Raw genomic sequence first — 67,149 nt, forward strand, 5'->3', positions numbered from 1 at the left:
TTTTATTTTTATTTTATCAACTTTTACTATTCAAAAAAGAGAGAAAGAAAGAATCATACTGTTTGTTATTTTATTAGTCTATTTATGCATAAGCCCACTGCACAACCATAGTATAACATCACACCAACAGGTATCCAAATGGAGAGACGCAAGTGACAATGTCCTTAATTATGTTGTTTCTGAGTCATTGAGGCACTAGATTTGTGGCTTTCTTCCTAAGTGCCACCATGCAACCTAAGACAGAGACTTTACAGCTTTTTATCAATCGTGGAGCCTCCATGGGCTCCCATTTGCCTTTCTGTACAGGCCTTCATGGCCACCTTCACCATCCACCATCATTGGAACTTGGAAGCTTCGAAGCATGATTTAATCTTTACCCGTCTTTACTGTCAACTTGTGTAACCAATCAAACCCCACTCCAGCACCAGCACAAAACCCACTCTTCATATGCAGCAACACAGGGGCGGACCCATGCTTTCCAAAATTTTACAAATTTTCATAAATGTCCTTTAAATATATGAATTTTATAAATCTGTTCTCCCAAAATTCATATATTTGTCCCCAAAATATTTTTTGTGTTCATTTTTTATTCCTTTTTTAGTTTTACCCACCAAAATAATATTTGTGTCCCTTTTAATTATTATTTTTTAGTTTTATCCCCCCGAAAAATAATTACTTGTGTCCCCTTTTAAATTTTTAAATTTATTATTATCATTATTATTATTATTATTTTGCCACCTCTTTCAACATAAAAACACCTAAAATATTCAATTCATTTAGTTTACCTCTATTCTCTAGTTCACTTCTAATCAAAAACTTAATTTGATTTTGGACTCTCCTTGAATATGTAAAAGAAAAAGTTAAATCGTTTGGTTCTTTGAGTGACTTCTAACCAGTAATCAGTTTTTTAAATGGTTATTTTGAGTAATTTAGGTTTACAATATTTGTTTTGACATCACAAGTTAAATGGTTTAATAATTTATAATTATAAAATTGTTTGGCTCGACTCTTAGCATTATTGCTATTTGGGGCTCCGGTGATTGTTAGGGAAAAAGTTCACACTCAAAGATACATTTTTCTTGGACCCTATAGATTGTGTTTAGTCTATTTTTGCTAGTTTTTTTTTTCCTAAGTTATTAATTTGCTAGTTGTTTATACTATTGTGTGTTTACAATGTTATGAGATTAAATGTAGGGGAAAGTTCACATACCTCCCTCAAACTACTACCCAATTGACAATGTTCCCCCCAAACTTTCAATTGCGACAATGTACCCCCAAAACTACCAAAACATTGTCAATGTCCCCCTCATTGACGAAACTACCCTTAAAAAAAAAAAAAAAACTAAAATTTCTGAAAAAACCTAAAATAAAATTTTAAAAAAATCTTTTTATTAGAAAAAAGAATTAAAAATTTTCGATTTTTTTTTTTTAATAATAATTGAAAAATTTTCGTTTGTTTTTTTTGTTTTTAAAGAATGTTTTCTTTTATAATTTTTAAATTAAAATTTCCGTTTTAAAAAAAAATTAAAATATTTTCGTTTAAAAAAATAAAATTTTCTTTTTTTAAAACATATTTTTTAAAAAAATCTAAAAAAATAAAAATTGATTTTTTTTTTTAAATAAAAATTTCGGTTTAAAAAAAATCGTTTAAAAATTAAAATAATTTTTTTAAAAAAATTAAAATTTTCATTTTTTTTTGAATTTTAGGGGTATTTTTGTCATATTGATAAATATATAGGGGCATTTTGATCTTTTTGCTAGCTTTGGGGGGATATTGACAATGTTTTGGTAGTTTGGAGGGTACATTGTCGCAATTGAAAGTTTGGGGGGGACATTGTCAATTGGGTGGTAGTTTGAGGGGGGTATGTGGACTTTACCCTTAAATGTAAGACTTCTATATTTTATTTTATATAAACACGCACAAACACATATAAAAATATTATATGTATCTATGTGATTTTTTATTTATATAAGTCGATCCATCTCCCCAACTAAAAAAAAAAATTTCGTCCCCCCACACACCCCTGCAGCAACACGTCTCCATGAATTATATATATATATATATATATAGAAAAGTGTGAGTAAATATTATGAAGAGCTCATGATTGTCAATTATCATGGGGTGAAAAAGATGTCTTTTTTTCTTAAATGGGATAATCATAATCTTACAAAATGTCAATTAGTAGCACATTATCTTATATTTTCCTTTAAATCATGAAATCGCCTAACCTTAGCCTACCAAGCATGATTGTTGTGTCTGATAGTGGTGTCTGTTTGGTTTTATTAACAAGACAGAATCAAGATACAGAGAGGTGGGACCCAACAAGCTCCTTAAAACAATTAATACAGTATAATAATAATAATAATAATAATAACTACAAATAGGCCGGCCAAATAAATGATTTAGTGCAATAGTTTCTTGGCCTACCCACCAATAAGATAAAAAAAAGGGGGCGATTTTATTGCCGACCAAAACATTGGTAGCCACACCCACACTTGCGGCTGCAGCAAAGAAATTTGATTGCTAAACTAGAGTTGCTGGAACAAAGAAAGGCCACATGTTTATGCTATTTTAAGTAGTTGGTTTAAAGCATAATTGGGTTGAGTTCGGTTATTACAGGTAGAAGTCATTATAGCTAAGGACTACTCTGGGTTTAGCCGAATATGATAAGAAATTTTGATAAAGTATGGCTTAACTTAAAAGGGTTAATTGGTTATTTTAGGATTAGTCTTTATAATCAAATTGGATTAGCTAAGTGTTATCTTTATCATCAGACTAGACTAGTTAGGTGTTACCTTATCTCATTGTAATTCTGTTTAAGCAAGTCAGAGTCTTAATAGATCATTAATCAAAATTCTGCTTGACAACTTATGTTGATGCAGAGACCTAGGTTCTCGCTAAGAACATATCTAAAAAAAAAAAAAGAAAAAAAAAAAAGAAAAAAACCATAGCTCATCCTCCAAAATATAGAATCAACGTAGGAAGGATCCGCAACTTTTTTAGTGAAAAAAAACCCATTACGCTCTAGCAATCACAAGAACGTTAGTGGTTTTATGATGCTAACAAAACAGATTATCACATAAAGTAAACACTTACAATGAAATTAAAACAAAACACTCATGAAGATACAAAAACAGTTTTCTCCTTTTTGTTACATCAGAATTCTTTTCAAACCAAAAACAAAAAAACACCCTCCAAAAGAGTTAGTAGGTACTGAGTGGTCAAATTCTGAATTAACGGCGTTAGAATATCTTGGCAGAGTAATTAAGTATTAATCAAATTTCATATTTTGAGAATTGATTTTCTGTTTTCTTTTGGGTAACAAATAGAGCCACTATGATTTCATTTTATTATAAAATCCTACAACCACTATATATGATTCTTTGAATGCTAGCCTTAGATGGGCCACCAAATAAGGTGAGGTATATATATACGTAGTAGCCATCTGTTGGAGCCTGACCCTCACTAACCAGTAGAGAACTTGGCTTTATAGGACTTTTGTTTGGTCGGTAGGATTCAGTCAATCACAACTTTTGGTTCATAGTGCTCTTTACCATAGACCTCGCTGCAAACGTTTTTTGACAGCTTGAAAAATTTGGCCATGATAATGACGCCAGTGTGTAGGCACAATTTTGCTGTAGCTGCAGCTGTCCTCAGTGATTTCAATAGTCATATTGTCTCGGCTGTTACTAGTAGCCTTCCTCCTCTACATGTTAATGCTGGAGAAGCAAGTAAAATATGCAGTTTCTAGAGGCTCCCCCATTCTCTCATTAATTTGTTTAAGGAGACCTTGTCTTCATCTCACTTGGCTCTTTTCTTATTGGACTTCTGCTCTTATCATAGAAGATATCCACCACCAGCTCCACCTTCTCCAAAGATGGACAGCTGTTAAAATTTTCAGAGTGCCAATCATCGAGCACATCAGCTTGCAAAAGCACGCTGCTTCCCAATTTTCTCCCCTTGTCTCTTCAATCAAACGACAGTGGAAAAGATCCCCTTGTAATCTCTCTCTCTATTTTTTTTTTTTTTTAGAGAAAAAAGAAAAGAAAAAAGGAACTAGCAAGCCCTACCATGTCAATTATAGCGACATAGTAACTACTCCATTACCACCATTTTTAAAAAAAAAAAAAAAAAAAAAAAAAGAAGGAAAAATTATCAAAACAAGAAGCGGTTGAATACACTGTATGCCAATATGTCTATTGTCTATAATCAGATTACCTGATAGAAATGTCTTTTATTGATGACGACATGAAGTATATAATTGAGTTGGAGGAGCAGTTGATGTGAAATGTCTTTTATTGATGACGACATGAAGTATCAAACAAGAAGCGGCAATCTTTCCAAAAGAGTTTCTATTCATAGCACAGCAGCAACGCTCTTTTGCTTGAGTGAATACACTGTATGCCAATATGTCTATTGTCTATAATCAGATTAGCTGATAGACATATTAGAATATGAATCACATGATACACAAACATAAGAACAACGACATTCAACAAACTACTAACTACATCAGCATGAAATAAGCTCAGATAAGTGCTGTTTTGGGAAGACAGGTCATGGATTTGAAGTTGTCTGCGATGTTTCAAATTTAGTTTCCATTGCAGGAACCTTAGCAGAGAACAATAGAGATCATATCTTTCATAAGTGCTCATCAAGTGCGGTAGGCAATTTCTTTGCACTTAGGGGTAAGACGTGAGAAATGGAGAACTTAATAAACCAAAGTAGTGCCATGTTCGGTCTGAACAATCAGCCTAGGATTTTATTTCTCAAGCTATCAAATTAACTAGAATTAAAATTTTGAAACTAAGGAGATTTGAATTAGTGACATTCGCTTCATAATGTGTAATTCTTAACCAATTGAGCTACCCGTTGGTTCTTAGTTCTAGTTCTCCCTAAAATTTCAAAGGTGCCTCAGTTGAACCAAGGCCTGCCCAGCTACCCAACCACAAGATTACAGACTTGAACCAATCCTTTGCGCCAAAAATTCCAAGTTAATGATACAATCCAGTTTTGCAATTTCATTCTACGTAGGGTTATACCTTCAGTCACTCCCTCACCTTTTCAACTCAGCCGTTTTGGTCTCACTCCTTATTCTAGCAATATCTTCAAAGTACACAATGTTAATTCTTTTCACTAGTTGTTCTTCGCACTCTTTACAAGCCATTACTTTCTACTTTTGACAAGCCATTTTCCTGATATTTGCAAAAGGGAATATTCACACCATCGACTACATAACCTCAACAACATTTGATTCCCTTAACTAAATTCGAGTGGGAGACCCCCAAACCCTAGTAAGGGAAGGCAGGAAGGACCAACCTATATAAGTAGGGTAGGACCCTTCATCAGGTACACAATTTTTTTTAACACCCTCACTCAGACAATTTGCCCTTAACTCATTATGACTTAATCACCAGAGGTCGTTCTGCCGGACCTCTTTCCATCATCCTTCTCTATATGAATGGTATATATGATTGCACAGAACCGAGAAGCACTTCTCCACTTTATTCATCTTGCTTTAATTTTGTAGGCCAGCATCCTCTACACTCTATCTTCCCTTAATTGACATAAACAGCGCTCTTTGGTAACTCTTGGTCATCAGTATTAACTACTTTCTCATTTACATAAACTTCATTGTTAACAAAAGCATACTGTAGTTATTGAAAACATCTAAGATGTATGTCTAATATTTTTTCATGTAATAAACCAATTAAGGTCAATCGAAAACAGATATTTATGTTCATGCTTAGCCAAAAAAAAAAAAAAATGGTTTAAGGTTGTCTCCTTCCAAGTACAAATAAAATTTCATAATCAAGTTGCAGTCAGCATAAGGAAAATGATGGTACTGAGAAACAGATATCTTCAACAACCTTATAAAAAAAGAAAAAAAGAAAAAAAAAAAGAAATGGATGCATCCGAATCACTCTAAGCCCATGTAATACACGAAAAGTTTAGCATAATTTCACAGACAGATCAATATACAATATAACAATATATTTTTCCTTACCTATTGGGCTAAGTGGGTTCTCTTTGTACTGGCGATGTAGATGGCGGGGTCATAGTTTCATTCCTACCTCCTGCAAAAAACTCTTCTTTCACTGTAGAAAGTGGCCTATCTGGGCTAAAATATCCGTTCGAAACTCTACTGGGACTTGGAGAAGAACTAGTTGTAAGAATCTTGGATGGGCTAGTGTCATTCCCCAATGGAGAACTTGGGCCAGATATGGATTGAACCACTGCATCTTCACGAGGCAACGGTGAGATCGGTGATGGGTCACCATGGTCCATTTGTTTCCTGCATAATGCATTTTCCACAATATCATAGGAATTTCCAGTCCGCACTTCCTGAGCAAGAGAACACCAACAACAGCATAGCCATAGTGTGCAGTCAGCAGCTGCTGGTTCACCACAACAGAAGTTAGAAGCAGGCAAATTGAATCTCTTTCTCATTTGGATCCTCCAAAAGCCACCATAGAGTAAACCAAAGGCACACAGAATAACCCCAGTAACAACTAGAGCTTCCCTAACAGCTTCATTGTTAATATTCACAGCAGCCAAGGTGAATATCCAGAAAGGAGCCATACAAAATAAAAGAAAAGTCGCAATATGGACATACATATTGCCAAATCCAAGTCTCTCCATATTCCACCCAAATACACAAAAGCTACAAAAAAGTGAGAGATATGCTAGAGAGATATCATCCCAAAAATCAAGAATCCCCCCACTCCATCGTGGTCTATTCTCAACAATCTGCTGTTGGCCTCTTTTAGCAAAAGAATATCTTTTCTGTAATGATTTCGATCTCAACCCATTCGACCCATCACCACTGGTGGTCCGAACCTGTGCTTCCTCATCCACGTGAGAATCATAATCCCTACCAAGGGGGCTATATATAGTATATAAGCCAGCAACAGCAGGTGCAGCAATTGCAACAGATATACATATTCCAACTCCTATGGCTGGTCGTTGAGATCTCTTGTACCCCAAGTTTAGACCACAAAGCGCATACTGAGCAAAGCAATTTATGTGGAGGAGAACAACAACAACCATCATGTGTGTCCATTCATGGGGCTTGTAGGTCCCATTCTTGCAGTAAATCTTTCTAAGTTTAGAAATGTCGTCTGGTCTCCATCTGCACAGAAGTACAAGGTGGTAGAATCGTTGTGGGTGCTGGTACAAACACATAAGAGTAAACAATGCATTGAGAATTTGATTGTTTACTTCAAACCAAACATCCCTGGACTTCTTGGGTAGGGCACTGTTTAACATTCCGGTCATAACAAAGAATAGAATGGCACCTGAAACAGCAACGCAGGTGATCCATGCAAACAAAGCCATATTCATTGGGTTTCTAATCCATTCTTTGCCCATTTTCATGAGAGAACCCCAATCAATTTTCCGACCAAAAACCCCATTGAGGCGTTCATGGAAACGGTGACCACTTGAAGCCACAGAGCGTGAAATCTCATCTCTCCCATCAGCTATGCGCTTGAATTTGGCAGATGCAGAGCCAAACTTGAGGAGACTTATTCTACTATGAGGAGCAGTTAAGGTATCAGAATACCTTCTTGGAGGGTTTTCATCGCTTAGTAGCGTCCTTCGAGATGCTGATATGTCAAAAGGAATTTGACCGTTCACTTTAGCACCATTAGATTCCTCAACTTCTTCCTTGTGCTTGCCCTTATCAGTTGAACTCATTCTCAATCAAAACACAATCTAGCCTTGTTGCTCACTATGGGAATTGTAATATCAAAACACAATGGACACCGGAGGAAGAGCCATTTGTTGATTGTCAATGTTTCCTCCTAAGTATTGAATCCCAAACAATAAATTTTAAGAATTTTTCAGTCATCACATTTAAGTTATATTGTGACAGAAGTCGAGAAGCAAGGAATCTATTAAGTTAAAGAAAATGGAAGTATGTAATTGATGACTCTACAAGCCCAAGAAGCTTTCCAAAGAACAAGAATCACAAACCAAAACTATAGTTTGACATATAAAACCTGAAGTCGGATCCTAAGTTTTCAAAAACCCATGCAGTTAAGGATGTTTTGGGCGTTTGGAGTTTGTAGCGAGTATGGATTTCTCGGAAAAAAACCAAGGTAAAACTTTTGAATTTTTTTCCCATAACCGAATCCTAAATTTGCATTTGAGTTTGTTCCGAAAACAAAAACAAGAACAAATTTGCTTCCAAATTATATAAATTCCGGGAATAAAAAATTTCATATAAAATGAATAAGACCTCCACTTGCTCAGCTTTTATTACTGATCAAAATCCAGTATCTAAAAGCACAAGCAATTGGGACACAATCAAAACCCAGAAACTGATCCTAAAAGAACAATCTTTTAATCCAGAATTTTCACAAGAACAACGGAAAATAGAAACACCCGCAATTTTCTATTTGCATATTTCAACCAAAACTAGTCAACCAATTTATACCCCCGAAAAAAAGTAACAAAAAAGACTTAATTCAAAAACATGAAAGGAACCGAAGCCAACACATACCTACGGGATAATAGAGAAACATAGGAGACTTGAAGAAGCTTTATTAGAACCTGTTTACTGAATCCTCTCTGAGACTCAGACCTCGCAAATTGTCATACTTGACAAAATTTAGCGAAACCTGGAACAACAAAACGATAATCTTCTTAGGCACAAGGAAGGGTCAACGAGGACCTTACATGCCAAAGTGCGGTGAGGTGGGTGGCCTGACTTGTAAAGAGAGATCTAAAACGGTATCGTTTTGGCTGTGGAGCCAACACCGACTTTCACCATCTGCGTTTCGTTAACCATGACCATGTTTTTTCATGGATTGTGAAAGTGAGAAAGGGATCAAAATGGCATGCCTTCGTTTTGGCTTCATGTGGAATGGAGTATATCAGCAATCCTACGATACCTTGCCTAGTGTACAAAATATTGAGTTTTACCTGAGTTATTTGGGAAGTATTAGGGAGCCAATCCAGAAAAATTTTTAAATTGACGTGGCTGATATAAGTGACAGACAAAAAAAAAAAGAATTGTATTTTTTTTAATTTAAAAGAGAAGGGTTAGGGAACTAAACAAATGAACTCAGAAAAAGTTTTAAACTGACGTGACAAGGGTTTTCAAATTAAAAAAAGTGTAATTCTTTCCATTGTCTGTCACGTTAGTTTAAAAAAAATTTTGGGTTCATTTATTTGATTCCTTAACACTTCTCGAATTATTTAGGATGGATTTAATCCTAAAGTGCATTCTTAAACAAAATTATAGAAAATGTCGCATGTGAGGTGGTGCATTTTTAAAAGCGTATAATTTTAAAAGACAAACTATGATTTTAAAGGTTTTACCAAATAGATAATTGCGATTTTAGAAATCAAATTTTCATTAAAAATATTTAAAAATTAAACCAAAAATGATAGGGGGAAAAAATTATATATAAACACGTGATTTTTGTTTAATTTCTCGAAACATAAATTGTATGTACTGTTTAACTTTTTTTCTTTATCTTTCATCTCTAACTAACCCTCTTTTTTTTTTTTTGTGAAATAAATAGTTTCTCACTTTTACATACATAATTTACAAATGGTCGCAATTAATTAGTTCCATTTTTGAATTGGTTTTATTTCATTTCCAGTTTATCTACGCCACTGACAATTACGTTTGTCGTTTTTTTTTTTTTTTTTTTTTTTTGTATAAACTATTTTCAGATATAGAATTGAAAATGCATTTTAGTAGGCCTATGTAGATTTATTTTATTAAAAAAATAAAAAAAAGATTTAGGAACGAGAAAGCGGGTACAAGGATGTTTACCACACTTTTTGCTTAAAAAAAAAAAAAAAAAAAGGAAGCATATATTAGATTTTTTATTTATTTATTTATTTAAATGCAACCAAAAGGGTTAATTTTTTTTAGGATTGGTGGAAATCTTATTTACCACCATCTTTAGATGTTAGACTTGAGATTTTGAGGGAAAATTAGTATTATTATTAGATTTTGCTAGTAAATTTTCGTTTACAAACATATGCTGGAGAAAACAACCACCTTTTCTGTTGTTCAAAACGTGTCCATGCTCCTTTTACTCAGAAATATAATTGACGAAAGATAGTTTTCTGCTTACAAGTAATGATCAATAAAACAGATCTTGGTTGTGGAACAGACTACATATATGATCATCGCCCCTTAATTTATGAAATCGATTGTATCCTCCATTAAGGGTTCTCATTCTTTTCCAACATACAAAATTTTAATGAAAACCAGCAGTAGAAAAACTAGGCCAGATTCAAACTTAAAACTCATGCATACCTACACAGATTTAACACCCAATTCAAATACATTTTAGTATCGGTAGCCATCGTAGAGGAAGGGCAACTGGACACAGGCACAAAATACAATGCAATCATCAAGAACGAAAAGCAAAACCACCGAAGCTAAAAAATTTCAGGTAAGATCATCTTCCTCCAGTTCTTTGGCCTTCAGCTTTTCCTTCACCCTTAAAAGAAGAGTTGTCTTCCAGGAATCCTACAGATCAGTTTATGCAATTAGCATCAGAAAATTGCAACAAATACAATTCTTTCCTTGGATTGAGATCTAGGGTACGGCACCAAATGCAATACTTTTTAGCCAAGATCGTAACAACAAATTAAAAAAAGGGTTAGCTGTTGAGTAGTTGAATCACTCCCATGGCCGCAAAGCAGTTTATTCAAATAGTGTTGTGTTATTCCCCTTTGCTCCCCCCGGAAATTTTATTACAGAAAATTTTATCCTGATTTTAATATGTTATTCCAGATAAACTCTCACAAAACCAATTTAGAAGTTCCTAGAATGTGATCAACATCCTAAATTTCAAATGAGTTTCTAACAGTGCTGGAGAGACTTTTACCAGCGGAGTCATGCTATCAAATTCTTTGACTACATCAGTAAACTTCACAACATCTTCCTCATCAACTGCAGCAGCAATATCCTGGCACAAAGACATAAGCTTCTTTGTCAAGATTCAGAGAATAAAGATAACAACGAAATTATTTTAAAAATGCCACCATGATAAAGAAGGCAGATACACTGCTAAAAAATAGCAAGTTACTCTAATTTAAAAGGCAATATAATTAATGCTAAAAGATGAGGAAAGAAAAAAATCAATACTATAAAAAGGTGACGACAACAATTCAAATTGTAGAACCAACCAAATAGAAGATAGTTAACCATTCAAAACAAGAGCCCTTAAAATATATTACAAAATTAATATAATAAAAGGTTTGAAACTCACTGCTAAGAATCTGTATTCACGTGTTCCAGAAAAAGTTGGATCCAGTTCCTGCAATAGCAAATGTGACATTAGTATAGTCAGATGACTCAATAGGTAGAATGTTAAGATGCTGAAATAGGGCCAAATTCAGACCTGATATCGCTCTAATGCGTTGCTAATTGCCACAACATCACCTTTGCAGAGTTGGCAAATGCCAGCATTAAGAAGGTGTCCTTTAACTCCATACTTCAGCAAGTTATTATTCATTGACTGTCGTGCTATCTGTTCATAAATCTCAATCGACTTCGGATATCTGGAGAAATATCACAAACAACTATTCAGGCCCCCATCAATGAAAATGTCACTTCCATAATTATTAAAATAGCTCCACAATCGGGATTTCTTTTGTTGTTGTCACTTTGCATTTTCTTACCACAGAATTTGGGGTAAGTGGGCACTTGTGTAGGTGAACTAGGACATATGCAACAATTAATAATAATCTTTTCCAAACTAGAACCTGTATCCAAACAATTGTGCAAAAACTAACAACCATTACAGGAAAATCAAACATATTGAAAAGACAAGTTAATTGCCCGCCTTATCAAAATGAAAACACAATTCTCAACAGTATTTGATTGACAACCTAAGTTTCTCAAGTTAAGTTCTTAGGAGCATTCCAAATGTTCATGCCCTCACCCAAGCCTTTCCAAATATGCATATATAGAATCTTAAAGTAATAATAATAATATTTTTTCAACATCTTGTACTAGCTTAAAAACAAGAGCAAATACAACTTAATGTAATTAAATACATCTAGCAAATAAATCTCAGCTGCAGATACTAATAAGTTATAACAGGAGTACAATTTCAAGATGCGTCAGGTTGTGGAAATTTTGGGATCATGTTGAGATATCCACCTGAGATTATACATGTTTCTCATAACAAACAACTTGCAGCAACAAAATTCCATGCACACAAACAGGCAGGATGAGATAGATACAAACTGTGCAAGACAATCCTTTGGAAGAACCAATTACAATAACCAGAAGCCATATACTGTGTCAAGAGTAAGACATTTGCAAATAGTTGCTAGCCTTACTGTTCTAGTTGGGCAGCAAATTGTGCGACTTTCTGCTTGCACTGATTGGCAGAAGTAGTTACTTCTTCATTTTGGAAGAAGTCAGCTGACTTTTCAAAGTAAACAATAGCCTGCTCAATGTTGTGTTCGGACTCATACAATTCAGCAATTTCCTGTGCAGGGAAAAAAAGAAAAATCCAAATTCACCAACTGTTTTTTTTTTTTTTTTTTTTTTTTTGTAATTAAAGTACAATAATTACAAAAATGTATTCCACAAAAACATAGACACCAAGAGCACTCCATAATCAATTTCTTGATTTCTAGAAGGCTTGAGATTATTGCAACAAGCAATAGAAATAAAAAGGAACAGCATAGTAGTAAAACCCAAAATAGTACACCTCAAAATAACAAACCAAGTAGAAAAATTACTTTATATGATTATCTCAAATTTCTGACAAAGCCGAGTAAAAAATTTACCTTGAAGTATCTTGCAGCCATGCTGAGCCTTCCAATATCACAAAACAGATTTACTGCCTGATCTAAGCAAGATATGGCCTCTGCATAACGATTTTTTTTTTAGTTACAAAGAAGTTTTATCCCACTCAATTGAAAGAGAAACAAACTAGCAGATAATACAAATAGATAGGCAATAAATATAGGCAGACAACTACTTCTACAATTCATATACGGCCCTACATGCAGTAGAAAGGTGATATGTGCAGTTAATGCCAATAGAGGAAAAGGCTGCTATTCCTGGGAAGTTACATAAACAAATACTTTATAAATTCAAGCACCTATCTTATATATGCAATCTGTTCACTATATCTTTTTCATCTTTCACTTTTGATTGGTAAGATTTGTCCACTATATCATTGATTCTCAACAGCACGGTCTATTGCTAAAAGCATGGAATTTGATCATGCCAGACAATTTAAATTGACTAGTGTGAGAGACCAACCAAAGGATGGCCTAGGTACTTTCAAACTTCATGGAGTCATGTTTATAGGAAACGTCATGCATGTAAGCCAAAACCATACATACCATTCACAGATGCTTTCTTATAGCAATGAGCAGCATCAACATAAGCTTGGGCAGCTTCATGTTTGCTTTCCAACTATAAACACAATAGTATGAGACGATATTGTCAATTAAGAAATAATTGGTCAAAAGAATAGATGCACTAAAAGATTAAAATAAGTAACAATGCTTAATCCCAAAAATCCAAGTACCTACCTTTAAATGGCAGTTTGCCAACTTTATATATGTTGCTCCAGCCTTCTCCCCTGAAAAACCATATACATAGAGATCGGCAGCTCTTAATATGGGCACACAATGTTGACAAAATTTAGTCTAGAGAACAAGTTCATTCTTCGATTCACATGACCCCTACAGTACCACAAAGATCAGAGATTCCTTTTTTTTTTTTTAGAAAAATTTGGACCATTTTGCGCAGGGGTAATTTCCCTAGGACAAGATAAAGCAAACATCTTTTAGATCAGCGAAAGACAACAATATAGATATTACGAGTAATTAATTTGGAAAAATGGTTCAAGAGCCATTTCTCGTATTAAACCCGTATGGATTAATAAACTTTGTTTCCTTTAATCGAATATGCTTTCAGAAAACTATCCTCACAAAACTAGGTAAAATTTGAAAATCTCATCACATTTCTCAAATTCTTCACAACAAATTGCAATTCAGTCTTCAAGTATCATTTCCAAACTAAATTCTAAAAACCTAATTTATCTACCACTTAAATCATTTAAAATCCACACCGATCCACCCTAATGCAATTAATCGAGAATCACCAATTCAAAGCCAAACCCCAAGCTTCCCACCACGAACCGAAACAAACAGACCCCAAATCATATAAAAAACTCAATGATCAATTTCCAAAATTGGGTCATTATTGTCGCCAATAATAAAATTTAAGGGTTAATGCGATCCATTTGTTACACAGATCAAAACTTCCCATCTCTATCCCTTTCCTCCCCATTCTTCCCAGGGAAACAAACGGAAAATTAATTAATTTTTTTTTTAAAAAAAAACAACAATCAGAGATATGTAGAAGTGAAGAATAATACAGGATTTGCCGAGCTTAAAGGAATTAGCAGCTTTGTCGAAGAGATCGGCGGCGTCTTCATACTTGGAGCCGAACAATCCCCAACTGCTGAGCTTCTTCTCTGCTTTCTTCTCGAACTCCTCTGCTCGAGCTATCTGATCCCCCATTTGAATACTCAGAATTTTCTTCTCTGTTGCAGATCACACAGGGAGACTATTAAGCAACCGTGAAATGGGATGCTGTCAAGGTCACCTTTTATTGTTCCTACTTCCTAGAAAAAAAAAGAAAAGAAAAACAAGGCTCGATAATTGGACTGGGTTTGTTCCGTTTAATTCACGCTCACAACCCAATATCTGCATCTGGAAGCAACCTAATGTTTGGGCCGGCAAAGATGGATGGAGTGGGCCCAAACCCAGCTAATGTTTAGGAACTACTTCGCACCATATTGCATTACAGCCCGTTTGATTTACCAATTTCAAAACACAGTTAATAAATATGCAATTTTTAAAATATAATTAAGCATTTAGTAAAATCGGTAAAATAGTGTTATTTTGGTCAATTGAGTATTTTTAAAAATGCACCATCTTGCTTGTGTGAAAATGTAGATTTTTCTAAACGTTTTGAAACTGCCTTTTTTTTTTTTGGTCAAAAACACTTTTCCACAATTTTATTAAGAGAAATGATGAACTACGCTTTATTATCTTACTTTCTTGATGCGGTACTATTAATTAACCCTTATATCACTAAGCCTTATTAAAATAAATAATGAATAAAAATATAGTGTATAACATTACTATTTTAATAAAAAATGCATGTTTTGCCCACAAAATCGGGAGGCCAAACACATAGAAGCTAGTCAATCTAATTAAATAATTTAGTCAAATTTTCTGATTTAGTAGCTTCCTTGAAATTGTGACATGGTTACATGCAAATTATATGTTAGATGAAGTTTTTGTCATTTCTAAGTCGGGATCCTCTTACCTTTATTTTCAATTAAATGATTTCATGATTTATCATATGACAATTTAGAGAACCCTAATTGTAGCTTATTAAATTGTCTATTAATATTAAAAATTATATTTTTATTTAACAACTATTTCTTAAAGGTGATATGACAACTTCAACCAAACTTGTAATCAAATTGTGTTTCTCTTTGCGACAATATAAAATAATGTTTCAACAACCCTATCTCTATGAATCTTTATCCAAGATTTATCATTATTTTATTGAATAAATATTTATTATAATTTGATATACATGAGCCTACACGTCCCCAACCTTTGTTTTCTAGCAGGTAAAAGAAAAGAAGACATGCACATCTCCCACTATTTCGTCTTCGTACATTTTCTGAGTCTATTTTCCACATTTTTCATGGTTGTCTACTTGTCTTGTCATCATACGTCATCCTCCACAAGCGCACGACATGATTCAACCCACTCCTAGCTGTCTTGTTATCAACTCTGACTCCCATCTTAGCCTCCCCTTTGCCCAATCATGTTCCACCTTTAACAATGGCATTTTGGTAAACTGCATGGACCAACCACCACTTCTCTGTTTATGTACTAAATGCCTCATCATGTACACGAAGACAACAAGCTCAGACAGAACTCTTCCTGGCAAGTCGGAGAACTAATCGCCGACATGTCTCCGGCAGCCAAACTAAACGTGCCACTCTTACCGGAACACAAACCTGCGCTGAGGCATGCATCGGTAAGTGGGGCGGTGTTCAACGTGTCAACGAGCATAATCGGTGCCGGCATCATGTCCATTCCGGCCACGCTTAAGGTCCTCGGTGTTATACCTGCGTTTTTGCTGATCCTGGTTGTTGCTTTGTTGACTGATGTGTCGGTGGAGTTCTTGGTGAGGTTTACACACTCGGGTGATGCAACAACCTACGCCGGTGTAATGAAGGAATCTTTTGGTCGGGTGGGATCGACGGCCACACAAGTTTGTGTTATGATTACTAATCTTGGGTGTTTGATCATGTTCCTGATTATCATCGGTAAGCATCGAGTTTAGTAAAGCTTGATCTGGGTTTTCAGTCTTTAACGTTTTGCTAAAGCATATATAGATTTGTGATTGATCTGTAGTATGTTAATTAAGCACTCTTGATCAGAGCAGAGCAGCTTAATTAAGCACTCTGTTTTGGTTGCTTAAGCCAAAACAGAGCAGCTTCTTGTAAATATAGCCAATTAGGCAGTAAATAGTTACAGATAAAGAATCAAGAAGAAAACAAAGTTTCAGCTTTGATTCTTTGAGAACAGTTAGGGTCAGATCGTTCTAAGGTGAATGATTGGGGACGATCAAAATCATTTTTCTTCACTGGCTCTGAAATTACTGCTGTGGAATTTTTGTGGCCTAGTATCACCGGATGTTTTGATGGATTGGTTGACTTCCAAGCTTTCTACCGATCCAAATATCTGCTCTGTCCCTTCAAAATGATGAATTGAGTTTTTAAAAATTACATATAAAGTTTAATCTTAAAGAACTTATCACTTATAAGCATTTTTATAGTTTACCTAATCTACTTACTCAATGTAAGATTAGCATTTTTGGATATCAAGCGATATTTGATATTTGATATCACTTATTCCTTCATTTCCTTGTACCAACATAAAACATTTACAAAACTACAAACTTTATGTCCCAAGTGAACACTTTTTTCCAAAACAAAACGTACCCTTTAAAGACTAAAAAGCATTTTTGTATTTTTGTATTTTTGTATGTTTTTTTTTTTTGGTAGGGGACGTCCTCTCTGGAAATCAGCCTGAAGGAGTAGTGCACTTGGGCATTTTGCAGAAATGGTTTGGCATTCACTGGTGGAATTCGCGGGAATTCGCCCTCCTAGTCACCGTTGCTTTCATTTTGCTTCCATTGGTCCTGTTACGCCGTGTAGGTGAGTAAATTCCAAATTTCGTTTCTACTTTGCAACAGATTCATTAGTTGAAAACATATTAGCTATCAAGGCACAATTGAGTATGTAGCTTGTGCTACTCCCCCGAAGGATAATCCCATATTCACATGAAGTGGGTAGATTATAATTTATAAAGGAGTTCTTTAGAGCTAAGTCTTGTATTAATGGGCTTTACAAATGATTCTAATGAGCTCTAATTGCAACTTGACTAGTTATTTGGAGTACGCGGCTAACACTTTTTGTGGGTCGTTACATTGCTAGCTTGTTACCATTATAGATTCTAATGCACTTATCATTGGAATTTGGTTGAAACATTTATGTTTAATGAATGGTTTGCAGACTGCTAAGTGATTAGACATTAAGAATTATGAATCTTGATATCTCATGGCGAGGCATGTGCTGATATTTTCTTACTCTCTATCACACATTTACACTGGTTTTATTTTTTTGGCTCCAGAATCGCTGAAGTTCAGTTCAGCAATATCGGTTCTACTTGCATTGGTGTTTGTTGGCATAAGTTCTTTGATGGCAATCCTTGCACTCGTGGAAGGGAAAGCAAAGAGCCCGAGACTGCTACCTCACTTGGACAACCAAGTCTCCTTCTTTGACCTTTTCACCGCAGTTCCTGTCATTGTGACAGCCTTCACATTCCATTTCAATGGTGAAGAACAGAATTGAAAGCATTGCTTTTAGTGTTTTTTTTTTTGTCTTTATTTTTCCTAAAATTCTAACAAAAAGCCTTCGATGAACGATGCAGTTCACCCAATTGGGTTCGAGCTTGGTAAGCCTTCTGATATGATGAAAGCAGTTCGAATATCACTAGTGCTTTGTGCTGCCATATACTTTTCCATTGGCCTCTTTGGGTACCTTTTGTTTGGGGATTCCATCACGTCTGATATACTTGTCAATTTTGATCGGAATTCGGGTTCAGCAATTGGTTCGTTACTAAATGACATTGTACGGTTGAGCTATGCACTACATGTCATGTTGGTGTTTCCTCTTTTGAACTTCTCATTGAGGGCCAACATAGATGAGTTCCTTTTCCAGAAGAAGCCCCTATTGGCCACAGACACCAGAAGATTTCTATCCCTCACCCTTGTTCTGCTACTCATCTCTTACCTGGCTGCAATTGCCATACCAAATATATGGTACTTTTTTCAGTTCCTTGGATCAACCTCTGCAGTCTGCCTGGCCTTCATCTTCCCTGGTGCTGTTGCTCTCAGGTACTCTCTCTCTCTCTCTCACGAGTCTCACTCTTCCCTTCCCGCCTCCCTTAAGAAAAGGTAGCTTAATAATTCTTTCATACTTTTTCCAATGACAGGGATGTTCATGGTATATCAACAGAAAGGGATAGGATTATGGCAGCAATAATGGTAATCCTGGCTGTAGTAACAAGCACAATTGCCATTTCCTCCAATATACACACTTTATTTGGAAACAAGTCATAGTCCCCCCACAATCATTTTGGGTATACTTGAGGTGTTTGTATTTTTGTGTTTCTTCAAATTTTGTTGTCTTTTAGAATCCAACAGCAAGTCGATTCAAATCTTTTGACAACAAGAGTGCTGTTTGGATTGCTCATAATTCAGTCGTTCGTGAACGCACTAAACATATTGAGAGTGATTGTCATCTTACTCGTCATTGACATCAGCATGGCACCATCTCAATCCCCTTTGTCTCCTCTACTTTGAAGTTGGCAAATTTCTTCACATAGTCCCACACTATTGAGTGCTTCTAGTTTTTTTTTTGGTAAACTCTCGAAGCTTCTCGTCGCCCCATCTCATTGTGAGTTTGAGGGGATGTTAGAGAATATATGTATTAAAAAATAGAGGTACATACTAAGGGTATTTTATTCTTGGTATCGCCTTAAATTATTTTTGTTTGTTGTGTCTTGTTCTCTGTATAGAACATTATGCGAATATGAAAACAGAGCAACCAGCGTGCAGATGTTGCTCTCATTCTCTCCTTTTATCTTTTATTTTTATTTTTTTGGTAAGTTATCTTTTGTTCTTAGATTGTCTTGACTTTTGCACAAACTATCAATGGGAACCCCATATGCCCATTGCCCAGCTCAGGAGCAGTCTTTGTAAACGGGTCATTACCCAATGCTGTACTTGTTAGACCATAGCCTGGTAGAGGAAATTTGGATAAAAATCTGCCATCCCAATGTCTAAAAAGGAAGTATAGATGCTTCATATACAAGTTAACAATGTAACTTCCTACATCTTGTCCCACACCCCATTAAAATCCCAGATGCTCACGTGTACATATATTGCTTTTCCTTTGATAGTTCATCCAAAATAATCCTTCTTCCAAGTATTTCACATAAATGAAATATCCACATTCTGCAACAAGGTTGATATACAAAATATTCAAGTTGAGAATGCAGGCATGAGAGCCCACGGTTTGGGTCAGGATGATCATGCTCAAATCACGAGCCTCAATTGGGCTATAAAAGCTAACGTGCTAGCACAACAGTTGCTTAGATAATGATGGGTATGTGGTGCGGTAGATAATTGCCCCACAAATTCATTCTAATCGTCCTACTACTCTTAGTAGAGAACTTGATAACGTTTGTAGTTTGCCAACAAAGATGTAATTCGATACGACAACACTTGATAATAGCTGAAACCTGCCAATAGACAAGGATGTATGTATCATGTACCTTGCTATAGGACACAAATTCAGCACGACACTTGATAATAGCTGAAACCTGCCAATAGACAAGGATGTATCATGTACCTTGCTATAGGACACAAATTCAGTACCATGCCTAGCCAAGGTCGTATCCTATCAACAAGTGACACCTAGCCAAGACCGTACCCCATTAATAGACACTTCACATTAGGAAAGACATAAATGGTGCAATCATATTATCATTTGCATTACAATTTTACAATCCTTCTAGTACTCGCTCTTTGAACCATTCATCAATCACTTTTGCTAACTTAAAGCATCAAAGATTTTTCCTACCAGCACTCTAGGAAGTCTCTATCGTTCTTACTCTTTCTTGCAGGCATTTGTTGTATGAGAATCTGAGATTGACCATGTGATAAGTTTAACAATAACAGTAGCCTTTTCAAAGGCAGTCTAGACAAGTGGTAAATAAGACTCTGTTTGGTCTGAAAACAAGGCGGCCATGAAAATTGTTGGATAGCTGAAAAAAAAAAAAAGAAATGGGACGCAAAAAAACAATTTATCTCATTTCTTCTAATATCTCAAAAAATTTATGTATTTTCACAAATTTACCATCCTTTATCTCATTCCTTCTAATATATACATGATTGGTTAAAGAGTGGACGCAAAGAAATAATTTCAATTTTGTCAGGAGATGCAGGGTATAGGGAGACTTTCCATTACTTATCTGACCAGCCGGTCAACCTGACCTAATCCCTTTGATAACACATTAGAATAATAAATCAGTTTAATAAATCAAACTGATTTTTTATTTTCTTTTGTGGAAATTCAGAGCAGCCTTATCACATAAGAGTTGAAACCAAAAGAGATGTTTGGCATATTTTAAGTAAATTAACAGGACGAAAAGATTTATATCTCCCTCAAATTGTCAACCTAGAGAAAGATGAAACATTCCAGAGAATACATGATACAATATAAGGAATGTTGTTCCAAAATTTAAACCAACAAAGTATGATCCACTTGGACGATGAACAGATGCAAGGAATCGCTGTGCACAAAGATACAGGACACATTCTACCTATTCTCACAAAAATGAGATCCATGCACATACAAATGTGCTTTTTTGACTTACCAATTGTGTTTGAAGCCTTCAAGTTAAAGGTTGGTACCCTAATTACATCTCAAGATGAAACATCATCTCTCAGATCTTGGAATCTCTTCAATAGGCTTGACTTGTGTTTCTCAACTTCTGCATCCCCAGAGGAATCTGGGATACACCTAATAACTGAGATTGCCCCAGCATGGTGCAAAGCTCTAGCAGCTTCATCTGAAAAATTAGAAATTAAATTTAGCAACCTAGAAAGGAAATAGAAAATAATAGCTATGGTACCACTTTTAGTATATCCTATACACAAGGCACAAAGGAATATAGCAGTAACGGAAATCCTGAAGCTAATCTCCTTCTTAAAACCAAAACTCCAAACAGTCTTGGATGATAAATTTGCCCTTATTTACACAAAGCACTCTCCATTTTCACATTCCACGGTTAAAGCCTCTTACCCTTCTTAATATTTGTATTACATATTGCATGTTCAAAAAAAATCAACTTCTTACCTATGTACTGTTACAAGCATTAGTTACCATCTATTACACAAGTTTATATGCTTCTCATTCGGTATGATTTTGAATCAAAATGTCAATGTGGGGGTATATGGCTGATGCATCTAGTGATTTTAAAGCTATATATGGTCTTTTGGAACTGAAGAAAATGAGAAGGGAAATTGAAGGAGTATGGTAGGAATTTTCATTCCACTCTCCCTTTCAGTATAGACTCCAATCTATTTTGTTCCTCTACTGGTGGAGGCACGGAGGTGGTAACAATGATTTTTCAACCAATAGTCATGAGGATGGGCATTCCACATTGGGTTAAGAAACATCCATGTCCTCATTTGAATGATCATTACCATGGCCAAACCAAGTGCCTAAATTCCAGCAAGGGAAATGTTTGTAGCCCCTTACCTCGCACCTTTGCCTTCTTACGTGTTGTTTACTAGTTATAACATATTGAAATGGTTTTGATAGAGTCCAGTTTTAACTGTGGATGCACAAGCCAAATATTCTTTCCACAATCTATATCATAGTTATTCAACATGAGAAAACTTTCACCCGTAAGATGACAAACGTGAAGAAAAAAAGTTTTCATAGGCAGTACAAACATAAATATAGGCATATATACTAAACAAGCATAAAAGTATGACCTGAGTGTGAGAGTGCAGCAAGGGCCTTCAATGCTTCCTTTCGTGTGCGGTCGTCTTTAGCAGCCCCCAACATATTTAAGAGCTCTTTATCCCCACCAATCTCTACTATTTTCATCCTCCTTTCATCTATAATGAAGGGAAGGAAAGAGTTATATGAGAGACAACAGGCAGTAAACGAATTATCAGACTTCACCCTCTAGCCCCTCAATTTCATGTGCCTGCTCTCATAGGTAAGGCTGAACTAAAGGAAAACATCAAAGAAAGTAATAGACAACCAGAGTTTGGGACAATTGTAGAGTCAAGAAATAAATGCTTAAAACTGGCTGCAAGGCAGTCTGCAGAACAGAATGATGGAACTCATTATTAACAATTGTAATTTCATTGCCCAGAAAACATGATAAGTTTAATTTATTTGTCAGTTCTACACTCAGTTTGGTACAAGATAAAGGACAAACTGGAGAATCTCATTCTGGAACCAACTAGTCAAAGTTTTAGTCTTTGAAGCGAGGCAAGATTGAATTTTTATTAGCATGACATTGTTTTGAAACTTAACCAAAGCCCTTCTGTCAAAGAACCAATGTATGTTGTGTGAGTTTCAGAAGAGAAATAAGATACTCTAGCAGAAATTATGAGATGTAACAGTAACACTTAAACATATTAATACATCAATAAAACCAAAGGTATACTCTTTTCCTAAGAACTACTTGCATCATATTGACATTGAAGCTACCATCTATTGCAAACCGAGCTAATCTAGATGCACCCATTCTCTTAAACAACGGATCCTTGACGTGCAAGAGTGACACAGACTGTTGCATCAAATTTTCTCCTGAAAAAGTAAATTAAAATAATCTTGTCAGACAAGAATTGCAAAGGGATTGATTCTTTTTACAAGACGAGCTATTTCAAGATCGTTTATGAAACCAATCTACATACCCAAGTAAGGAAATAACTGATAACCAACTGCAGACGCAGTCCCAGCAAAGATTATTTTCAATAACCATCCTATCTTTCTTTCAGCATCCTGCTCAATGGAGAGCTCATCTGCAAGTAAAAGTAAGAACCCAATTGAAAAATGAGTTTTTTTTTTCGACAGTGATGAATTGCCAAGTAAATCTAATAGGAGTATCTCAAAATTTAGTATTTCTTTCAGCAGTACCTAAATCAAAATCCTTTCTCAAGAGAAAAACAAAATTAAAGTTCTTCTCAGGCTCAGCTGCTCAAATAAAAAGTAATAGGTTTCTTTCCCATAATTTTCTGTATATATAAATCACAATCTGCTCAAAATCCTCAGCATGACCAACGCATTTTTCTTTAATTAAGTAATTTTTTGTGTATTTTTTTTTCTAAAATTAATAGTCATTTTAAAAAAAAAAGGTCATTTGGGCAAAGTGAAAAGAGTGACCTTTTGCATTTAATGATGAGAAATTGCGAGATTGCACATTCCATCCAGGCTTTCTTCTACAGAAATACTGCACATATAAACCAAAAGCACAAAATAAATAAATAAATAAATAAGCACAAAAAAAATGATATATCCAAGCTAAATAAAATGCTAATAATACAAAATTTTCAATCTGAGGCAATTCCGAAAAAAAATTCTATGCAAATGCATAAATATATATATGTGTACAAGTGGGTTGCGATGTATGTATGAAGAAGAAAAGGGAGCAATTTACAGAAGTGAGCTGGGCTGCTAACGTGCGCATGACGCGGAGCGAGATCTTCTCAAAGGTCAGCTCTCCGGTTAACTGCTCTCGAAACTTCTTCAATGGCAGGAGTGCAGGCTAGCACCTCTGGACAGGTAATGAACGGGTTCGGATCAGTGGCCTTTTTTGGGGTTTGCTTTTGACAACTACAAGTCGTTTATGTTTCCTTTTATAAGTGAGGATAAACATCTTTCAATTGACAGTCTTACAAGTTACAACTATAGGAGATTAACGGTATAGATTTAATTTCATTCACTTGCTATTTCTCATTAAAAAAAAAAAAAAAAAAAACTTAAAATTAAATCGAGATTGTTGAAAAAATTACAAAGAGCAACAACCCCTTCTTTACTAGGTTCTTCAAATTGTGTGCAATTTGAATAACCAAGTATAGGCAAATCCCGATTCAAAAGCAACAATTCATTTAGAAACCATTTAAATGACTTTTTTCATATTCGCTAAAATGACTCGCCATGCTATCCCTAACCATATTTGTGAAAAATGAGGGATTGAATTTTTTAAATTTTTTTAAAACTTTTTTATCTCACAACTATTCTATAATGTTGACTTGACAATCCCAATCAACCATTAATTTTCTTTTAAAAATAAAAAATAAAAAAAAATTAATCCAAAAGTTGAAAATTTGTAATTGTCACGTCAGCATTGTGAGATGGTTGTAAAACAAAAATGTAGTTTTTAGTATTAATCTTTTCTTTATTGTGTATCAATAGACGTTTCGCTTGACAGATGGATTATAATTATTACCATCATTTCATGATTCATATTAGATTTTAATATAAATATTTTCACTTAATTTTAAATTTTAAATAATGTGACTAAGTAAACTATTAAATGCAAAAAAATTAAAATCCAAACTATAAAATTAATCCTTTATATTTTAAATAAAACGGAGAAAATCATATTACCTTGTTTGACTGGTTGCTTACATATGGTCATATGGCAATTATTGAAAAGATAAGTGATTTAAACAAACGATAGGCCATTTGTTTATACAAGAAGTCGTTTTTACCAACTATAATTGGCGTGAACAATTGGCAAATTGAAACAAAATGAAGAAAGTAATGCTATAAGTCTTCTTAGAGTCCTCCTAAAATCATCATAAATCTAATGTGACTTTTAAAATGACCAATAGATCAAAAGCCAATAAATCACATATCAAATTCAATGGTAATTTTAAAAGTTATATCACATTTGGGATAACTTTAGAAGGACTTGTAGCATTACTCAAACGAAGGGGTACAACAATTTTGCAACATTGAGGACAATGCCATTTATTACTTAAAATTTTTTTTACAACGAAGTGAAATATCCTAAAGAGCTCTGAACTATTGAATGCTAAACCCTCTCCTCAGGCTTCCTGTTAAACAGAAATACCTAAAGAACTATAATCTATTGAATGATAAAACCTCTCCTCAAGCTTCCTGACTCTCAAAAATAATCTGCTTGTCAGAAAAGGTCTCCAATCATCTATGGAATCTTGGGTTTGGAATCCTAGCTCCTCTCAGTTAAAGCAAATGAAAACTACTTTTAAAGCTCATGAGTAAGCCTGGGACATTAGCTCTCTATCTATTGATCTTTGGAAAGCTGCGGCCCCAGGTATCTTCAGGGATAATTTTGATGTAGGAGTGAGAAATAATTTCTCAGCAGCTTCAGCAGTTATCAATGATGACAATGGAAGAGTTTTACAGCAGCCAAAACTACAAGGTTAAATACTACAAAAGTCAATATTGGAGAAGCACAGGTAGCTTTATTAGCAGTCAATCTTGCTCATTCTATGGGATTAATCATCTTATATCCTTCACAGGGATTCCTCTATCATCATTTTGACAATAAAAAATCCAAATCTTATATCCGATTGGAATATTGCCCCTAAAAGCTTAAATGGCTAAAAAGTTGCAGGACCACAAAATACAGTTGCTTCTAGGCACCATTAAAAAACATAAAGTGTTTACATTCCATGAAGATGAGCAACTTAAACAAACATCTTTATCTATCATTTGGCTCATTGGCTGTGAACTAACATTGGCCGAATACATACTAAGCATAATAAGAGTATTTTCCACTTCCTTTTGATAAAATTGAAAGTGATTAAAACACCAAAAATTTTGAACCAGAATATTAGGGGGAAAAGAAAAATCTATATATTAGTAAACACGTAACAACAAAAATCTTCTGCATGGGTAGATGAATCCACGATACTAGACCATCAATCACTTTGCTTTTAAAGATCACCGTCTTGTGAAAACTGTAGTGATCTTCTTCACAAACCAGGCAAACTTGTCTGTTCAAACGGAAACCACTCTACTTCCTGTCCAAATACACACATCCATGAGCCATGACACAACCACTCAAAAATGTATGCATACAAAGTGAGTCCAAGAACACCTCCATGAGCCAACAGTCATTCATAAAGGAAAATAGTCAGCGTTTCATGCCAAATGTGCATCCAATCATTCCAACCATAGCAATATAACTTGTTTAGAAAACAGAATACAGATAAATAGATTTAGGTTGTTAATACTTAATCATATGGAAACTTTCATTCATTTAAAAACAGGAATAACCTGACAAGCTTTTATGTACCAGAGTTTGAGAGGATATAGGATTATCAAACAGTACAAAATGCTAAACTATTAGGAACACTTTGGAGAACAGAATTGCAATCATGATGCAAAAAGAATACTTGATCTAGGGTGAACTATTCCTATGTGCCAAAAGGAGAAAAAGTTGCTCGTATAAAACGGAATTGCAGCATCACCACAAATTTACTGATGAGATACACAATAAAAAGGATAATCAACTGACCTTCTGCTCTTGGCGGTCGGGACAATTAGTCCTCTTTTCTCTAGGCTCTTATACCGGTCCTTTGCAAGAGTGCAACAACCCTTAACAAAAATAAGAATCAGGTATGCTCTTTATTGAATCTCAAAACCATTAAAAAAATTTAAAAAGAAAGAAAGAAAATATGATTGCATGGAAAGTTTTGGAATGGGGGAAAATTTCATTGTACCTTCAACTTGCGGAGTGATCCGGTTATTTCTTCAGATAATAGGACTTGAACTGGGGCAGGCTGAAATCTGAAATGAAGATAACAGGTTTATTACTTCCGCTATAACAAAAATTTGGTCATAATGTTTAAGTATGAGTTTAAAAATACAATTTAAATACTTTCGTTTTTCAACAACATAAAAGCACAGATACTTTCTGTTGTGATTCCACTAGTGCGCACAAACTTTTTCACAATAAAAGATATAATGATGCATCCCATATTTTTTCTTTGGTTACTTAAGTTTAGTTTTCCGCTTCCAAAGCCACAAAGTAGAGGACCAACAGTTATCAAAGAAAGGAAAAAAAGGAGTAAATAAGGGTCCCTTCACTACTTGAAAATCTATATTTGCAACTATGAGCATAATTAATTACCATAAACAATAAATGAACTAAACATATTGGAGTAAGATAAACACAAAAGTGCTCATACTTGTGCCTTCCCAAGCGTGGTGGACATGATTTTAGTCTTTCTTGTTTGGCTACAACTCGGCGGAGATGTCTTTTTTGCTTCTCCTCATCTTCTTTGGCTATTTCTTGAATGATATTTGGTAAGCTGCAACCAGGAGGACCAAGCAATCATTAGAATGTACTCTGCACAGAGATGATTATTTGTAGAAGCAAAAGGTCATCTTACCTGTCAATTTCTTTAGAAAGTTCCTTGAACTTTTTAGCTTCTGCTTCCATTTTCAGCTGTTCTTTGCGTCTAGCTCTCCTATTCAGCACAACTTGGGTCACCCTCTTCGTTTTACTAGACCTGCAACATATTCATTCGGACTTAGTTTAGATGATATTTACACAATAATGAGGAACATAGCATTATACACAAATCAGAAATCATTCCAAAAGCAATAGACACATGACAGGAAATACATCAAACGTACCAACACAAACCATATATATATAATAAAAGGACTAAATCAAGCTACTGAAGGACAATCTTTCATTCAACTTGATGGATTATGCATCTTCTCAGAATTACAATTATGAACCTAAATTATATATTAAACAAAAAACACTGAAGGAAAGGATGATGTCCATAACAAACGAACCTTTTCTCTTGTGTAGAATCCTCATTTTCACCCAGATTTTCCAAATTCATCTCATCATCATCACTTCCATCATCCGCCTCAATAAAATACATCTAAAAAACAGTGGGTTATGTTAAGGTCCTGCTCAATGCATATAATTCAAAGGGAATATCTATATATTCATGAAAAAGATTCCTGGCAGATTAATTTTTTTCATAAAGAAATAAACCTTATGCCTGAACCAACAGCCACAGACGGCAGAACCCAAGTACATGGGACAAAATCTAAACACACTTCCTTTCAATGCAAAAGAGGATTTCTAGTAGATAATAAACAAATGGAGAAAAGAGACCCACATCTTCATCATTGATAGCTTCCCCTGGAACAGTCAGTGGAACTGGCTGAGGTCCCAACTCATTTTGATAGACTTTCTGCATTTCTTCTGCAACAGCATGAGCCAACACATCCTGAATTGACAAAATAAAAACACAATAAAATTCCATGTGACTTATCCTAAACATAGGCAAAATATGTATCACATATCACAAAATTACCTGATGACTTTCAAGTGAAGGATTGAATGAGCAACCTGGAGGCTCAACTTCTACTGCTGGAATAATTGAAGACTTCGATTTCTGCAGAAAGAGAATAAGAGCTCAACAATCATATCATCAACTAAGGTCCACTAAAGACCAATAAAGGTAACATCTTCAACATGAACTCATACAATCATATATCATTGAGAGAATTGCCTCTAAGATTATATGACTCCATAAGAACGAGGGTGTATCCCTCACATACCACAATCAGAACAAATGTATCCACTTCCTCATATCCTTCCTCAGTACTGAAATAAAATTACACGAGAGGACTCGACATACAACTGATACAAGAGTGTCACCAACAATTTGAATTGAATTCTAAGCCATAATATTTTACCTTTTTGGATTTGCTTTTGTCTTCACCTGCAAGAGTGTCAAAGAGAGCCTATGTTAATGCATGTAATATCATAATAACAAGCCAGTGAAAACATTAATACAGCATAGAAGAAACCTTTCTCATCCCATATATCAACCATGCCAGAAGCTGTGGCAAAATCATCCTGAGAGATGTCAACAATAGAAAGATAAATACATAAATAAATAACAAAGAGTTCAAAAAATTTGACACATCCGTTTCTATACTCATTATATGAGTTGCAGACCTTGGGACCACCTTGAGTCGCATCATTTGCTTTTGTAACCTCGTTATGCTTTCTCTTGGATTTCTTCTGTATTGAGGATGGAACTAGTTGTACAAAAGGGTTCTTTTGTAGCACGCTGTCACTGCGGAGTACTTTTTCCCTATGTTTTTCGATCTTCCGCTTCACCAATAGATCTGATCAAACAAAAGTAAATAACTTTTAATCACTTTCTTCAAAAGAAGCTTGCATTCATGCACACCAAATGGAATTTGCCCATTGTATGATTTTTTTTTTTAATTAAAGAAATATTATGCTTGTTCTACCAGAATAAGCACCAAAGGAATTTCAATCGGTGTGCACATTAACATGCTTCCTTCGTCGACTAAAAATCCCGAGCATCGGAATATTCTACACATGAAAATTTCACCACTACTTTTCTCTAAACTGAACCTTGTCAATATGCTACACACCCCTAATGCTCATAATATTATTTTCAATTGGAAAATTAAAATAAATTCATAAACATCACAAACCACTGACATAAAACCCTAAAGGCTTAAGCACCAAAGGGAAAAACCCTAACATCCGAAGCAGCTGAAGTATGAGGTGGGGCAGAGGAGGAAAGAAGAGAAAAGTCGAGGGGCAAGAGAGTAAAATACCTCTGGACTTGTCGACGACGAAGAGGGAGTCGGTGGGGGCGGAGGAGAGGGAGCCACCGGAGAGAGCGTCTTTGGTGGACTTCTCGAAGAAGTCTTCGATCTCCTCTGTGCTTATGTTTGCTCTCCATGCCTTCTTCCCCTTCCGAGAGGTCTTCGCTTTCTTCCCCATCTCTCTCTCTTCGTTTCTCCGTTCGTCTGGGCCTTCTGGGTCTAGGAAATATGAGGAGAGAGCGACTCCAAACTCTCAAGTTAAAACCCTAACTGCGTTCCCAATAGGAAAAAAATAAACGACTTGTAGCACAGCACATCTCAGATTTTATTTTATTTTATTGTATTTAACTGAAATACATAATTTTAAATGATATAATAATACATACATTATTAAATTTGTAAAATATACTTATCAAAATAAAATTCTGTGAAATGTAATCTGCCTCTCCTTCCAAAAACAGAGCACCGCCTCTTCCACATTTTTGCAGCAGCTACTTGCTTCTGACAAGTTCCCAAGTAGATAGAGATATAGACCGGAGGCCTTCCACAGCAATTCACTGAAGAATCAGGGCTATTTTGAGCTGTTTTCAGTGTTGGGGTGACGAATTTTTCAATTGTCATTAAATTTTATTGTTTTAGTTACGCCGTCAATCATAAATTCCTGATTCCTGGACCATTGCAGTCCCATATGCACTTTCAAAGTGCTTTCGCAAACACAAGATTGAGCCACATTCTTGACGCTGACTATGAGTTTCTGTTTCTCCATCAAACTGGGTGTTCCTCAACCTCCTCATCTAGCCGTGTTGCCCGCCCCTGTTTCCAACGACAAAAAAGTAAGACACAGAATTCTAACTCTACCGTCAAACGGAACCCACGGAGGCAAAGGTGCCCAATCAGCTGCACGAGATGAAACTCACAAACAGTCACACTTTCAACCATTGGTTGATCTCCTACGGGACTGTGTCGATAAAAGGTCAGTAGAACAAGCGAAAGCGGTTCATGGGTTAGTGTTAAAATCCGATTTTTCGGGTAGGGATTTGTTGGTGCTGTTAAATCATGTAGCTCATACGTATTCCAAATGCTCGGGTTTTGATGCGGCTCTTCGAGTATTTGATAAAATGTCTGAAAGAAACGTATTTTCTTGGACGGTCATGATTGTTGGGTCGACGGAGAATGGTTTTTTTCTTCAAGGATTCCAGTTCTTTTGCGAAATGATGAATCTTGGAATCTTGCCTGATGGGTTTGCATATTCGTCAATCATGCAGACGTGTATCGGTTTAGATTGTGTTGAGTTGGGTAAAATGGTGCATGCCCTGATTGTTATAAGAGGTTTTGCATCTCATACTTTTGTTAGTACATCTCTTCTTAACATGTATGCCAAGTTGGGAATGATTGAAGATTCGTATAAGGTGTTTGAGACCATGACTGAACATAACCAAGTCTCGTGGAATGCAATGATCTCGGGGTTTACCTTGAATGGTCTTCACTTAGAAGCATTTGATCATTTCCTTAGAATGAAGAAAGGAGACATTACACCAAATATGTACACACTTATTAGTGTTTCAAAAGCAGTTGGAAACTTAGGTGATATTGGGAAGGGCAAAGAGGTTCACAAGTATGTTTCTGAATTGGGTTTGGAGTCTAATGTTCTTGTCGGAACTGCTCTAATGGATATGTTCTCCAAATGTGGGTCTTTAAGTGAAGCAAGATCCATTCTTTACTCGAATTTCATCAATTGCGGGGTCAACACTCCTTGGAATGCAATGATTTCAGGCTATTCTCAGTGTGGGTTTAGCCAAGAAGCTTTGGAACTCTTTCAAGAAATGTCTCGAAATGATATAAAATCCGATGTTTACACATATTGTAGTGTATTCAATGCAATTGCCGCATTAATGTTTCTTCAATTTGGAAAGGGAGTTCATGGGATGGTTTTGAAATGTGGATTAAATATGAATGTAAGTGTTTCCAATGCAATTGCTGATGCATATGCTAAATGTGAGTCACTTGAAGATGTAAGGAAGGTATTTGACAGAATGGAAGAGAGAGATATAGTGTCTTGGACAACACTGTTGACTGCTTACTCTCAGTGTTCTGAATGGGAGGAAGCACTAGCTATCTTCTCTCGGATGAGAGAAGAAGGCTTTATACCCAATCAGTTTACACTTTCTAGCGTGCTCGTTGCTTGCACCAGCCTTTGTTTACTTGAATATGGTCATCAAGTCCATTCTCTTCTTTGCAAGGCTGGCTTGGACACCGACAAGTGCATAGAAAGTGCTCTGATTGACATGTACGCCAAATGTGGTAGCATAACTGAGGCGTGTAAGGTTTTTGAGAGGATATCTAACCCTGATACCATTACATGGACAGCTGTTATATCAGGTTGTGCTCAACATGGTCTAATGGAGGATGCCATTCAGCTCTTTAGGAGGATGGATCAGTCTGGTGTGAAGCCCAATGCTGTTACCTTATTGTGTGTTCTGTTTGCGTGCAGCCATGGAGGTATGGTGGAGGAGGGCCTAAACTATTTTCAACAAATGGAGGACACTTATGGTCTGGTGCCAAAGATGGAACATTACGCATGTGTTGTTGATCTCTTAGGTCGTGTGGGCCGCTTGGATGATGCAATGAAGTTTATACAAAGGATGCCAATTGAGCCCAACGTAATGGTCTGGCAAACTTTGCTGGGAGCATGTAGGGTCCATGGCAATGTTGAGTTAGGAGAGATTGCTGCTCAGAAAATCCTCTCAATTATGCCAGAATTTTCAGCTACCTATGTTCTTCTATCCAACACATATATTGAGGCAGGGAGTTACGAAGATGGACTTATTTTGAGAGATAGGATGAAAGAGCAGGGTGTAAAGAAGGAAGCAGGATATAGTTGGATTTCTGTAAATGGTAGAATTCATAAATTTTATGCAGGAGATCAACAGCATCCACAAAAAGAGCACATATATGCGAAGTTAGAAGACTTGAGGGTGAAGATCAAGTCCATGGGTTATGTACCAGACTTGAGTTATGTGTTGCGCGATGCGGATCGAAGATAAAAACCTGGTATGACTGATGGAAGCTCACAAAAGGAGATAACTTTCATCCATTTACAATATCTCTTGTAAATATTATAATATAATCACAATGTTTCATAGCCGCATATTATAATCTCTCTGAGTAGAACTTCCCTGTTTGGGGATGCCTTGTCTCTCATAATTGACAGCATCTAAGTACCAAAAAAGCAGAGAGCACTTGAGGAATATTTGCGGACCCATGGTAGTGCTGAACATTGTTTGTCGATGCAGTATGGCTACTGAATAGGTTCCTAGAGTGCTAGTGCTTATGACATATGTGACTGACTTTGTTGAGCAAGGAAACTGATAAATTGGGACGAATATCTCGGGTATTTTGGCAAAGCAGTTGAAATAGTGTGCAAAAATGGCTCAAGGTGTACGAAAACAAGGTCAAAGGTGAACTATCTCCATCTTTGCTGCAGATCAACACATCAGAAACCTCTACTGAGTTGAGGCTCTTCAATTTAAAGATGCTGGTATTTTGTTTCCTTCTTTGATACGACGAAATGCGAATGAAAAGCTTGTGGTTTTTGTTATTGATTGTTAGAAATGAGCATTGTTCTTTCACCTTTGGATGTTGTATTGATCAACTCTCTTGCTGTATATGGAACCTGCAGTCAATATGTGCTGTGTAGTTAATTTATTTCTTCCACCACCTATCACGTGGGTGGTCAATTCTATCTAGACCTATTTAATTAAATGGGTTAGATTCCTCAACCCTAATCTTTTAATTTCGTATTGAGTTCATCTTAAATTGGCGATTTATATAAAAAATTGTCCATCTTACTTTTTTGTGAAAGAAACACTCGTTAGTACAGTTCAGATAATTTGCTCTGAAAAGTCAAGACTTAAGAGTCCGTATGTCATGAAAATTAATAATTGCGCATCTAATATCCCCATGACAAATTGAAAACACCTAAACCACGGAAAGCAAGCATACAAAAATCTGCTAGGAGTCAGCTTAGCTTTCTCTATCCAAGTGATTGTATGTCTTTTTGAATGTCCTGTTGCGACCTCATGAACAACTCAAACGAAGACTTATCCTATACAAATTGGAGAAAAGGTCGTTGTCCAAATGCTAGAAAAGTCTAAAACTCTCCCTCACCATTTCAAGAAACTCAAAGGCTTCTCACACACACACATATATATATATATATCTTGTGGGGCATAAAGACATGAAGCCGAAATGCAACAATCTCTGCCTTCCATATACTATCCAGAAAATAACAAAGAAACGCCACAACTGAAAACACCCTTCTGATATGTCTTGTAAATATGGGTCTCTCTCTCTCTCTCTCTTGCCACTGTATGGTTTTTGGTCGTTTTCACTTGTGGATTTTGCTCTCTAGCTCGTTCCCTTACATGTGAAGAAATAAGGGACAAAGAGCACTCGGTGCGATGTGATGTGCTCCATATATTATTACCTGTTATCTTTCTGTCATTTGTGATGGAAAATTATTTCATGGTCAATAGCTGCAATCGACCCTACGTGGTACAATCTTTTTGCCTCTGCCTCTGGCGCCTCTGCCCATGCATGATGCTGCTATTTCTTGACAATTATGATATACAATTGAGGGGTCTGGGTCACCTCTAGAGATGCATGTGACCTCTTGAGTTCATTCCCTCAGAAAGGTAATTCTTTGAGCGTCATGCACATAATATAGTGGCTTTGTAACCATGAATTTGTGTGCGCGGTTTAATGGTGTTGTAATCTAGTGATATTGTTTTTTTCTTTTCCAAAAGAAAGGTCATCAATTCAACACGCTAGATATAAGTACAATTATATATATATATATATATATATATATATATATATATATATATAAAATAGACGCTCATGGTAATACAATGACTTCACACCATGAACTTAGAGGAAGAAGCCTACGAGAAAAATAAAGGGTCAGAGAAGCTCGTTAGAAGTACTAGCAGAATCACTTTCGATGCTTAAGTTGATAAAAGAAAGAGAAAAGAAATGAAAATTTGGCAAACTAAAAGTAAGGAAAAAGTTTAGGATACCTGATGAAGACATCTCCCCTCCGTTTATAGAGTTCCCACCTCTTTTTGGGCAGGGGTTTATGGGCTTTTGCCTGTTTAAAATTTGACAACGTGGGCGATTTCCTCTAATAATAGTATAAGGTTAAGTAGCATGGTCCCATCAATTATCTGACGTGACGAGTGAAATGTTGAGAGGGTAATCAGGTGTGGTCCTAAACAATTATAGAACATGGCATGAAAGTGATTTGGTACACTATATTTTACTACGTTTCGGGACAAGTACTCTCGACTTTGGCCATAGGCCTCGTAGGGTTTGAGTGGCCCAAGCTCCTTTGGTAACCTTTGGGCCACTTGGTCATATTAGGGTTGGAGTGACAATCAAGCTTTGTTTGAGTTTCTAATCCCCCAGCTAGACAAAAAAACAAAAAAAAAAAAGAGGTACCAACATTATTAAGTTGAGCAGCCCGGAAGAAACAAGTACATTGATGATGAAGCAGGTGCTTCGAGAAGAGTGCGAGAGTATCGATATTTTCACTGTTGCTGCTCCTATGCTTTTGGACAACTCACCAATAAGCTCTCCGACGAGTCACGTGTTCTATTCATCATGAGACATCCCTTGAACATATATATTTTTTTTCCTCTTTTTTCTTTTTATTAATATTTTTACGTACATTAATCATTGAGCCATAATATTTTCTCAACTTAGCCGGCTGAATATATATTAAGAACTTTATATTTAAGACCAACTTATTAACCATAGCGTACGTGGGGCTTGTTTTCGCTAAAACAAAACTTATAGATTTCTTTAGAAAAATTTAAAGTTCTTCGCCTCCTAGTTTGTAATTTTGATGAATAATACTCATCTTCACACATATTTATTATACTCATTCTATATCGCGCGGTTGACGTGAGTTATTAACATCTTGTATTAGTAGCTAGAGATTTGAAAAAACTGTACACAGTTAGAAATTAAATATAATATAGATATAAAAACATAGATGAAGAGAAGAAAACAAATAATGGAGGGTGAATTTGTGTTGGAAAAAATAATTAGAGCCAAAGGAAAAGACAAAGTAAAATAGCTGTCCCAAGTGCGAGCTTATTTGTTTGCATGGATAGTCCTCTCTGCACACAACAAGGTTATCACAGCGAAGCAGTTTGTAGCATTTGATGAAAGAGCTTGAATTCTAACAGTGACGACCAATGGAAAGTGACCTTTTTATTCTTCTAACGACGTTCGTGTGCATGCGAGAGAGAGAGAGAGAGTACTGTTTGATTCATGAAAACGACTTCTCCACATACGTTTTCAATTATATATAAATTCTTGATGCTGAATATTAAATAATAATATGATTGTGTTATTATCCTTGCAGGTTCTTTAATTGCCAACGTGAATATGGCCAAAAGAAAAAAAGAAATATTGCAGCAAGAATTCTCTCTCTCTCGCAGAAAAGAACAGAGGCACTGGCACGTATCAATAACTTTGTACTTTTATTATGTCATGTATTTGTTCATGCTCACATGCGCATGTGAACGTACTTTCCCGAAGTGCGACTCACGTGAGTTTTGCTAGCTTGCTTGTCACAAGAATCCTACGATACTTCTCTCTCCCTGCAAAAGGATAACTTATACTAATATATATTCATGATCATCACCATTAACATGACTTAATTAATTAATAATTAGCTTCATGAATTTTGAGACCAAGACTTCAAACAGAGAAGACCCAATTTATATTTAAAATTTAATGTTGTTTTAAATTAAAATATAATCTAAACGATGAAATGAATAATCATAAAGAATCTTGATCCATATTATTATGTAATTAAGGTAAAAAAAATATATATATATTGGGTTTGTACATGCATGAATCATTTGCAGTAACTTATGAACTCAATGATACTTTATAATTAAGTGCATGATTAGGCAACCGAAATGATTTAAGAAATGCATATATTCTCCATGTGAAGGAATCTTGATTATGATCAATGTGGATAAGAACAATGAATTAAATCCCTAAAAAGAATCTTCTTAATCTCCAACTTTTTTGCAACTAACAATGCTTGTTATTCTAACATATAAACAAGGTAAAAAGCGTTAAGCTTCATTGATAAGGAGAGTTGGAACACAACAAGTAATAGATATATACCTACACATCCATTTGTTCTTATTATATATTAAATTTCCTAGCTCCTATAATTAATTTCAATTTTTCCCATTTTGTATTCCCTTCTCAAGAAATTGGATCAGGATCCCATACAATTAATCCCCCTAGGAGTAGAGGGATCCTATGCAATAATTGTGAGAAGCCCTAGATGGCCATTTAATTATTTTTATTTTTATTTTTTCATTTTAGCCTTTCAAACAAAAATTTTAATGCAATCTAAAGTTATATTCTTAAGTGTGTCGACTCTAGATGAGACTCAACTACTTGAGCAAATGTTCGAACAAGTGGGACCCTCATTGGGGCCTCTTAAAATTACTTGCCCGATTGTAAAAAGTAGGTAATAATTATGAGAGATTCCCAAGCCTAGGGCCCTAGGGAATCCCAATCCCAAGAAAAATTGGGCAGCTTTCTCCTATTTATGGTTGAAGAAAATTCCTCATTTTGTAACACCTCATTAATTAATTCCTGTTTTTTTTTAAAAAAAAAAAAATTCTCAGTGATTGGTTCGTGAAAGATATAGTTGAAACGAAGGCACAATAGAACCCAGTCACATTTCTTCAATCTAATAAAGAAATATTAATATAGTTTCCTGCAGACGTGTCAAGACAAATTGCTTATCTGTTAAACTTGTATTTTTCCCACAATATATCATCGTCGATAAGCATCCAGTCACGCTCATTCGACAAAATGTTGAAGTTCAGTATTGTCAAATTTTGAATCATGCCATTTCGCGTTTTACATGTTGTGGATCTTTTCTCAAGATAAAACAAACTCAATTTATAGCATTAAAGAGATGAGAAAAGAACACTTAGGCTGTCAGGATTGAAAAGAAAATTGCTTCAATAATAATACGTACATTCACTTAATTAACGTGGTGATTTTTTTAATTCCTATTACTTTTATAGTAAGAAAATTCCATTAATTTAACTATTTTGAGTTCTTAGGGTTAGGAGTAGCAACTCGCGTCGGGTTCGAGTTGTATTATTATAACGAGATCTTTCAATTCCGGCTCTTAAATTCATGTTTGGCTCGTGTACGTCAAGGTCGCAGGTCATGTTAAACATAAAAAAATTATGCATTAAACTACTTGATCTATTGTTATCACTGTTATTGTAATTTTTATTACTGCATATGAATTTACGTGGGGGTGTGTGTGTGTGGCCAGTGCTAAATGCATGTGATTAAGGGAATTAAGGTAATAATAATGGAAGATTAGAGGGACAAGTAGGTGATACTCTAGAATCTAAAACTCTAGGAAGAGCAAATTAAATAGGTATATTTAATATGGAAGGCAAGAGACAAACGTTGGAGCAGGGTATATGTATGCAGAATATTGTTTTGTTGTAATGATTAATGGGCACACATGTGAATAGGAGTGGGTACGTGAATTTGTCCGTCTGGAATGGAGACAATGCTGCAAGCAATAAGGAGCAGCTAGCTATATACCTCTAAACATGCGTATCAGCCCGTTTGATATGTTTCATAACATCTCGTGATACACTCATCGGAGATGCCACTTAATTTGTGACGACAGTTGATGATCTTCTAGCTAGCTTGTGCACGAACCGGCCTGCACCCCGGCAACTGTTTCTGGTGGCTACACCTAGCTACCTAGCTTCTGGCAATTGAGTTGGCATGCTAAAAAAGTGGTTGATGTGACTACCATTCATGGATTATAGCTACACTCATTGGAAATTCGGCCAGAGAATGAGAGAGGGTATGTAGAATTGTACGTCTATGCATTCTGACAGTCCGGAGCCAAGAGATTCTCAATCATATAGATATTAGGGGTGGTAATTGTATTTGTATGACGGGTTCTAATCGTGTTGAGACATGGTAGTTATAAAACTCAACATGTTTAATTTAAAAATGTCAGACTTTTTAATTCTAACTCGCTAATTTTGTATTAGATTCGTAAGTCACTTCAAAATTGTCGGCCCTAAATGTTAAGTGTTAGATTCGGATTGTATCAAAACATGAGTATATATAAGACTATATATATAGGTAAACTCGAACCTGTTAGTTTCATATTGGGTTTGTGTCATATTCGAAAAAAAAACTGAAATTAAAAAACATTGTAATTTACATTAGTGCCCCTATAGAGTGAACGAAATCATTAGTTTTTCTTCTCATTGCAGAGTACAAGGAGCACAACCATTCTGTTTCTTTAAATGTATATGTTTTAGTATATACAGCCAAGTAAAAAATTAAAAATAAAAGCATTATCAAAGGCAAACGCGTGTTGCTTGGGGCCATTTAATTACTCTAAGAAATTTGGCTTTTAGCCATGACTAAAATTGTCACTAAAAGTTTAGAAGTCCTTATCAATGGCTTTTATCGATGATTAATCGTCACTAATAAGTCATGACAGTTGATCGGTCGAGAAAGATGTTGTGTCGGAAACGACTTTAGTGTCGTCTTCGATATGTCATTAATTATGATTTTATTAATTTAATGCTTGTTGTGCATGTGATCTTGAACTCAGTAGGGGGTGTCTCTAGCTAGATCTCTCTCTTTCTTAATCTTGATCAAATTAATGTGGGTCTTATTTCACTTGTAAAATCTTGAAATTTTCATTAAAATTTTAAGCAAGAAAACATATAATAGCGAGAGTGGTGATGGTCTTCCAACAAATCTTTACATACTTAATTATGTCATAAAAAGGGTGGTTAATTTTTTTTACTGAATTTTAATATCTCAATTTTCAAATATGATAGAGAAATTAAAATAAATAAATAAATATATTGGATCACAATGAAATGTATGCATGCTGACTTAATTTATTCTTACATGGTAGCTAGAGATCAGAAGAGATATCAAGTTATTTCAATTTCCAAGAAGAAAGCATTCAATCTCAATATCTTATTTAGATGAGAAGTTGGAGTAGGGTGATGAGAATGATAGAGTGGCATGTGGAGAGAGAGAGAGAGAGAGAGAGAGAGAGAGAGAGAGAGAGAGGACAAAAGGTGACGGCTGGTTAGAGAGGAGGAGGGGGGGGGAGAGGCTAAAAACTAAAAAGCCCCCCGTGAGGAGTGTTTGGAGGCATTCAAAAATCACAACCACGCATCCTTTTGTTGCTTCCTCTTCACTTCTTTCGATGGCCAATTTCACTCCCTCCCTCACCATCACGAGCTTTTGATTCCCTCCTTTCCCTCCCCCGCGTTACGTTATGCCAACCTCTTTTTTCCTTTCCCTTTTTGTCCCTCTGCCCCTCCTTTTCTGAAAACTATTTTAATTTCCGCTGAAATATTTACAACGGAATTTAAAACATACTCCTAGTCCTAGGCTTTACCTACTTAATTACATGCCATGACTTATTATTATTATTTTTTAATTAATCCAATAAATATGATAAATGAGTATAAAGAATATCATTACTTCTTGTATGCCCATTAACTTGCAGATTATTTCTATATCCCAAAAAGTTGGCTACTTAGCTTGGCTACATGTAGATGTAGTCATAGTATGACTATGATATGATAGTAATGATTTATTAAATCCATGCCAAAGCTTGATTTGATATTTCTTCACAATAGATAACATTTTTCAAAACAGCAAACCCAGGTGTTTTTTGTTTTTATAATTTGAAAAGATGTTTTGATGCGACATAAATTTAAAAATGATTTTGAATATTTTATGTATGAATTATTTGTTAATATTTTTATTTTGAAAATAGAATACAAAAATTTTAAGAAACTTACAAATCTTTTTGTTACTTATGTACGAAATTGCTTTTCTTTTTCTTTTATCTTTTAGGATATGAGTGGAATCTTATGAATTATTTGTACGTTCAAATCATACACAAAGTGGCCGGCCGGCTCGGAAATTCTCAGAACAAAAGAGGCCAGGGTACTATATATATATATATATATATATATATATATATATGTGTGTGTGTGTGTGTGTCTAATTCAAGGAAGGAATATGTTATTTTCTTTTCCTTGTTTAAAAACATTTATTTTATTTGGAATTAATGAAAATACTTTGTGAATTACCAAAGGGCAGTTTGGTAAGTTGAGGTAGAGTTTGTATTGTATTTTGTAGTGAAGAAACTGAGGCAGTCATGTGGGAAGCAAGGAGGAGATCATATCGATTTGAGAGCTCATCCCCCTCTTTTAAACAGCCTCAGAGCTTTGCAGAGTTGATTGGAAGAGAAAGAGAGAGCAGCTGAAAAGTAAAGATAAAGAGAGAAAAAGTAACTCATGGTTTCTAGGGAGCACAAGAGGGCAGCTCTGCATGAGAAGCTGCAACTTCTTCGTTCCATTACCAACTCTCATGCTGTAATTCCCTCAGGCCTTTCCATCCATTGGCTTAATTTCTTCTTACCTTTTCTCAAGGCTCTCTCTCTCTCTCTATATATATATATAATTAATCTTCTATGTTGTTACTGGAATTCTTAATTGGTTTTCTTTCACGTCATTTATAATCAATTCCTAGCTATATATCTTCTAATCTCCTATAGTTTTCCGTGATTCCCTTGCATGTATTCAATGATATTTATCTTCTCATTCTCACTGTTGTCACAATTTAGAAAAATAGTCGATAAAATTAAGTTACTGGGGACTTTGCAATAATCCCAGAGGCTTTTTCTTTATCTAGATTCTGGGAACTTTATTTTGCAATAATCCAGTTAATTCCATGGTGCTCAATGATCATCTGAGGAAAGAATTATTAATTAATATATAAAAGTTGCAGGATTGGATATTTCTGACTGACAGTTTCTGCTGTTCATGTTTGGCAGCTAAACCAAACCTCAATCATAGTAGATGCATCAAAGTATATCGAAGAGCTAAAACGGAAAGTGGAAAGACTGAATCAAGATATAGCGACTGCACAATCCTCAAATGACCAAAACCCATTGCCTGGGGTACGTATCTTTTAACATATCTATTATTCTTTCTTCTCCTGGCCCCCACCCCCTGCAATTCTAATTCAAATTATTATTATTATTATTATTATTATTATTAATGAAATTTCAATTTGTCAAATATATATTAACCTAGTAGTTTATCTTGAGCTGTAATTTCTACAGGTTACAGTAGAAACCCTAGAGAAGGGGTTCTTAATAAATGTGTTATCAGAGAAGAGTTGCCCAGGCCTGCTTGTGTCCATATTGGAAGCCTTTGAAGAACTGGGTCTTACTGTTCTGGAAGCTAGGGTTTCTTGTGCAGATAATTTCCGGTTACAAGCAGTGGGAGGAGATGTAAGATCTTCTAGCTTTTTACACATATATAATACTTACCATGCATTAATAAGAATGTTATTTTTGTAATTAAGAAGTTCATTTTCTTTAATTTTTTGGATCAGAATGAAGAACAAGCGGAAAGCATTGATGCTCAGGTGGTGAAACAAGCTGTGGTGCAGGCCATTAAGAACTGGAGTGGACGTACTGAACAAGAGTAATTAACTAAGCATCCGGCCGGTGTTATATATATAATATATATAAATATATATATCTATTTATCTCTCTCTCTATTTCGCTTTTACAATCTTCCATTTTCTTCCTTGTTGGTTGAAGATCACAAACAAGTACCAAGAAAACAAATGAGTCTAGGTTTACCAAAATTTTCTAGCAGGCGAATCTTGGCTTTTATATTGCGCAACAACAAGAAGATTCCACGCACTGAGATGACTCGTTGTCGTGCATGTACGCTTATATATAGTATTGGTTTGTAGGCAGGGCTTAATTATTGCTTAAATTCTATATATATTTCATTAATCTGCCTTCAACTACTCTTTGATAGTTGCCTGAAGTATATATATGTGTTTCCATATTTGTTCTATATTAGATTGGTCCACTCTTTGTGGTTGGAAAGTGCAACGTCTGATATAATGATCATCTTGGTGGTCTTTTCCATGTTAATTTGTTCCTTTCGAGGAGTTCCAGGATCTTCCACTTTGCGAGCTTAGATGGGTCGGGTTTGGAAGTGACCATATCTACTACAAGCAATTACCACAAAAAGGAACAAAACCAAATGGTTCTAATTAATTAATGGACTAACAAATTAATAATGTGGCAGTACTACATTTTGGGTTTTATTTAAGCCTAAGGTTGTCATTTAAATTGGGCCCTTAATTAGAATATAAAATCTTGGTCAAAATTGATGATCCGAATAGCTCGGTCAGAATTCCGGTTGTTTGGTGTCCAAATGAGACCTATTGGTTATGTTTGGCAAGAGGCCGGACTGGAAAGAGACCCATGACCCAAAACCCAAAATTTTTTTTTCTCAAAATTAATCCCAACATTTTTACTTTTTACGTTAAATCAATCATTTTTTATTACTATTTAAATAAAAAAAATCACTAAAAAACAAAATTTTTTCACTTTTTTATACAAAATATTCTTACTTTTTTTTCTCACATCAATCAAATCTACTACAGTACCGATACACTTCTTAAGTCAATTCCATCACGAATAAAGTAACCTATTAATTAAAAAATATTTTAAAAAAAAAACAACAAAGAAAAGAATAAAGTGACCTATTGATTTCAATAGTATGTGCTACAAGAAGACCTTCAGTAACGACAACATCACGTGTAAACAATTCCAGGAACCTTGGAATCTTACCACAGTGGATTAAAAGTTGTTTTGTTGTATTTACTGTCTTGTTATTAAATGCCATATCGCACATATAAAAGTAATTATATTATTATAAAATGCTGTATTAAACAAAATAATACAAAATTCAATATTATAAATAAAATAAAATTACTTTTCACACTCATTTTATATCGGTTGACGTGACTTGTTTTAAGTAATTTAAAACACTCTACATCAGTTGATATGAAATGTATATGATAAATAGGTGTTAAGGGCGACACTTTAATTGTTCAATATATGTAATATGTTATTATAAAGAAAACTAAAGAGATCGATCTTATGAATAGAAATTAGAAAGATTAATTAATTCGCTTAATTACAATGAAATCATTTTCTTTTTGGCTTCCATCAACGATGCCCTTGTCATCTGCACACAGAGATGTGGGTTCTTGAGTGCAAATTCATCATATCTCACTGAGAATGCTATATCCTGCATGTTTTTGACAACAAAGTTCAAAGCTGTCTCCTTCAACGATATGTAGGAACAAATATCTGAGATCTCTAAAACATCAAGAGCGTTCGATGAATTCAATGACCCAAGCATATGACGCTCACAAAATTTCTGCAAATATGAGATTTCGTACTTGTCGGCGGCAACCGACAATGAGTACACATGCTTCTCCATTTTTTCTTTAGCCAAACTCCCCGTATAGAGGAACTCCAGAAGACACTCGAGCTCTTCGAAGTTCAACTCCGACAGTGTTATCGTGTCCATTGGTGGTGCTTTACATTCATCTGAGTCTAGCATGTTTTTAAAGATTTGTGATCTGGTTGCCTATAACATAATATATAAAATCAAATGATCAGTAATAAGATTTTATCATTTTTATAAATTAAATCAATATTTTATCCCAAAAATTAGGCTAATAAAAATTAGATGAACCATTAATTCCATATATAAGAGGGAGAGAGAGAGTAACCAGTAAGGCTCTATGGGCCGGCACGGAAAGCCCATTATTGCCTGGCTTGAGCTGTATGTCGGTGTGGATTTGATCTTTAAGTGCAGTGAAGAAACCAGCCCGTAGAAAGCTTACTTCCTCTTTTAGTGCATCTTCTTTGTCCTTCCTATCCGACACCCAACGTGAAACATCTACGAGTGTCTGAAGAGAAGCATGAAAGAGATATCCCAAATATATATAAGTATAAAATAGTATAAATAAGGTTTCATCTTTTTTTTTACACAATTTCTTTTCCTTCTCTATGTAATGAAAAAAGAGAGAGAGAGAGAGAGATTAGGCTGGGCATTAAGTCCATTTGATATGATGACCATATGGGCCAGAATGAAAATTAGCCCGTCATCTTTTGCTCCGAGCTTTTGATAGGCCTACTGCCCACCAATAAATAATCTTGAGCCCATAACCCCCCAAGTATACCAAATCTTCTGAAGTTTTTTTTTTTTTTGGTAAATATAAGTTGTAACATCCTGGTTAGAAGATAAGGAGAAGCCCACATGAGGTGGGTGATTTATGAAGATAGTTTTGAGTGTTAAGTTATAAATTGTTTTAGTTATTAGGTGAACTGGGCTTTATAAGTGATTCTAAAAAAGCTCTAAATTGACTATACATTTTGAAGTGATAACACATATATACGTGACTAGCACTTTTTCATGGCCGCTTATATAGTGGGAAACTTTCCAAACATACTAATTTGTTTGCATGATTTTCACCATTTAATCCAATCACACGCGATCAAAATCAACTCATGATATGGATTTATATAGTTAAGTATGTAATACTTGTGAAAACTATGAGAAGTAAACATGAAGATAATCAAATGCAGGAGGAAATTAAATTAATGAACCAACAAATTAAGCAAATGGAGAAGAAAAATGAAAGTAGAGCTTGCCTTACAGGAATTTGGAGGACTATGGTGAGTTCCTTTCTCAGTTTCAAGCTTGTTTATGAGGCTGATTATGGCCCTAGCTCCCTCATAGCAAGCCCCACATATTGTATTCCTGGGAGGCCTTAGTATAACTGGCATTGATGTACAGACAACGCAGTCCATCTGGGTTTTCTAGGCTTAATTGCTTGTGCAGTTGTGGGTTGATGAAACTCAGCTAGCGAGGAAGAAGGAGATGGAAGAATGAAAAGCAGAAGCTGTTCTTCTTCTTTTCAACTCAATTTAATATACGAGAGGTTAGTTGGACCTTCTTATTCCATCCCTTGCTAATCATCAGTTCTTTGACAAGGAACAATTATAATTGCCCTTTGGACGATGCACGTTGTTTAAGCCTTAAGGAGGGTTCAAATTACCAAACTAGTCTTTAAAGGATGGTGTTGCCATTTTGCCTAAAGACGGCTATTGTCTTCTAGAAGCATTAAAGGTTGAAAAATGAGAAATTTTGCATTTTTTAACCAAATTATTTTACTCCTTCTTTAAGTCAATCCCCGCGTATTTCAAACTAAAATGGTGAATTTAATCGCTACATTTCAATGGTCAGTAATGAAAAATAGTGAATATTTAAACGTTTAAATTAATATTTTCCAAGTTCATTTTAACTTTTGGTAATCTACTTAATTCCATGAAATTGATTAAACAATTATATATTGAATGAAACAAAAGGGCACTAAGTCTGACTAAGATAAGGAGGAGGGCATGAAGGTCAATGAAATTAAAAAAAAAGAAAAAGAAAAAAGGGGAAGTTGGTGGCATGTCTTTTGAGTGTATTTTAGAGAAACAACATAAACAATAGGTGGAGGAATCAGAAGTTAGGAAGAAGAAAGGGACTTTCCAACCTTACAACAGCAAATATGTGCAAGGCAGCCACGTCCCAATGCCTACTTTCTCAACACTAAAATTTTCAACAAAAAAAAAAAAAAAAAAAAAGGTTGTTAGGCCAGCGGCGGGTGATATGATTGGGCCAACAATGATGCATCATGCATGCATGTCTATCTTCTTGTTCGATGGTGATGCATATGCATCTGGGTTTGCCATGCATGCACAACAACTGTCAACAAGCCTCTTTTGATTTAGGACCCATTAATTTAATTAGTCTTGCATGAAAATTATATATTTTGTGAGGATGATGGTTTAGATCCACCATCCGTCACCACCATCAATGAAAGTTTAAGTTTCAAAATTCGGAGCTAAAGTTTCGAGTCTCTCTGGTTAGATCCCCAAATCCATGTGCAACATATGTTATGCAAACCGTGATGGGAAAATCATATTTCACGCCATCAGCCAATGCCTTCTTGCTGATCTGCTTCTTTGGTTGTTGGATTGTAATGGGTGAGAATAGAAGAAAATCGGAGAAATATATGGAGACAAAATTAGTTTAAGGAATGGAAGATACAAAGAACAGATTTTTCTCTCCATAACCGAACAATGTAAACCAACATAATTTTGGATTCGGATCCCCGAGATTTCTACAAATCTCCTTGTGTCAGCAAAATTTTGAAAAGCTCTTTATGGAGACCATTTGCCCAAACAACAACTCTTTTATCCGAACAAAAACCTCACGTCCGATCAAGTGAGCTTCATCGAAAATCTCTCATAATTTCTTATACTTTGGCCAAAGAATTGTCGGGATTTCGATCCCGTAAGTTTTTGTTCTTATCTTTTTTTTTTTTTTTTTCTTTTAAGTTGTGAACCACAAGGAGGAAAATAATTTAAAAATGAAAAACCCACTTGCTCGAGCATTGTTCTTATGGGCAACATAATTACATTCCCTCATATCTCCTACATCGGTAGGAAACGTTATCCATATTAAACGTAATCCATATTAAACGTGTTGATTAAATAATTAAATTTATCTTTTGTTATCGATTTAAGCTTTTGATAAAAATAGTAATTTAACAGCTTCACGTTATCCCTTTCGGCTCACTAAATTTTTTTTTTTTTTTTTTAGTTAAAAAATAGATATTGGCCATTGCAGACAGGAAAAAGTGCAGTATCAAATTGCTGTGCTAGGACAAGAAATCATAAAACACAACGTCGTAGATAGAAGGAAAGAGGTTTTCGGTTCGAACTTTAATTTCATCAACAAAAGACCAAATATTATTGATATATATTAAGACAGCTTAATTTCTACAACAAAATATTACATTCCAGTTCTGCATAAATCCCAGATGATAGTTGAATAAGAAAGCAAAGAGATGGAGCCTCTAATGTATCTCTCTCTCTCTCTCTCTCTCTCTCTCACTTTGAAGGAGGACTCTCTCCTTGCTCCGCTGCACGCTTCTCGTAGTAGTGGTAGGCGGCTGCGCCAGAGAGCACCGCCAATGTCAAGGCTTGTGCGTGCATCCTACCCAAAAGAAAGTGCACGCATTTTATAAGTATTGTCTCACACACAAACTCACTTCTCTGGTTTTTTAGATGAATAGCTCAAAAAGAAGTTCAGGCCTTGAAGAGAAAAGGAAAGTTAATTACCTTGCATGAATAAGCCTAAGGCTTGGCTTCAGGGGAGATCTTGTACGTGTGTAAGCCAGTGATGCCCCAATTCCTGATGCCCACAGTCCCCCTATAACACCCATTTCATTATATATTATCTACCAGTTAAAAAAAAAAAAAAAAATGAATATATTAATTGGGAAAGAGGATTAATACTGACCAATGCTGGTCAGCTTGTGCTCTGAAACCCAAGACTGAATTGCTTCCATCTTCTTCTTCTTTTTCTTTTTCTTTTACCAAGTTCTGAGTATACCAGTGAATAGAATGAGTGGGGTGGAAGTGGTAGGCAGGGGAAGGTTGGTATTTATAATCGATGTTATGTTGAAAAATGTGGTTTTGTGTTTGTCGTGGCCCCTTGTTTACTTGATTCTCTCTCTCCCTAAACCACTGGAAGTTTTAAACTAGAGGCTTCACTTATCCGGTTTTTGTTAGAGCTGCTGCATGTTTCAGACTCTTGCTCTGCTAACCTGTGCCCAATTGCTATTAGCCGTTGATTTAGATGAAATCTAGGAGCTGACATATGTACTCTCTGACTAGACCAGCGTACCTTTCACTCTAATTTCTTTACAAATTGGGTCGAATTTATAATTGATAAAATGATTAAGAGTGCACCATCATGTTAGATTCGAATCATATCAAGATAAATCAATCATAATTCGACTTATTTAATTAAAATGGTCAAATTCTTTAACGTTAATCTGCTACTTTCTCATTTGAATTTCAATTTTAATCATCTAATTTCATGACGAATTTGTGAGTCATGTCATTAATTGTCGGCTCATAGACCACCACTCATTTATTTTCACCGGTTACTGTTGCCGGTTGGCCGTTGGTAATGGATTTTCCAACCTTTAGTTGTGTTCAATACTTTGAAGCGATATAATACATAAAAGTTCTCTAAAGTAGTTGGAATTCGGGCATTACAGTGGGTATCCTTTTCATCTTAAACAAAAGTTATGGAATCTGCAGATTTTCACGTGCCTGATTAAGGAGCTAGATATTGTGAAATTTTGACAGAGATCTTCCTCGCCTTTTCGACTACTATGGTCGGCTTTGTTGTCCTTGTCCGACAACTGAAGGTCGTGTCGACTACCCTTTGGGGTGTTGTTCTGTTTACAGAATTTTGCCGTTTATTACAGCCTATTTTGGCTGTTTCGGTTTGCTTGATGGGCCGAGTCATTTATTTAACTCATTCCCGATTGTTACTATGATTTCTCTATCGTTTTCGTTTGTGTTCATGTAATTCCCCTTCTCCTTCCCTCACTTTCAAACAAAAAACAAAACAAAAGGAAAAAAGAACTGCCGACCAAGGCATTGAAGCCGTTGGATTAAATGGATAAATGGGATCTGAAAAGCCATTTAGAGAGCCCAACTTTTTTTAATTGGACGTTGAGATCACCTCTTCGATGTTGCTAATTGGGGAGCAGATCATATGGTTTTGTGAGAAACAGGGGGTGCTAAATGGTAATGCCTCTCAATTCTCAAGACACATGTACCCCATCTTTAAACTTTGGAGAAATTGTAAAATTGGTCCTTCAATTTGACCATTTCACAAATAGCTTCATAAATTTTCAAAAGTGATAAAAACCTCCTTATAATGGAGAATATGCCAATCTAATAAATAACTAATTTCCTATAAATTTTGAGATCACTATGAAATTATATATTTATCCTAAAAAAAATTACAAATAAATATAAATAAAAGAAAGGAGAGTTGGGCCACCCCTCTTGCCAATCTAGGGTGGTAGACAGATCCGTATTCTCAATAATTTGCTGCTACCTAAAGCTTGTTTGGACAAGTGGGCTTTATATGAGCTTTCTCACATTTGGAGACCAAATTGTTTTTTGATTTTTGTTTTTTTTGTTTTTAATTTTATTTTATAAGTAATGTTATATATACTAAAAGGCGCAGAAGGACGCAACTCTAATATATATGAGGTATACAAGAGAATGCTTAAGTAGAAGAAGAAGAAAAAACAAGAAAGTTGTGAAAGTTAATCACTAACATAGCTAAGTAAGCAGCAGTCCCAATGAATAGGGAAAAGAACAAAAAAAAAAAAAAAAAAAAAAGACTTAGGCTCCTTCATAGACTTCTCAAAATCCTCAAAACATCTCACATTTCTCTTCCTCTACAAACACCACAAAAGGCAAAGAAGGACCATCTTCCACACCGTAGCACTACGAGAATGACCTCCAGTCCACCAACAGACAAACAAATTCGCCACGCTATTAGGCATAACCCAAGATAATCCAAAACGGCTAAGGATTGAATTGTTAGTAATTTGATAAATAAAACTGTTGAGAATTTCTATTCGTAACCGACCACTTCAGCACCCTTTTTCTTTCTTTCTTTTTTTAATTATATTTTTTTAGGATAAATATGTAAATTCAAAATGATTCCCACTGAAAAATGGTAAGACTTTGGACGGAGTGAGTTATTTATTACATAATCATATTGCACCAAGTGATATATCACATTTTATTTTTTAACCCTAAAGAACTAATATTTGTCAATGAATCAAACTTCATTTACCAATCTTGTAATCCCCCTTTAATCTAAAATCTATAAATCTCCCATTAAAAAGAAAAAGAAAAAGAAAAAATAAAACAAAGGTTGAAAGGTCCACTGGGCCATCATGGGCTCTGATCCGAGGAGTCTCTAAGGCCCAACCGAAGCATGAGTGTACAGTTGACCATATCTCGTGGCTCGTGAGGGTCGAACCATCCAGACTTCTCCACGCAAATATTGTGAACCTGTGTCTCCGAGTAGATCCAATTTTATCAAAAACCAGAATTTCCCGCCACTCCAGAAGTTAGCTTCCTCCACACACACAGACTTAACAAATGGAAAAGAAAGAGAAGAAAGGAAGCAAAGCAGTGATGGAAGCTGAGAAACGAAGGCTCCTTAGAGATAGAGAACCACTCTCCGACTCTACCAACCTCACCACCACCGCTGCCAGAGCCACTCGCAAACCCAATCTCTCATCAATCTTCACAAAATCGCTTCCCGGAACCAACCCTAGCGCGAATCTCACTGATGCCAATGATTTCAGAAACCCTAGCTCCGCTTCTACGCCGTCGAGGCAGGCCAAAGCTTCGTCCGCTCACGGTAATTTCGTCGTCGTAGCTTCCTTTTTGTCTCGGTTTTGGTTCTGCATTGAATTAGGGATTCTGAAGTAGGGTTTAGTTCGTGGTTGACTCTTTGTTCTTGGAATTTAATAGCAATTTTTGGGGGAATTGTTATTGTTTTCGGACACAGTTATTGTTCGTACAAATGTTAGGAACTGCATGGGTTTGGGATTTTGGTTTAGGAGGAATTGATTTACTAGTAGTCTAAATGTTGAATTATCTAGTGGAATTTACGATTTAGGTTCATGGGGTCGTTTGGCATTGCTTGTTTAGCTTAATAGTAGGGACTTTTGCTGCTCATTACTGAGTCTGAAACGCACATTTGAAGGCTCTAGCGTACTGATACGCTTCTATTATGGACTCCTAAAATGGGTTTTTCTTTTTCCTCTTGTGCTGGGTATAGTTACGGGTGATCGTGAGGTACCCGAGCCGTGTTCAGTTTACAGTCGTAGAGAGACTGCCCATAAAAAAAAGGGTAAAGCGAAGGCAATTGCCGTGCCTTTGAGTTGCCCTCCTGCAGTAAAGACTCGAAATATTCGGTACATTGCTTACTCTTTTTCTTGCATGCATTTTTGGTATTATCAGTTATTCAATTACAGTTCATATTTAAAAATTGTAGAAGATAGAGTAAGAAAATTGATCATGAATATAGCTTTGTGAAAAGCAGTAATGAGAAAGAAATTAACTGACATTATCAGTACTATGTATTGAGGTGGCTGTGGAAGTGTTATATACTGCATGCTGGTTGATAGGGTCTAATGGGTTCTTCAGTGTTACTGAGTCGTTTGTCCCAATTGTGCAATCACTGATCAAATTATTGCACAAAATTGGCATGAACCGGTGGGAGTTGAAGGCCTGAAAGGACCATGAGTCTCCTAGATGAGTAATATGCTGATGATACTCTGTGTTTACTAGTACCAGCAGTAATATTTCTGCAAATCCTATCTTATTGTGATGCTCTAGAAAGTGAAAACTGATCACTTGTTGAAAATAAAGACTTAGAGACAGTAAAAACTCGAAGTCTTATGCATGCACACAAACTGAAATCTCATAAGTTCCGATAGATGTGATGCTTGGAACGAATTTATATGCCCAGTGCACTGCTTTTTGTTGTGTCACTACAGGAAATTTGCTCTTTAGCGACGACCCTGAGTTGTCGCTAAAGGCCCACATGTCGTCGCTGATGGTCATCAGCGACGACTATGGTCGTCGCTCCCAGTCGTTGCAAGTAATCCGTCGTTAAAGACTAAACAGAATGTCGTCGTTGATAATTATTAACAGCGACGACAAATGCCGTCGCTAATAACTATCAAAGTTTGTCGTTGAAAATGCTTGTTAAAGTCAATGTCGTCGTTGATGACGCACACATTAGCGACGACATTTGTTGTCGCTGATGACTCACACATTAGCGACGACAATTGTCGTCGCTGATGACTCCCACATCAGCGACGACATTTGTCATCGCTGATGATGCACATATTAGCAACAACATTTAGCACACATCAGTGATGACATTTGTTGTCGTTAATGACCCACCCATCAGTGTTTCTAATGATCGTTGTCGTCAACATCAAATGCTTTTCTTTTTGGCCGATTAATGTTTTAAATTGGTTGGTATAAATGATCTAAACATAACAATATGTTAAAGCTTACTTAAGAACTCTTTCTAATTAAATATGTTAAAAGGTCTGAAACAGAGTTAATTACAAGTGAAGAAGTCACAAAAATGGCCCGAGAAAACTACATAATTGTCAAGTTTTTAAGTAAGTGCCAAAGAAGGCATACATCAACAACAATGTTCCTTGCGAAATTAAACTTCATATGTAGCTAAGCAGCAAAAAAAGGATTACAAAGAAGGCTTTCCAGATGTAAGAACTGATAACTTGTACGACTCATCAATACCATATGTAACTGCACGGAGAAGAAGAGCATATATTAGACAAGAAAACTCACACACAAAAAATGCACATACAAATACAACAATAGCCCAAATCAAATGATTTTCATTCTTTCACATCAACGATTTGTGTATGTATATGAACATTGCAGCACCTTCACCATGCCCGAATCCTCTTTGCAAAGTTCCAAAGTTGAGAAGTCCATATCGTATCATATCTTTGTACCTAGTTCATGTCTACCCAAAATAGCCCATATTGTGGATGTAAATGTCCACTGTCCCCAATCCCAAAGATAAAGGAAAATAACATTCCAAATCTTAATTTTGCAAGACCTCTAATACCAACATCTCTTATAAATCCAAGATTTTGGATCAACCTAATATGATTGAATTGAGCAGCAGAATTTGTGACAACATGTACAGTAAAGAACTTATCAACCAGGCAGTGAATTCAAGGCACATCATAACAATTTGAATCAATAGTGAAGAACGAGATTTATTTGAAGGGAAAAAATCTTTCCCTACATGGCACCTTAATAAAAACCAAATCAAATATCTAAAATGTGAAGACATAAAAATAGTTTATAGTGAAATATTCCAAAAACAGAGCAACATATATATAAGATGTGAGTAAATAACATGTTCATGGGTCCAAAGTTTATAAGAATTGAAGAAGGCTTCAATTCTCTGTTGTGTAATTAAAATATTTGAAAAATGCTTTGAAATGTCTATTTCTTCCACAAAATTGAAATACTTGAATGTACAAATTTGTCATTTTAATAATTCAACAAACAGCATTACATTGTATATCATAAGGGTATTATTAGAGTGTTAAACTTCACCAAGTGCAACTGTTTTCTTGTTAGATATATTAAAATATAATTTTATTTTTAATTTTTAATATTTCTCAATTGATACTTCAACATACCAAAGATCTTCAAAATCTATCCACAAGTGGAAAAATACAAATTATTATGGAAACATTTTGGGAAAATTGAAATATTGCTTAATAAATTTATATATTTCCTTAACCCAAATATAAAAATGGATATATGGACCGAGTGAAAAATCAAAAATCAAGAATATTTACCACATGATGAACTAACTAACAATAGGTGCGGAGAAAAAGAGGTTGAAAAAGAACAAGAAAGGAACAAATAAAATAGGGATAAAATATTTCTCCTCTTTTTTTAATGTAATTTTAATTATTTTGGCTGTTCAGCTCTGTTCTCTCTCTCTCACTCACTCTACTCTCCACTTTCATAAAACGATCTCCCATCAATCTAAAACCCCTATCAACCAACAAAAAAAAAATGAACCAATAAATGAAGGCATCATATCAAGCTATGATCCCAGACATATCATACACACCAAGGTCCACTTTTAATGAAGATAAATTAAATTATCATATGTTTTACCATCACAACCCAATATCTAAGAAAACCTAACCATCACATAATGTACGACTACACGCCCTCAACGTCCCTAACAAACCAAAGTTTATAAGTGCTCCAACTTCCCAAAAGAAACATTGGAATTTTCTGCAAATTACAAATGCATTTTTTCCTCCTTTTTTCAGTGAATAAGCACAACTTTTATGACCAAACAAAAACATTACAATCAACTCTCCTGTAAAAACTGGACCACAGTTGCTACAACAGCAACTCCACAAACACCAAACTACATTTCTGCAGAAACTACGATTTGAAAAAATGGTCTTAATATATCGACCAGCAATTGTTTTTTACTTGATGAGGATAGCAACCTGCATCTTATGGGGTGCATAATAACTATCTTACCTTCTTATTCTTTTCCTTTCTCACTTGGAACCAAATTCTTTCTGATCATTAGTACAAATCTATATATATATATATATATATATATATATATATATATATATATATATATATATATATATATATATAATCTTAAAATAGAAGTTAAACAAGAATTGCTTCTAAATCCTTTTCTTAATTCTTCATTTTCACACACCCTTTTAGAATTCCATGTCTAATTCGTGCTCTGTCCACCTATAATACCACGTAAATAACCAAAAATTTGATATTACATTTGAATAAAGTTTTGAATTCATATCAAAGAGTGGTGAAGATCTTCTTCAAAGTTAATCACATCGAAGTCCTCCGCACACAACAGAGCATGTTCAAGATAATTCAACTGACACTAGCAACAATTAAAGAAAACCCACGTATAATTCAATCAATTCAAGTATATCACAGTCAATGAGTAAGGCTGAAAGCATAGAATTCCCCCATTAAAGTCACAACAGAGCATTTTATAGATAATTCAACTAGCATCATCAATAATTACTCTACACCCACGACGAATTCAATCAATTCAAGTCCAATTCCAGCAATTGCTACAACAACAACTCCACAAACAGCAAACACATCGACTAAGGAAATCAACAAAATTCTAAACTGTCTAATATATAAGGGGGAAATTAGCTACTGCACTTGTTTTTCAACACATTGACCAAGGAAATTAAGACTCAACCAAAATCAAACTTCCATCCGAAAATCAATCATCCAAATTCCATCAAAGTAGTAAAGAAATCACAAAATGAGCAAAATTCTTACCCATTTTCATGTCTCTTTAAACATTCCAATCAAAATGAGCAATATTCACACCTTGTGTTCCTATAACATATAGAAAAGAAAACAAAGATGTCATTAGTAAAAAATTAGTTGCCCGGGTTCAATTAAAGCATAACGAAACATATCTATCACACAACCATTTTACCTAAAACACGTGACATTAGGAGATCAAATTGGCGCTTTGATTCTTGTCTAATTTCCTCTATTTGTTCATCTCTTTTTCTATCTTTTTCCACTAACTCATTTTGCAGTTCCTTTATTTGTTCATCTCTTTTTCTATCTTTTTCCACCAACTCATTTTGCAATTCCTCTATTTTTCTATTTGTTTCCTCCAACTCAAGGTTGAGTTGGGTGCCATATACTTGCGAAGAAAAGGATGTAGTAGGTATGACAAATTTTTCCATCCCTCTAACATGGCCAGAACGTTTCCCACCAAGAGCTTGTGTAAATATTTCATCTTCATCGACTTCTACCTCTTTGTTAGCCAACTTCTCTGGCATCAAATTCTGCAGAAGCAACCAAAATCAACTGGTTAGCCGTATAACAATGTGAGACAAGATATTAACAGAGAGCAGGAATTTCAACTACTTATGTATCGTTTTTCACACTGTGGAGTCACAAATTTCCCGTCTTTATTTGTGTGAGATATCTTATAGAAGTCAATTAGACTGGGCTCTTCTTCATCCTCTCCTGCCTACACATAATAGACATATAATTAACATATGCTTTAAACATAATCATTAAAATAATGTAATAGTATAAAATTGTTACCTCACTATGGCGATGATTAAGAAAAGATCTAGAGCCAGATGTGTGATTGGTCTTCAACTCCGATCTATTCTTCTTATTACGTGTGGACTTGTCCTGTGACAAATTTTCACTAAATTATTACAAAATTATACTCCTTTAGATTTGTTGTCAATTTAGTTTAAAAATATTTACCTTCCAGTCTTTGTTTTCAAATGACTCGCATATCTTAAGCTACATGGGCTGTGAGATAAGCTTTGGAACTTTTGTCTTCGCGATTGTTGAGTCTTTATCACCACCGAATTTAAGAAAATGACGGTGAAATCCATGACGAAGTGTTCTATAACTATTTGATAAAGCCAACTCAATAGATCCAATGTGGTTAGCCAGATTCTCGTCTAAAGTCCATTCAGCCTATATATTATAAATAACAATAGTCTTAACATTTTATATTATATGTAGTAAATAACATAACCTCAAACATTATAACTCACCAAAACACGAGCTCTTAACCGTTGCCGCTTACTTGGTGGGACATGAGTCCAAGAACTATGCCAGAGCTCGGCGTGTTCACGAACGACATGTGTCACCCTCCTACTAAAATAACTCGCATTTTTGCCTACAGGTCATCTTGCCTTGGGAGGGATTGTTATCTCAACAGGACGACCATCCTTAACAAGCTGATTGAACTTAGTGGATTTATTCGGACCTCTTTTCTTCTTGTTGGACATAACAGCTGTGAGACAAAATATGAAACATAGTTAGTATTTTTGGTGAAGTAGTTTGTTCATAGTCTATACAGTAACATAGACAAAATATGTGCACTTACAAGATGCATTGGAGGGTCCCTCAGTCATCGTCTGACATGGTGTTACATCAATTTCAAGAGGCACTTGTAATTCTAAACTTGCATTCTCAACTTCATCATTGAGATGCAATGGTGTAGAACGAGTCACGGACACACGCGATCTTCCTCGATTCATGATCTTCATTGCGTACAACTGATTCCACAATAAAAAAAATGAATAAGAAAATATGAAAATACAAACATATACAATAATTGAAAGATTGGTAACGAGACAAACAAATATGTATCCCGTATCATCTTACCATAGAATAAATATTCATTTACAATAATATTCAACACATATCATCGTCAGAGTCTGTATCAGAGTTGCAAGATAACTCCTCTTCATGAGCGGAGTCATCATTGAGGAACATGCTTTCATCATCAAGGTCTTGTTCATCATTAGAGCTTGTTTCGTGCCTCTCATTAGAGAAGCCATCATTGAGGAACATGCTTTCATCAAGGTGCACATATACTTCATCAATAGCTATTGGTTCCACATTATCTCTACGTAACGGAGTTAAGTCTACATTGTTTCCTTGTTGCACAGGTGCATTACCCTTAACAAATTCATCATCTTCTTCCTCGTCACCAATGCCTTCGTCATCTTCTTCAATCTCTCCCTCTAAAACAGTTGGAACATTGTATATGTTTCTATTGGTCACTTTTTGCACTACTTACCAATTACCACCCAATTTGGGATCTTTCAAGTAAAATACTTGTGAAGCTTGGCATGCTAGGATAAATGGGTCAGATGCATACCATGTACGAGATGTATTCACACTCGTAAAGTGCTCATCTGTTTGTATTCCCGTTCTATGCCCAACGTCCCACCAATCGCACTCAAATAGATACACGCGATTTTGATCATAACGTAACACCAAAATGTTCTTCAATTCACCATAGAATTCAATATCCTTCATGTTATGCTCACTTTGAACAACTATACCACTGTTTTGGGTACGTAGAGTTTGTCCATAGTCTTTTATATGGAATCTAACCCCATTCACAATACAACCTTTGTACATTGCAACTTGATGATCCGGTCCGGATGCAAGATCATATAATTGTTTGGACACATTTTCTGCATTAGGCCCACATATACGATGTCGAAACCGTATTTCGAACTCGGCTTCATGCTTATGTTGGATGCTCATAGTGCCTTCTCCTTCAATCTTGTCATAGTGTTCACTACATAAAGAATACATAAGTATTCCTCTATATTCTCAAGTAATAATAATTTTTAAAAAAATAATAATAATAAATCATACACTTACCGAATGTACGAAGCGATTTCGTCACAATTGTTAAGCACATACCATCGAGCCCTTGTGAGAACATTATCTTCAAGTGTTATAAATTTTGCTGCTCCTAAAGGACGAACTCGTTGAGAGAACACAGACAAGCCTTTACTCCTTCCCACTTGCCGCACATCACTATTTCGTTCTTCACGATTCAAATGATAAATATCCCTCGGCAATGGACCCTTCCGGATGTGCTCTATTTCGCACACATTTCTTATATTTACCAAGCGTTCTTTCCATTGGATACATCCAACGATATTGTACTGGTCCCGCAAGCTCAACTTCTCGTGGTAAATGAACAGCTAAATGTATCATTATATCAAAAAAAGCCGGTGGAAATATCTTTTCCAACTTGCATAAAATCACAGGAATGTCATCCTTCATTCGACTCACGACATCTAATCTCAATGTTCGTGCACATAATTCCGCAAAAAAGGAACTAAACTCAGTCACTGTTGTACGTATTTCAATCGATAAATATAGACGAATTGCAATAGGAAGTAAGCGTTGTAAGAAGACATGACAATCATAGCTTTTTATTCCCGAAATCGTACCTTATTTGACATTCACTCACCGACTAATATTAGATGCATACCCATCAGGGAACTTCACACCCTTCAACCAATCTAAGAAAGTTGTCTTCTCAGCTTTTGACAAAGTGTAATTTGCATGTGGCATTGATGTAAATGTACCATTTTGTTGTAAGTGCAAATCTTTGCGTATTCCCATCACACACAAATCCTGTCGTGCCTTCAAAGTGTCCTTTGTTTTTCCTTTAATATTCAGTAGTGTACCTAAGAGACTATCACATATGTTCTTCTCAATATGCATGACATCCAAATTGTGTCCCAGTTTCAATGTTGACCAATAAGGCAAATTAAAAAAAATACTCTTCTTCGTCCAATTCAACTCACACTCTTCACGCGTTCTCTTTTTTTTTTTGGTTTCATCTTTTCCAAACGGCAAATTTGGTACATTCTCTAGTTGTTGTAACAATTGATCTCCAGATAATTCATTAGGTGTCATTCTATGCTCCTCAGTACCGTCAAAGAGAGATTTTTTTGTGCCCCATATATGCCCCTGAGTTAAGAACCGACGATGAGCCATGTAGCATGACTTACCTCCAAACTTCAACCTTTTGGACGCTGTATCCTTGTTACATACTGGACACGCCAGGTGTCCCTTAGTCGACCACCCAGACAAGTTTTCATATGCTGGAAAATCATTTATACTACATTCTTGTATGACACTCACAAATTGCACTAGTGCCCTTGTCTGCATTAAGGCAAGCATTGTTTTCATTGTACTGGAAACTTTAATGTGGTGAGCCACTTGCAAAGGTGGTTCACAAATTGCTTGAACCTGGCTATAGAGAAATATTGTCAACAAAATGGTCAAGTTTCCCATATGGAGCAACAACGTTTATTAGACTAACTAAAGCCAAGTGTGGAATTTATTTATTTATTTTTCTTTTTCTGAGAATCTTTTACTCCAACATGCCTCTTCAATTCAATATAATCATCCCACTTGTTTCTTCTAAAGCCATATTTTTAGCTTCTTGGCCCTATGCTTGTGACAATGGAGCTACTGTTGACAATAGCTTTCTTTTGTTTAAGCTTTTTGCTCCTCAGTTGGGTGGTTTCACTAGATTTCTAGTCCACAAGCGCCCGCGCGCACATATATATATATATATATATATATATATATATATTTGGCACACAAATTTATTGTCCTTGGACAGGTAGGGTGGCCCATGAATCAAATCTGAAGAGCCAAAATGGGTGGCTTAAATTGAACAATCTGGAAAAGCAAACAAAAAGTGGTGTTTTAAAAAATAGTATCAATCATAATCATACAAAAAGAGGGTTCCACAATTCCAACATATTATATTTCTCCTACACATTTTGTCTCATCTGCGATTCTGCAAAAGGCTTGATTAAAAATTCATTAAAGGTCAACAGTTTAGCTTATTCAAGTGTATACCCAAAAAAGCACCGACTTTCATCATAAAAAAAGAGAAGAGCAATGATAATAGAAGCAAAAATCATAAAAATCGTAATTATGAAATTACAAGCAAGGAGATTTAAGTGATATTACAAAAATCATAAAAATGGAGAAGTTTTGTACCAATAAGGCGAAAGCTGAAGAAACCCTAAGCAAAAATCCAGCGGGTATTCTGCCGTGGAGGGAGGTGGAAGCTGCTCTGTGTAACAGTAGAGAATGGGTGTTCGATCTTTTAGGGCTTCTTATCACGTTGCTCTATTATCATTATTCATCAACCATTCAAAATGGTATCAAAGAAAGTTTGGGTAAAAATGGCAGCCAAAGTCTCTCCCGCGCCCTTCTGAAAATAATAATCGCGTCACAAATTTCATTAAAATTAATTAGCGACGACAGTGGTCGTCGCTAATAAGGATTTTAATTTTTTTCGCAAACTAATTAGCGACGACATAGTCGTCGCTAATTGAAATTCTTATTAGCGACGACAAATGTCGTCGCTAATTAGGATCGATTTTTTCTTTCATTATTTAGCGACGACACTGTTGTCGCTAATTCACATTCTTATTTGCGACGACACATGTCATCGCTAATGATCTGAGCCCCCGTCCCAATTTTTTGGCGCGGCTTTTCGCGCCTTGGAAAATAATATTATTTCGGCGTTAGCGACTACATATCAACGACGACATCTTGTCGTCGCTGTTTTCACATTTTTTTTTGTTTTTAATAGAATTACCGACGACATGAAATTGTCGTCGCTGATATTGAGCAATAGCGACGACTTTTGAGTCGTCGCTAAAGACCAACTTTCCTGTAGTGTGTATTATACTAGGGTATTCTGATTTTACTTTTCCTTGTATGTCGATATTCTATTTTCATTAGGCTTAATGTGGATGTGACTTTACCCTGTTCTTTTGTTGTCTACTATGTTCATTAACATTGCCGTGTATGTTCCTTGACTTCAAATTAGGAACATAGACAAAGATGGTGAAAAAGGTCAATCCCAGGCATGTACAGTGCCTCCTAAAAAGGTTTGTTTAAAGGCTTTGTTATTTCAAATTTCTTGTTAATGTGGGCTGGATATTCTCTCTACTTTTTTTTTTTTTTACTATTATTATTATTTTTATTTTTTATCTTCAACTTTGGTCTGGTTTCTACAACATTTTTTTTTTTTTTTTTTTTTTCAGATATGTAGTCAAGCTTGAAAACAATGTTAGATCAAGTAGATTGCCTTATTTCATACTGCAACTGATTTTTGGAGTGTATATATATATATATTTTCATCTTTTTATGTATAGACGAGATATATCTAACTCTATGAAGGCATTTTGTTGCATCTCACTTTATCAAACAGTATTCACACTTTAGGAGCAGACTGTTTTGGTACCGAGAGGGGTTATTTTTGTCACATATAGTATCTATATAAGCGGCCATGATGTAGAGTCGTAGACAAAGATTCTTTTACAGCTGAAATTGGGCGAATATTGCATAACCATTTTAACTGTATATCAAATATTTACAGTGTTTTAACCAGTTGCATTACGCCAATGCACATGCTTTTTTGTTCTAGCATGTGCATTGTGGATTAGATTTTAATAAGATCCTACATTAGTATATAATTAGCTATACTTTCAATTGGCTTGTGATGTTTCTGCAGAAGCAGCGTCTTCTAGACATTTCAGACCATGCCTTGCCTCAAGACTTCATTAAGCAGCAGAGAGAGTACTTTGCGGAAATTGATGCCTTCAAACTGGAAGAGGAAGAGGTTGAGTCAAGTGAACAGTTAGAGTAGATGGAGGAGTGTTATGGTTCATCATTTCAGATGAGCAATAAAGGCAACCTAACCTTCTAATATTACCTGTATAGTTACAATAGGATAATTTTGACAATTCCTGGTGCAAGTACCATCTTGGTCCCAGTTATATTAGTGAAAAAAAGTTCTTGATAATCTCTTTTAGATAGTCTAGCATACATGCTGTACAATCAGGGGCGGAACCGTGGGGGGACGATTTTTTTTTTTTTTTTTTTTCTAATTAAAAGGGTAGGCCGGAGAGATTAATTGTGGCTATTCTACCTAAGCGTGACCATAATAGCACCTACCGAATACATAGATACATATGGAAAGATATAATTTCATAATAAATCACAAGTCATTTTTGTTAAAATTTTATTATAGTTCTTATTACTACTACTAACAAGTAAAAGAATGCCAAATAAATTAATGAATCCAAACCCATCAAATATTTAAGTTAATTAACAACAATGAAAGCTAGCTAAAAACAAAACTTGTATAATTTTTTTACATCAAAATACAGTAAATATTTATTCAAAATCTTAATCTTATGCATTTCAAAAACACAAAAACATAAATTATTAGCAATATAAACTTAGCACAATCTATAGGATTTAATAAAAATGGTACGTTCGAGTGTGAATTGTTTCTCCTAACAAAATATCTTGAAGCTTTTAACAACAATACTATCAATACTGCTCCAAAAAAAATGCTGCAAATCTGCTCTCAACAACAATACTGCTCCAAAACAATGCTGTAAATTTGCAATAATAAAGATAAGTCGTCAAATGTTAATTTTAATATGAATTATGATCAAATCTCAATTTTGATTAATATTTAGGAACTAAGCCACACGTGATAGTATGATACAGCCCACACCCACAAAGCTAATATTAATTTTTTTTTTTTTTCTAATTCACCAAGCCACTAACACACCCACAGATCCACTTGGCCACTTCAAGTTCTATCCCACGCGCTCGACATAGGGAGTAGGCTAGTAGCAAGGAATCTCTGCATTCTGCAAGATTGCAACTTGCAATTTGCAAGTGTGCCTTTTAATGAATATATATATATATATATGTAACAATGCAATGCAACTAAGCTACAAAGGATTGAAAGACCCTTCAAGACTTCCTTCAAGAAATCGAAATGAGATGAGATGAACAGCTTGCGCATAACTCTTTGTTGAAAAATGAGATCAACAACAAGACTTCTCACTTCTCAGATGAACTGCAAGACATAGGTGACAGCTTGACAGGACACAACAAATCACGGCCCACCGGTAAGACTTTTCTAGTCTAAGAGAGATAGAGTCTGGTCCGAGAGAGAGAGAGAGTTTGAGAGAAAGAGAACTGAGAAAGTCTTCGAGTATGGTGTGAGTGAGAAAAAGTTTAAGAGAAAGAGAAAGTCTTGCTGTAGATAAACGAAATGGAGTAAAAAATTAATTTGGGAGGACAAATTTCTAAATTTAAGGAGCAAATATATAAAATATAACTACTTTAATGAAAATTTCAAAAACTTTGGGGGGACATTCGTCCCCCCAATGTTATACGTAGTTCCGCCCCAGTGTACAATGGGTTCGTTTGGCAAAACTTTTTAGGGTGTGATTTTTGCTTTTTAGTTGTTATGTGACATAAAAGTCAAAGTAGTTTTAAATGTTTTGAGTTTTGAGTTGTTTGTTGATATTTTTGTTGTTTTGTTAAAAAGCAAAGAGTTATCCAAAGAAGTGTTGCCAAGCGATCTCAATATTCTTTGACTACTTGTCCGTAAACAAATGTATATTTTGTCACATCGAAATACAGTCATAGTCCAGTTGTGCTAATCATATTTTATTACAATAGGCATATGTCTCTTCAGTTGTGTCATGGTAGATTTGATGTTGTTGTTTAGCTCTGATGGGTAATAAGGAAATAGTGACAAAAAGTGATTGATGTAAAAAAATGTTTTTGATAGTGTAGCAAAAAGTGATTGATGTAAAAAAAAAGTAATAATGTTTTTTTTTAAAAAAGTGAAAAATAAGAATGTTTAGCATGGAAAAATGAAAAAATTTTGTTTTGTAGTGATTTTTTTATTTGAATTGTAATAAAAAATTATTGATGTGATGTAAAAAGTAAGAGAATATTAAAAAAATGAAAAAGTGAGATAGTATAGAGCCAAAACCATGGAAAAACGTTTATCAAAACAAAAACAAAGCCAAGGAGATGTATGTATTCCAACTTCAACTACTTTTAGTGCTATCTCGTAAATTCGCCTCCATTCAATTGAATGACCAGTATAATTCTTCAGTATCAAGATTTGGAGATTTATAACGGGTGACGCTTGAGTCATTGGTTGCCATTCGTTACATGCACTGATGCACTTCCTATGACAGAAAGTATCAATTTGAAGGCGACAACTTACATTTGATGATGAACTCCATTGCATAAATTAGGTGTTTTATTGATAAACATAGGCATCTGCCAAGAATAAGATAGATAACACATAATTTTGGACAGAAAATGGTGCTTATTTTACATGCACTATTTTGTACCCAAATACTATCTAGCTAATTGACTTTTCTGCAATTGATTCTGACCTCTCCTTTTTTCCCTGTGAGAGGCTTGATTTTGCCCATTTTAACCATAGCCCGGGCAAAGTCCTTGAAAAATACTGTAGTGTCGGTAGAATATTTTTTAACCAGAGAATCAGCAGAAGTGCCATTATACAGCTCCTGATCTGAATGAAGAAGACCCTTTTTATTCAACAAATTCTTAAAATACTGAATATCAAAATGGGTCGAGGTTTGGACGTCAAGGGGCGCAAGATTGTTGTCATTGCCGCTTACTGGGCAATTGCACTGCAGTGACTCGGCGAAGCAGGAATCAATGCTCCTCTCATTATATATGCGTGCTCTGAATGATGTACATCTAGCCCGGCCAATGGTGTGTGCACCTGCCACCCAAGGTGAGTTGTTTTATCCGAATCAGTGCGTGGGATAATCATATTTCAGCCTTTTTTCTTTTTTTTTTTTCTTTTTTTTGCTAGTTTTCATGGCTTTCTTGACAGTTGTTCTTCTTGTCCATACAGAAACTAATAAATTACCTGAAAGAGCTACCATGTCCTTAAATGAGAGTCCCTGTACAGAGAAGCTTGAGACGAGAGCGCTTAGGTTGGAAGTCGGTGGAGGGAGAAACGTGTTGGCGGCAGTCCTGTTAGCAGTAACTGAATCTCTTCTTCCCAGCCCAACTTTCCAAGAAGGACCACCTAACTGCAAAAGAAAAAACATCCCCGGCCCTCATGATCAAATTATATCAATTTCTTAAACAAAGTTGCTAAACGAACACATGATGCTTGAATTTAATGGAACTTACATAAACAGTGGAGTCTCGAGCAGCCAGAGCAAGAATATCAGCACAGGACACCACTCCAGGGCATGCCTTCTCTAGCTTGGCTTTAATGTCATCAACTACATTGAATCCTCTAAGCGAGTTATTGTTGGGCATTGCTGTCTTCTCTCCTACAAAGCTGCCCGTATCATCCAACAGTACTGATGCGTCACAGCCCTGATGGATCATTTTATAAAATCCAACCATCCATATTCAAAGTGACCAAACATGAAGTCAAATGACCAAAATATATATATATATATATATATATATATATATATTAAGTGCTAGCTTGCTAGGAAAGCTATACTCACATTTACAAAGCAATCATGAAAATGCAAGCGGAGTAAAGAAGCCCCAATACGTGTTTCCTTGTTTATGGCTGCTCTAACTTCTGCCTCAACAATGGATAACGCTTTAGGGCATGTGCCCCTGTAGTATTCTGGGGAAAGCTGGCCATCAGCTTTGAGAAATGCACTAAAAGCAACGAGGACAAGCAGCACAAGTAAGTTGGAAGCCATGCTACTGTTCTACACAAAAGCATTGCCTTATAACCGCAAACTATGACAATGGCCGCTCAACCGACACGAAACCTTGGGGTACGTTTATTAATATGTTTTGGAAGCTTCCTTCTGTTTTTTTTTTAAAAAATAAAATAAAATAAAATGTTTTTATATGACATAAACGTAAAAACTCAAAAAATAAAAATACAAGCTAGTGATCACCACAAGTTGATCTAGTAGTGAAGCTCCAGTCACTACCCATGGGCCATGCTCCTATTTAAGACTACTTTGTCAGTTTTTCCCCACTTTTACTTGGCAATTTACGTTTATTTGATTTCTGCCAGCTGCCAGCTAGCGTGACGCATTCTCTAACAGTTTCCTTGTGCCATAAAGTGATAATGTCTCATTGGAGATTCCGGTTCGTTTGATAAACGATTTTGTTTTGGTTTTAGCTTGATAATGTAGTAAAAAGCGATTGATGCGAAAAAAAGTAAGAATATTTTTTTTTTTTAAAAGTGAAAAAGTAAGAATGTTTGGTATAAAAAATGAAAAAATTTTATTTTGTAGTAATTTTTTTATTTGAATAATAATAATAAATAATTGATATGATATATAAAATAAAAAAATATTGAAAAAATAAAAAAGTGAGATAAATAGTGTAGAACCAAATTCATGGCAAAATAACACCACTAATTTAGTAATTAAACTTATTCTAAATCTTTATTTGAACTGTAAAAAAGCAATGCAAAATAGGGGTGATTTAGATATTTTGATTAAGTCTTGTTGCTGAATGCCGATTGGATATTGAATGAATGCATAAAAAAATCTCTCTCTCTCTCTCTCTCTCTCTCTCTATATATATATATATATATATATATTACTTATTTTGTGTAATTGTGTAATTTTCATTACTTTCATCAACGTCAATGA

At 35.3% G+C, this 67,149-nt stretch overlaps 10 protein-coding genes across 14 annotated transcripts; 4 read left to right on the forward strand and 6 right to left on the reverse strand.

Annotated features, from left to right (window-relative positions):
* Positions 1–4,157: 4,157 nt before the first annotated feature.
* On the reverse strand, positions 4,158–8,873 carry LOC132187205 (uncharacterized). Of its 5 annotated transcripts, none has more exons than XM_059601434.1 (3): positions 8,508–8,873; positions 6,009–7,806; positions 4,158–4,398 (listed from the first exon to the last, which is right to left on the reverse strand). In XM_059601434.1, exon 2 carries the CDS (start codon positions 7,697–7,699, stop codon positions 6,017–6,019), a length of 1,683 nt encoding a protein of 560 aa, XP_059457417.1. In that variant the 5' UTR covers positions 7,700–7,806; positions 8,508–8,873; the 3' UTR covers positions 4,158–4,398; positions 6,009–6,016. The 5 variants fall into 5 exon arrangements, with proteins under 5 accessions (XP_059457417.1, XP_059457415.1, XP_059457416.1 ...); XM_059601432.1 differs by having other exon boundaries at positions 4,158–4,414; XM_059601433.1 differs by having other exon boundaries at positions 4,158–4,421.
* A 1,272-nt stretch (positions 8,874–10,145) lies between these two features.
* Positions 10,146–14,600, reverse strand: LOC132188731 (alpha-soluble NSF attachment protein 2). The gene is made up of 9 exons (XM_059603263.1): positions 14,386–14,600; positions 13,535–13,584; positions 13,343–13,415; positions 12,779–12,858; positions 12,323–12,474; positions 11,377–11,536; positions 11,245–11,292; positions 10,861–10,941; positions 10,146–10,499 (listed from the first exon to the last, which is right to left on the reverse strand). The coding sequence occupies exons 1-9, from the start codon at positions 14,528–14,530 to the stop codon at positions 10,419–10,421; spliced, it is 870 nt and encodes a 289-aa protein (XP_059459246.1). The 5' UTR covers positions 14,531–14,600; the 3' UTR covers positions 10,146–10,418.
* A 1,237-nt stretch (positions 14,601–15,837) lies between these two features.
* Positions 15,838–19,248, forward strand: LOC132186391 (amino acid transporter AVT6C). Its single transcript, XM_059600347.1, has 5 exons — positions 15,838–16,365; positions 17,107–17,259; positions 17,735–17,938; positions 18,035–18,500; positions 18,599–19,248. The coding sequence occupies exons 1-5, from the start codon at positions 15,930–15,932 to the stop codon at positions 18,723–18,725; spliced, it is 1,386 nt and encodes a 461-aa protein (XP_059456330.1). The 5' UTR covers positions 15,838–15,929; the 3' UTR covers positions 18,726–19,248.
* A 1,531-nt stretch (positions 19,249–20,779) lies between these two features.
* On the reverse strand, positions 20,780–24,041 carry LOC132186392 (uncharacterized). Its single transcript, XM_059600348.1, has 6 exons — positions 23,852–24,041; positions 23,578–23,644; positions 23,109–23,216; positions 22,903–23,001; positions 22,173–22,298; positions 20,780–21,241 (listed from the first exon to the last, which is right to left on the reverse strand). The coding sequence occupies exons 1-6, from the start codon at positions 23,879–23,881 to the stop codon at positions 21,096–21,098; spliced, it is 576 nt and encodes a 191-aa protein (XP_059456331.1). The 5' UTR covers positions 23,882–24,041; the 3' UTR covers positions 20,780–21,095.
* A 1,788-nt stretch (positions 24,042–25,829) lies between these two features.
* LOC132186855 (ribosome biogenesis protein NOP53) lies at positions 25,830–30,072 on the reverse strand. The gene is made up of 12 exons (XM_059600955.1): positions 29,818–30,072; positions 29,180–29,352; positions 29,029–29,077; positions 28,915–28,940; positions 28,530–28,610; positions 28,332–28,442; positions 27,997–28,088; positions 27,582–27,701; positions 27,378–27,500; positions 26,910–26,976; positions 26,705–26,784; positions 25,830–26,207 (listed from the first exon to the last, which is right to left on the reverse strand). Exons 1-12 carry the CDS (start codon positions 29,984–29,986, stop codon positions 26,201–26,203), a joined length of 1,098 nt encoding a protein of 365 aa, XP_059456938.1. The 5' UTR covers positions 29,987–30,072; the 3' UTR covers positions 25,830–26,200.
* Positions 30,073–30,253: 181 nt separating this feature from the next.
* LOC132187115 (pentatricopeptide repeat-containing protein At2g33680-like) lies at positions 30,254–33,443 on the forward strand. Its single transcript, XM_059601296.1, has 2 exons — positions 30,254–30,406; positions 30,491–33,443. Exon 2 carries the CDS (start codon positions 30,555–30,557, stop codon positions 32,850–32,852), a length of 2,298 nt encoding a protein of 765 aa, XP_059457279.1. The 5' UTR covers positions 30,254–30,406; positions 30,491–30,554; the 3' UTR covers positions 32,853–33,443.
* A 7,646-nt stretch (positions 33,444–41,089) lies between these two features.
* Positions 41,090–42,784, forward strand: LOC132188348 (uncharacterized). Its single transcript, XM_059602772.1, has 4 exons — positions 41,090–41,312; positions 41,774–41,899; positions 42,065–42,235; positions 42,340–42,784. The coding sequence occupies exons 1-4, from the start codon at positions 41,235–41,237 to the stop codon at positions 42,433–42,435; spliced, it is 471 nt and encodes a 156-aa protein (XP_059458755.1). The 5' UTR covers positions 41,090–41,234; the 3' UTR covers positions 42,436–42,784.
* Positions 42,785–43,949: 1,165 nt separating this feature from the next.
* LOC132188144 (BTB/POZ domain-containing protein At3g56230) lies at positions 43,950–45,637 on the reverse strand. The gene is made up of 3 exons (XM_059602546.1): positions 45,479–45,637; positions 44,554–44,733; positions 43,950–44,408 (listed from the first exon to the last, which is right to left on the reverse strand). The coding sequence occupies exons 1-3, from the start codon at positions 45,635–45,637 to the stop codon at positions 43,950–43,952; spliced, it is 798 nt and encodes a 265-aa protein (XP_059458529.1).
* A 5,122-nt stretch (positions 45,638–50,759) lies between these two features.
* LOC132188145 (uncharacterized) lies at positions 50,760–52,394 on the forward strand. Its single transcript, XM_059602547.1, has 3 exons — positions 50,760–51,131; positions 51,555–51,626; positions 52,276–52,394. Exons 1-3 carry the CDS (start codon positions 50,867–50,869, stop codon positions 52,392–52,394), a joined length of 456 nt encoding a protein of 151 aa, XP_059458530.1. The 5' UTR covers positions 50,760–50,866.
* A 12,421-nt stretch (positions 52,395–64,815) lies between these two features.
* Positions 64,816–66,270, reverse strand: LOC132187102 (peroxidase 4-like). The gene is made up of 4 exons (XM_059601277.1): positions 66,031–66,270; positions 65,702–65,893; positions 65,433–65,598; positions 64,816–65,282 (listed from the first exon to the last, which is right to left on the reverse strand). The coding sequence occupies exons 1-4, from the start codon at positions 66,235–66,237 to the stop codon at positions 64,897–64,899; spliced, it is 951 nt and encodes a 316-aa protein (XP_059457260.1). The 5' UTR covers positions 66,238–66,270; the 3' UTR covers positions 64,816–64,896.
* Between the last annotated feature and the right edge of the window lie 879 nt (positions 66,271–67,149).

This window comes from Corylus avellana, chromosome ca7 (genome assembly GCF_901000735.1).
Source record: "Corylus avellana chromosome ca7, CavTom2PMs-1.0".
NCBI classification, from domain to species: domain Eukaryota; kingdom Viridiplantae; phylum Streptophyta; class Magnoliopsida; order Fagales; family Betulaceae; genus Corylus; species Corylus avellana.

Coding starts and splice junctions, on each gene's coding strand:
- LOC132186391 (XM_059600347.1), top strand. CDS start 15,930: ATGCCTCATCATGTACACGAAGACAACAAGCTCAGACAGAACTCTTCC. Junction 16,366..17,106: donor CATGTTCCTGATTATCATCG/GTAAGCATCGAG, acceptor TTTTTTTGGTAG/GGGACGTCCTCTCTGGAAAT. Junction 17,939..18,034: donor CTTCACATTCCATTTCAATG/GTGAAGAACAGA, acceptor TGAACGATGCAG/TTCACCCAATTGGGTTCGAG.
- LOC132188348 (XM_059602772.1), top strand. CDS start 41,235: ATGGTTTCTAGGGAGCACAAGAGGGCAGCTCTGCATGAGAAGCTGCAA. Junction 41,313..41,773: donor CCATTACCAACTCTCATGCT/GTAATTCCCTCA, acceptor CATGTTTGGCAG/CTAAACCAAACCTCAATCAT. Junction 41,900..42,064: donor ACCAAAACCCATTGCCTGGG/GTACGTATCTTT, acceptor TAATTTCTACAG/GTTACAGTAGAAACCCTAGA.
- LOC132188145 (XM_059602547.1), top strand. CDS start 50,867: ATGGAAAAGAAAGAGAAGAAAGGAAGCAAAGCAGTGATGGAAGCTGAG. Junction 51,132..51,554: donor CAAAGCTTCGTCCGCTCACG/GTAATTTCGTCG, acceptor TGCTGGGTATAG/TTACGGGTGATCGTGAGGTA. Junction 51,627..52,275: donor GACTGCCCATAAAAAAAAGG/GTAAAGCGAAGG, acceptor GTGTCACTACAG/GAAATTTGCTCTTTAGCGAC.
- LOC132186855 (XM_059600955.1), bottom strand. CDS start 29,986: ATGGGGAAGAAAGCGAAGACCTCTCGGAAGGGGAAGAAGGCATGGAGA. Junction 28,089..28,331: donor AAGCTATCAATGATGAAGAT/GTGGGTCTCTTT, acceptor ACTGTTTTTTAG/ATGTATTTTATTGAGGCGGA. Junction 27,702..27,996: donor GATTCTACACAAGAGAAAAG/GTTCGTTTGTTA, acceptor AATATGTTGCAG/GTCTAGTAAAACGAAGAGGG.
- LOC132187115 (XM_059601296.1), top strand. CDS start 30,555: ATGAGTTTCTGTTTCTCCATCAAACTGGGTGTTCCTCAACCTCCTCAT.
- LOC132188731 (XM_059603263.1), bottom strand. CDS start 14,530: ATGGGGGATCAGATAGCTCGAGCAGAGGAGTTCGAGAAGAAAGCAGAG. Junction 13,585..14,385: donor CTTTAAGCTCGGCAAATCCT/GTATTATTCTTC, acceptor ATGGTTTTTCAG/GGGAGAAGGCTGGAGCAACA. Junction 13,416..13,534: donor TGGCAAACTGCCATTTAAAG/GTAGGTACTTGG, acceptor TTGTGTTTATAG/TTGGAAAGCAAACATGAAGC.
- LOC132186392 (XM_059600348.1), bottom strand. CDS start 23,881: ATGCGCACGTTAGCAGCCCAGCTCACTTCT. Junction 23,645..23,851: donor TAGCAGCCCAGCTCACTTCT/GTAAATTGCTCC, acceptor TTATATGTGCAG/TATTTCTGTAGAAGAAAGCC. Junction 23,217..23,577: donor CTCATCATTAAATGCAAAAG/GTCACTCTTTTC, acceptor TTTTACTTGCAG/ATGAGCTCTCCATTGAGCAG.
- LOC132187102 (XM_059601277.1), bottom strand. CDS start 66,237: ATGGCTTCCAACTTACTTGTGCTGCTTGTCCTCGTTGCTTTTAGTGCA. Junction 65,894..66,030: donor TTCATGATTGCTTTGTAAAT/GTGAGTATAGCT, acceptor ATGATCCATCAG/GGCTGTGACGCATCAGTACT. Junction 65,283..65,432: donor GGACATGGTAGCTCTTTCAG/GTAATTTATTAG, acceptor CTTGGGTGGCAG/GTGCACACACCATTGGCCGG.
- LOC132188144 (XM_059602546.1), bottom strand. CDS start 45,637: ATGGACTGCGTTGTCTGTACATCAATGCCAGTTATACTAAGGCCTCCC. Junction 44,734..45,478: donor GTCCTCCAAATTCCTGTAAG/GCAAGCTCTACT, acceptor GCTTCTCTTCAG/ACACTCGTAGATGTTTCACG. Junction 44,409..44,553: donor CGGCCCATAGAGCCTTACTG/GTTACTCTCTCT, acceptor ATTATGTTATAG/GCAACCAGATCACAAATCTT.
- LOC132187205 (XM_059601434.1), bottom strand. CDS start 7,699: ATGAGTTCAACTGATAAGGGCAAGCACAAGGAAGAAGTTGAGGAATCT.